The 72,089-nt window shown below is 38.8% G+C and overlaps 3 protein-coding genes across 3 annotated transcripts; 2 read left to right on the plus strand and 1 right to left on the minus strand.

Moving 5' to 3' along the window:
- The first annotated feature begins 2,841 nt into the window (after positions 1-2,841).
- LOC109133770 (uncharacterized) lies at positions 2,842-9,165 on the plus strand. The gene is made up of 2 exons (XM_048638963.2): positions 2,842-8,008; positions 8,101-9,165. Exons 1-2 carry the CDS (start codon positions 7,514-7,516, stop codon positions 8,584-8,586), a joined length of 981 nt encoding a protein of 326 aa, XP_048494920.1. The 5' UTR covers positions 2,842-7,513; the 3' UTR covers positions 8,587-9,165.
- Positions 9,166-48,816: 39,651 nt separating this feature from the next.
- LOC104884289 (uncharacterized) lies at positions 48,817-52,101 on the plus strand. The gene has a single exon (XM_010668912.1). It carries the CDS (start codon positions 48,817-48,819, stop codon positions 52,099-52,101), a length of 3,285 nt encoding a protein of 1,094 aa, XP_010667214.1.
- A 4,973-nt stretch (positions 52,102-57,074) lies between these two features.
- On the minus strand, positions 57,075-57,880 carry LOC125494833 (uncharacterized mitochondrial protein AtMg00810-like). The gene is made up of 2 exons (XM_048638668.1): positions 57,758-57,880; positions 57,075-57,464 (listed from the first exon to the last, which is right to left on the minus strand). The coding sequence occupies exons 1-2, from the start codon at positions 57,878-57,880 to the stop codon at positions 57,075-57,077; spliced, it is 513 nt and encodes a 170-aa protein (XP_048494625.1).
- Positions 57,881-72,089: the final 14,209 nt, after the last annotated feature.

A 72,089-nucleotide genomic window follows, 5' to 3' on the forward strand; every position in this document is an offset into this window, starting at 1 on the left:
TAATACAAGTATAATACTATATAATCATTGTGGTACTTTAATTAAAATTCTAATAATAACATAATCAGCTAATAGTGATATGAAATTATGAATAACAAAATAATGGACAATATTATTAAACATTGACTATTTGAACCTTATTGGACCTTATTAGACCTGATTGGAACTTATTGGACCTTATTAGACCTGATTGGAACTTATTGCACCTGATTGGAACTTATTGCACCTGATTGGAACTTATTAGACCTTATTAGACCTTATTGGAACTTATTGCCCTTATTAGACCTTATTGCAACTTATCTGAACTTATCTGAACTTATTGGACCTGAAACTTAATTTTTTAAGTTGAACAGAACGCACCCTTAGTAGGGCTGCGCTTTTGGAAAAAGCGCAACCCTTCTTACATACAGAAGGGTTGCGCTTTTTCCAAAAGCGCAGCCCTACTAAGTGAAGGGCTGCGCTTTTTAAAAATGCGCAGCCCTTCCTTTTTTTTCCCCTATTATTATAGAGATAATAAAGTACGTTAGTTTAGTAATCACAGTTACTTGCTAGAATGTTGGTTAGTGGGACAATATTGATTGAACCTACAACTAAGTTAACCTAATCCTATGAGGTCACATTGTAGAAACCAATTGAAATAGGAGAAATTAGGTTAGGTTAGGTCTCTCTCTAAACCTAGTCTCCTACTATTATAAAAGGTTATAATAGGAGAGTGGAATAGAGCATCCTTTTGTTAATAACTTTTAAATTGAAAAAAGAGAGAGGAACCCTAATATTTCCCTTTGGAAAATCCGGCCATCCTCCCTAAAAAGCAAGAGAGTGAAATATGTTCATCCTCTAGCAAATGTGGGAATTCAATTGGTGCTCGTGGACTAAGCAGAGGGACATCAATTGTTGTTCTTTGATCTCTGGTACTTGCAATCTGGTGGAAAATACGCTACAAAGGTTGTACATTCTTTTCCTTATAATGTGATTCATTTTTATGTTATGCATGCGATCTTGTGATAGATGTTAGGAAATTTGTTTCTTGAAATTTCGCCCATATGTTCATCTATATTCCTAGAGTGGTATCAGCTTTGCCTCTTGCATAATATTTTATGGTCGTGAATTCATGTGTTATTTTGACTATTTTCATTCAATTAAGGAAGGGATTTTATTATGGATTAATTTGCATAATTAATGTGGTGATATTTGTAGGAACTAAAACCGCTAACAATATAAATTTAACTTATCTGGAAAACCGTGGCGTGAAGAATTCACTGCCCTAAAGTTGAATTTGCCCCGCTACAACACACGGCCTCTTAGCAATCAGCCTCCAGGGGTACACGGTCTCTGTGTTTCCATTGTAGATGGAAAAACAGATTGAAAACGATCTTGAATATTGCCCAGAAAGATATTTTTCGAGAGAGGAAGAAGAAGGTGTTTTTGATTTTTTGTGTGTTAATGAGAACAGTAACCTCTGTATTTATAGAAGAATAATAGGGTTAAAACGTGGTTACCAACCGACACTTGGTGGGAGGAGATAATGACACGTAATTAGGAAATAATGGCTCATTAAGGAAGGAAATTAGGGAAAAAACGGTAACCTAATTACTGGCTAAAAACAACAGATTTTTGACCCAAAACTTTAGTTAAGTTAAGTTTATTCCCCAAAGCCCAAAGCCCAAGGTCCATGGCCCATGGCCCTGGCCCGGACCGGGCGGGCGCGTGTGGTGACTCCACTCACCACATGCCCACTAAAAGTCCTTTTGTCACACAACTCAATGAGTATAGAAAGTGTATGTATATAAACCCCTTACACTACCTATTATTCTATCAATGTGGGACTCTTCACATTCTCTTTTGAAGCAACTCTTGAGTTTCCTTTAAAAGCATTTATTATAAACTCCAACAATCCCCCAAATGATTCAAAAGAGGAAAACAGGAAAAAACAGGGCTGAAAACAGATGATCTGGGCAATAGATACTGAGTTTTGAAGTATCAATGTCTTATGGACTTGAATTGACACTCAATGCATACAAATATGTCTTACTGTCATAAGAGGTAGATTTCTCTTGAACCTTTCATGATGTTAGCAAAACATAGTTGCGCACTCAACCTTTTTCAAATCAAGATACGTTCTCGCAAATATAATATAGATGCCCCACAATTAGCCTGGATTCTCGTGAATGCTCTAGAGAGCCTAAGCCTTTGGACTCTCATAGGGGATTGGGCGTAACCCCCACATTCACATAGGTAAGTTCATCAAGTTTGTACTGTCACAAACCACCTCAAATAAAGCTATGAACTTATTAAGAGCTTATGCTCAACCTTACACATATAACAGTAAATTAAAACAAAATACTACATCACTTTTATTAAAAGGAATGGTAGTAGTACACAATAACTTGAGTTGTTTTGTGATTTCGTTTGACCCTTTGAACTGAGGAATTCCTAAGAAGGGTATCCATCACAACTCACTCACCAATAGGCTTTAAACCCATTCCTTGTGCTGACTCCAGCACCATTTTTCTACAAAGGCCTTTGGTGAGAGGATCAGCAATATTCCTCTCTGATTTTACATACTCGAGTGACAACACATTTTCTCTAATTAGATTTCTAACTATAGCATGCCTTAAGCGAATATGCCTTCTCTTCCATTATAGGCTTGATTATTCGCTACCCCAATTGCTGCTTGCGAGTCACACCGCATAGAAACTGATGGAGCTGGCTTCCCCCACAATGGAATATCAGCAAGCAAACTCCTTATCCATTCAGCTTCTTGACCTGCCATTCTAAAGCAATAAACTCATATTCCATTGTAGATTTGGCAATACATGTTTGTTTTGATGACTTCCATGATATAGCTCCTCCAGCAAGAGTGAAAACATAACCACTAGTAGATTGTATCTCATCATTATCCGACACCCAATTAGCATCACAAAATCCTTCAAGAACACAAGGTGTCCTTTGATAATGTAGACCCCAATTGGTAGTGCCTTTTAGATACTTCAACAATCTAATCAAGGCAACCCAGTGCTCCCGATTAGGATTGTGAGTATACCTGCTCAATCTACTAACAGCATAAGCTATATCAGGTCTAGTATAATTCATCAAGAACATTACACTTCCAATTATTTTTGCATATTGTTCTTGTGATATACTATCACCTTTATTCTTTTTCAAATGAATACTAGAATCATATGGGGCTTTCACAGGAATACAATCAAATTGATCAAACTTCTTTAATATTTTCTCAATATAATGAGATTGATTTAAAGATATCCCATATGAAGTTCTAGTAATCTTTATTCCAAGAATAACATCAGCCTCTCCTAAATTCAACTTTAGAATGTAGGAACTAAAACCGCTAACAATATAAATTTAACTTATCTGGAAAACCGTGGCGTGAAGAATTCACTGCCCTAAAGTTGAATTTGCCCCGCTACAACACACGACCTCTTAGCAATCAACCTCCAGGGGTACACGGTCTCTGCGTTTCCAGTGTAGATGGAAAAACAGATTGAAAACGATCTTGAATATTGCCCAAAAAGATATTTTTCGAGAGAGGAAGAAGAAGGTGTTTTTGATTTTCTGTGTGTTAATGAGAACAGTAACCTCTGTATTTATTGAAGAATAATAGGGTTAAAACGTGGTTACCAGCCGACACTTGGTGGGAGGAGATAATGTCACGTAATTAGGAAATAACGGCTCATTAAGGGAGGAAATTAGGGAAAAAACGGTAACCTAATCACTGGCTAAAAACAACAGATTTTTGACCCAAAACTTTAGTTAAGTTAATTTTATTCCCCAAAGCCCAAAGCTCAAGGCCCATGGCCCGAACCGGGCGCGTGTGGTGACTTTTGTCACACAACTCAATGGGTATAGAAAGTATAATGTATATAAACCCTTTACACTACCTATTATTCTATCAATGTGGGACTCTTCCAATTCTCTTTTGAAGCAACTCTTGAGTTTCCTTTAAAAAGCATTTATTATAAATGCCAACAATATTAATTATTTGGAAATTATTAAAATAAAATGTTTTAATTGAAAATAATGCTCGTCGTTTTTCCTTCGTCATCAACGACTCGATTATTTTTTTTCATACTGGTGTTTTGAAGTTCAAACAAAATTTTGATTCCTTGGCTTCATCCTCTTCGGCAATGTGCATCTTTTGGATTGATTCAATAAATCTGATTTTAGTTGTGAGATGAATTCAAACTTTAATTTGCCGTATGCTTCTGCGATGGTGTGCTGCGCTGGCGGCTGCCTGGCTTTGAGCTTGGTGGTTTTCGTGTTGTCCGGCACCGCAACGGTGGGGTTGGCTGCCATGGTAGATCTTCAAGTTGTTGAAGATCTCGCGAACGGTTAGCGTGATTCGTGGCTGAGGTGGGGAAGCCAGTTCGAATCCTCAGGAAGAAGGCTGACATCTTCGGGTTGTTGGCGTTTTGTTTTTCGCTGAATCCATAGAAGGCGTTCAATTTTGTTTTGTTTTGCTGTTGTTTACAGCAATTTTTAAATTAAAAAAATAATTTGACATGTTTCTTTTAATTACGCCTATATGACGGCATTGTTGTTCAATTAATTGAACATCTTTTCTACGCATAACTCATCTACTTCTCTCACAATAACCTCACCATCTTTTTTTTTTTTAAAACCTAGCCTCCCCTCTCCTTTTCTCTCTCTAAAACCCTAGCCTCCCTTACCCCTTCTTCATCAATTAGGAGGCTGCCATGAATGTTTTCATCCATGGTAAGCCCCTTTTTCCTTTTTATTTTCAGTTTTTAGTTCATTTTCTTGTTTTGTTCAATAAATTAGTATCTCTTTATGAGATTTTCTCAAACCCTTTTATGGGGTTTTTAGTTTCTGTTCTGGAAATCTTCTTCTCCCAGAAATTATTCTCATTGGTTGAAGTTCGAGATTCAACCTGAAGAATTAGGGTTTCACAACTTCTGTAAAATTATGGAAGACTATTGGAGTACGTTCATCCCAAAATTTCCGCATCTACAGATCGTATGCCGAACCAGAGCGAACTCACAGATTGCATTGCTTCAGATGAAGATTTTTATTAAGGCAAAATTAAGTCAAATATGCGATGTTTACATTTCTAGGGTGATATGTATTTCTATTAGAATTTTATGTTTTTCAGAAATGACTTGTAAGTGCCGTTTGACGAAATATTAATGAAATCCCTTTTCTTTCTTCCCAAAAAAAAAAAAAATTGAACATCTTTTCAAGATTAGCTTAAATCTAAAAACTGCCGCTCCCCCCTCCCCCCCTCTCTCTCTCTTTCTCTCTAAACTCTAGCCTTCCTTACCCTTTCTTCATCAGTTAGGGGGTTATTATGGATGTTTTCATCTCCCCTCTTCCTCTTTTATTTTCAGTTTTTATTTTTGTTGAAAAAATTAGTATCACTTTATGGGATTTTTTTTAGTACTCTCTACTGTGGAGATCTCCTTCTCACCTATGCGAGTTGTGAGTATGGTTTTTTGTTTTTAGGTATGAAAAATTATTCTCATTGGTTGAAGTTCGAGACTCAACATGAAGGTGTTGGAATCTCGGATGCGGTAAACAGGGCTCGATCAAGATTGTTCTTCCCAAACTATGTCAGAATGATAGACTTTCTCATCTATAGCTGTTTGATTCAGCAAATACAAGAGGGTTGCGCTGTGTTTATGCTCAAATTTATCTCTTACGACGAAATTAAAGTTCGGGACGATTCAACCAGATTATGTGTAAGACAATGTAATGAATGAATGCAATGGGGATCAAAGGGGATGAACACACAAAGATGGTGACGCAGAAAACCCCAATGAAGATGGGTAAAAACCGCGGGTGGATGAAGATCCATCAATCTACTATGGTTGACTGTCGTTATGAGCTAATGACAATCGTTACAGAGTATGCTTTTCTGTTCGTCTAGTACAAAGGTAGTTTTTTTTCCTATCTCCTGATACTTGTTTTTCTTTTGTATGCCTTTTCTTCCTTTGGCTTTTTTCCAACGAATACAATAATAAATTCTCAATCTATTACAATGGTAACTGTAGCTTGATTATAGGAGATCTTCCTAATTACACTCCAGCAATCTTTTTCCCTCCTTCGCATAATCTGTCGACGGATCTCACGGCGAATTTAATGCCTTGCTGAACTCTTTATATTTTCAGATAATCCGTTACCTGCACTTCGGTTGTCCATACCCTCGTGTCTTTTCGTCGCGTCTTCACGTCACAGTCGTCGTGTCATTATGTCATTATGTTAACGTCATCCTGCAAAAACTCAGCCATAACAGTTTGCCCCCAATTGTTGAATCAGGGTTACGCGAAAACCATGAGACAATTGTTAAAAAATCATAAAAACCAAATGAAGAAACTTCAATGCAATCAAGGCATTTCACCAAAAATAAGCATAGAAAAAATCTCATGCGATAGATATGGAAAATATCCTTCGGACAAAACATAAGGGAGGAAAAAAAATCCACTTGGGCAGTTATTCTAGGCAACCCCAAGGTTACAAAACGAAAAATGTAGTTTTTTGTTCTTTTAAATAGCCGTTTAATTCTAACCGTTAGCCCAATGTCATGATTGCCTTTGAAGGCATAAATATCGTGGGCGGTTAAAGATTTTATTTTCACCAAATCTTTCTCTCTCCTCAAGTAAGATAGTTTCCATAAATAACTCCCATTATTCTCTCCGCCGGAAAATCGACCACTGATACCAGGTAATTTCATACTTTCCGTTCGTCAATTCCCTTAATTCGCACTATTTTTTCCTCTTCCCCAATTGCACTTATGGCACCTAGCAGACGTAGCATTAGGACATTCGTGAAAAACCAAGAAAAATCGAGAGGTAAAGAAAAAATCGTGGAACAGAGGAATGAAAATGAGGATGAACTGTCAACGATGTCAGAGGAAGACATGCTAAAGTTTTTAGATTTAGGGAATTTTCCCGAAAGTACTGTCATTAGGAATGCCGAGTCTGATGAACCACCAGAAACATGTCCCCCCTAATGGGTGGTGCTCTATGAGTATCCCTTCGAAATAGGCCTGAGACTTCCCTTCACCCCCCTAACAAGAGACCTGATGCAAATTTACCAGATTAGCCCTGGGCAGATCATGCCCCAAGTCTGGCGAATCTTGAGTGTCATCGACAGAGTGACGGCGTCATGGGAAGAAGCCTTCACCCTTCACGACCTGCTGTTGAATTATGAAATTAGGGTCAAAGCAAAAAATAGAATAGCCCTACATGCAAAAGCGAGGTTAGAACCTCTGGTTGGGGGAGTTCAGTCGAAAGACAGAGGTTGGAAAAACAGATTTGTGTTTATGAAGAGGTCGTCGCTAGAGGATGCTGGGATGTCTCTGGTTAGCGGCTGGAATACTGAAGGTGTGTTTATTTTCAGTCTTTTTACATTTGTGTCGCGTCGTTAACACTACTCTTACATCGTTTCTACTGCAGGTCTTAACCCTAAACTGCTGTCGCATCGCGACGAGTCTCATAGTCTTTGCGACAAATTTTTGAAAGTACTAGAAGAAGACATGCAGTTCAGAAGAATTCTATTTGCTTCTCAAGACAGTTATCTATTGTATCCGGTAATTTTATCTATTCCTTCTATCTTAGGGTACGAGAAATTCACTTTTCTGATTGAACGCTTTTGGACAGGTTCATCACAATCACGCCCTAGGGGGAGTCTGGACAGCCAAGCACTGGCTGAAATGCTACGCAAACGCAAGAGGGAATCCTATGCTGACACTGTGTTCCTGTCGACGTCGTCGACGAAGAAGGACGCAGCAATCGTCGTCCACTTGGACGATGAGCAAGATGTTGCGTCTAAGACGCGCAAAACTGACTTCCTGGCCCATCCAGACAAGAGTGGGCCTTCATACACTGTGACCGTCCCTAATGACTTTATGTCGTTGGAGAGGTCCATATGGCATGAGGCTGATATGTTCCTTTTTCCTAGTGCTATGGAAAGGATCAAGGAGCACACTCTTCCTCGCATGGTGTCGGATGGATTTGAGCTTCTGTTCCAGGTATAGACACTTAACCTTACTTTGAGGCACTACGCTATTATGACAATGACTTATGGCTACCAAATGACACACATTCTCTTCTCTTTATGCAGTCCTCTCAACATCTCCTTATGGCGAAGAGGGAGATCTCATCCCTGCTGAAGGGTCACTTGACCATGAAGCAAAGGATGGAGAAGGCTGAATCGGACACGAAGTCCAAAGGCACTGAAGCGGAGTTTTATAAGAAATCTATGGAGGACATGGAGGTAATCCTAAAGAAAAATGGAGAAGAGCTGGAAGAAATTAGGAAGAAAGCGACCAAGTTGGAAGAATCCTTGCGTCGGGAGATCGAGACTCTCCAACCAAGTGTTGACGCACAGAAGAATGAGCTGGACCTTCTTGAGGCCGAAGTGACGACCAGGGTCAGGGCTAAGCTAATGTACCAGTTCCTAATGAAAAAGATGGCGTTGTGGACGCCACAGAAGGATATCGACCTGTACCTTAAGTATATGGGGTCGATGAAGGATCTGATGGACGAAGAAGACTTGGCTGCGACGGCAGACTCTTCATCAAAGGTGGATGAGAACGCCCCGTCTTGAGCCGGATTCATTACGTCGGATGTGCCACCTGACCCTGAGACTGAACAGGAAGCTCCAGCCATTTCTTTGCCAGCTGTAGCGTCAACGGAGAAGGAAGCTGACGAGGTCCCTGACGCTTAGCTTTTAATCATTCTAAATTATGTCATTTGTTTCTTGAACTTTAATCAAACTTTGTTCTGGGTCACTCAAGGGAGTGACTGTTTGTTTTGTATTTTTTGGGTCACCTACGGGGGTGATCATAAACTTTGAACTTTTGGGTCGCCCATGGGGGTGACCATTACTTTGATGACTGTGCTTTTGAACCTTAGCAATTTTAATCTTATGTTTTCACTTTGTGTCATATGCATGTGTCTCAGTCGTTATTCTGACATTTTTAGAAGATAGCCAGGCGCTTAGTAAGCCGTCTTTGGTCGTTCAGACGTAACGTTTGGACTTATTAACTTAGAATACACATAGGAAATATATGGATACTTACGTGTGTTTGTCAGAAAAATAGATGAAATCTCGCAAGCAGTTGTGACTTTGAAATGACGGTGCCCCTGCTGTAACGTTAGCTGGGGTAGGGAAGACCAAAAGACTTTAAATAGTGAGGACCACAATTTCTTGTTTTATTATATAGTAGGACGCAAGTCTGCTTGTCGCCTCGTAAAGGTCGTCGCAACGTTATTAGGACGGACGGGAGTAACTTCCCTGAAAGTAAACAACACACAGTGAGAGAACACTATGGTCGATAACAATTAGCGACGCAGATGCAATAGCAATATCATCAACTTCTTACACAATGATGGGAAAACAAAATACATCACTTAGCTTAGAAGAAGTATCGTTTGAGGTATGTAGCGTTCCAGCTACGTGGCACGAAGCTTCCGTCGCGTCGGACCAATTGGTAGGCTCCATTGCCTACTACCTTACTAATTTGGTATGGTCCTTCCCATTTAGGCCTTAGCTTACCAGTGTTAGCTTCTTGTGTGTTTTGAAAAACTTTTTTTGCTTAGGACCCAATCACCTTCAACAAAGGACCTAGCTTGGACGTTTTTGTTGAAACTCCTTGCGACTATTTGTTGCTGAGCCGCCATGCGTACCAATGCTGCATCGCGCAACTCTTCAATGGTGTCCAAGTCGTTCACGAGCTCATCAGAGTTCTGTTGCTCCGTCACTAGGCCACATCTCGCAGTCGGGACGTTCACTTCAGAAGGCAGGACAACTTCACACCCATATACTAGTGAGAACGGTGTTTGTCCTGTCGCAGTGCGTGGTGTCGTGCGATTAGCCCATAAGATGGAAGGCAACGCCTCCTCCCATTTACCCTTCTTGGATGTGAGTCGTTTCTTCAAAGTGTCTATGATCGTCTTATTACTAGACTCTGCCTGTCCATTGGCTTGCATATACGTTGGCGTTGTCGTTAACAATGTCATATTCCACTCGTCACAGAAACGTCTTGTCTTGCTGCTAATAAACTGCGACCCATTATCGCATATTATTTCGGACAGGACACAAAACCTGCAGATAATGTTAGTATATATAAAAGAAATCACTTCCTTGTCACGTACCTGTTGGAAAGAACCTGCTTCTATCCACTTAGAAAAGTAATCAGTTAGTGCCAACATAAAGACCTTCTAACTTGGGGTTGGAGGTAACTTGCCAACTATGTCCATGCCCCATTTCATGAAAGGCCAAGGTGTTAAAGTAGGGTGCAAAATTTCGCAAGGTTTACGCGTCATACCTGCGTGTCGTTGACAGCTATCACACTTAGCCACATATCTTATCGCGTCTTTCTTCATTGAGGGCCAATATTATCCCATGCGTAACGCTCTATTGGACAAGCTACGCCCTCCTGAGTGATTTATGCATGTCCTCTAAGACTTGTTCCCACTGATCTTTTTCCAAACAACGCAGATAGGGCCCTGCAGCAGATTTCTTGAATAGTACTCCTTGAATGAGCACGTATCGGGACGCTTTAAACCGAATCCTGCGCGCCTCTGCCTTGTCTGCTGGAAGCACGTCGTTAGCAAGATAATCGTAAAGCGGTTTTGTCCAACTAACACTTACCTCCTCAGCGTCAGGGTCGCTCGTAGCCATGAGGTCACCGATGCTACCAACGACCTTTTGGGTGTCTTGAAGCTGTTCGGTCGTTGCTGCGATGGTGTCTTCAACATTCTTAGCGACTGCGGGATTTGCCAGATGAACTATAGGGACGGAAGTAAACGAAATGTCCCTTAAAGAGGATCTGAGATTGGCCAACGCATCCGCCTACGTATTCTGGCCCCTTGGTATCTGCAAAATGTCAAACAGGCCAAACACTTTACTCTTACGCTGAGCTATTTCTAAGTACATAGCCATTTTAGAGTCTTTTGCCGCGAATTCGCCTTTGATTTGGCTAACTATCAGCAATGAGTCGCTAAAGTCTTTTAACGCTTTTGCTCCCATGTCTTCTGCTAACGTCATTCCTGCTATGAGCGCTTCGTACTCGGCTTCGTTGTTTGTCACTCTAAATTCACAACAGATGGCTCGTACTACCTTTCCCCCTTGTAGCGACTTTAGCACGATACCAAGACCTGCGCCACGATAATTGGAAGATCCATCAACAAACAATACCCAAGATTCGTCATTTACTTGGTTAATCTTTGCAACTTCATCATTTGCAAGCTTTTCTAATTCTGGGCTAAAGTCTGCCACAAAATCTGCCAAAGCTTGCGACTTAATAGTTGTTCTCGGATGGAACCGAATGTCGTACACACTGAGTGCTATTTCCCACTTACTCATGCGTCCTGTTAATTTGGGGTGTCGCAAGACAGACTTGACAGAATAGTTAGTCATAACGATAACGGTATGCGTCTCAAAATAGTGCCTAAGTTTTTTTTAACAGCTACAACTAGGGCTAAAATCAGTTTTTCCAATGAGGAATACCTGGTCTCTGCGTCTAGCAGAGACTTACTGACATAATAGATTGGGAGCTGCTGACTTTCTGCTTCTCGTGTCAGGACAGTACTGACGGACACGTTACTTACCGCAAGATAAAGCTGCAGCGTCTCTCCGTCACTTGGCTTGGACACCAACGGTGGTGACGCCAAATATCTTTTGAGTTCTTGCAGCGCGTCTTCGTGTTGTTGCGACCAGTCGAAGCCCTTATTCTTCCTTAGGACGTCATAGAATAGATGACATCTTTCGGATGATCTGGAGATAAAACGGTTCAGCGTGGCTACACGACCGGTCAATTTCTGCACCTCTTTGACGCTCCTCGGAGATTGGATGTTGATAAGAGCTTTTATTTGGTCCGGGCTGCTTCAATCCCTCGTTGCGTAACAACATATCCTAGGAACTTTCCTGCAGAAACTCCAAATGTACATTTAGTGGGATTTAATTTCATGCATACCTTCGCAGGACGTCGAAAGCCTCCGACAAGTGTTGGACGTGATCGCCTGCTTGCTTGGATTTGACGAGCATATCGTCTATATATACTTCCATGGTGTCGCCCAATTGGTCTTTGAACATTTGGTTGACCAATCGTTGATAGGTGGCACCTGCATTCTCAAACCAAAAGGCATAACCTTATAACAATATATACCTTTGTCAGTGACGAACGCGGTCTTTTCTTGATCGTCCGGGTGCATCAATATTTGGTTGTATCCAGAGTATGCGTCCATGAACGTCAGGAGCTCGTGGCCTGCCGTCGCGTCGACCATTGCGTCTATATGAGGGAGAGGGAACGGATCCTTGGGACACGCTTTATTCAAGTCCGTGAAGTCGATGCAGACTCTCCACTTTTCATTCTTCTTGCTCACGACCACGACGTTGGCTAGCCAATCTGGATATTTTACCTCGCGAATTTTCCCAGTGTCGATCAGCTTTTAAACCTCGTCATTGATGATTTGATTCCTTTTAGATGCGAATTTGCGCCTTTTTTGCTTTACAGGCTTGTGCTCGGGGTCCACGTTGAGTTTATGTATTATGACATCGGGACAGATTCCTGTCATATCCTCATGGGACCAAGCAAAACAATCTTGATTAGCCTTTAGAAAATCAATTAACTGACCTCGTATTTCTTGCGACAACGTCGCTCCGATTCGAATGACACGATCGGGGATGGACGGATCGAGCATCACTTCATCCACGTCCTACTCACTGGGCGCGTCGGGCGCTGATCCATCCTTTAATTGCTAGATGGCCGCTTTTGGTGGCTTGAGCGACGAGCTGTAGCATTCTCTCGCGGATTTTTGCTCGCCCTTTATTTCTTAAACCCCCCACTTGGCTAGGAATTTCAGCGTCTGATGATAAGTCGACGGGACGACCTTCATCTTATGTATCCACGGGGTGCCAAGGATGATGTTGTACGCTGACGGGCAGTCCACGACATTGAAACTGGTAGGCAAGTTGACACCTTTGGCTAACGTTGGCAACGTGATCTCTCCGACAGTGTGTTGGGCCTCTCCACTGAATCCAACCAAAACAGTAGATTTTTTAGTAATATCTTTGTCACACAATCCCATACCTTCGAGGGTACTTTTGAATAAAATAATTGGTTGAGCTGCCCCCATCGACTAGCACTCGCTTCAACAAGCAATTACTGACTGTCAAGGATATGACTAGTCCATCATGATGTTCGACGTCGCAGATGTCGTCGTCAAAGGTAATTGCCATCGCTTCCAACTTACGTTCTTCCGCTGACCAGCAAGATTTAAAAACGGCGGACGAGGGGGTACTCTCTCTTGCTAGCCTTTTGGCTGCGGAGTACGTTAGTCCATATACACCAGACCCACCAAAAATAACATTAATTACCTTTACGTGCGTGGGTGACGCAGAAGGGATGGACTGCGCAGGATTCTTCTCGAAGGATGCTTTCCCTTTGCCGCTTAAGAGATCTTTGAGATGCCCTTTATTAAGCATGAACGCGACCTCACGTCGCAATGCAATGCACTCTTCCGTCTTATGTCCATGATCATGATGGAATTGGCACCACCTTGTCTGATCTTTTTGCGCCTGCGGTCGGTCACTCTTCTTCGGCCAACGGACAGGTGCTCCGATTTTGGTCAAGGCATTTACGACGCCTCCGACATCGACGGAGAATCCATAGGAGTCTAGATCTAGGAAGGTTGGCGACTCCGTCCTTGCGTCATTACCTGCATTTTCGACAACGTCAGTAACATTGTTTACCTGATTCGAGCGACCATACGGGTGGTTTCGCCAATTATTCTTTTTGGGGACGAAAGCCTTTCGGTCGCTGGTGGTTTCCGGTGCACGACGCGTTGATATAGTGTTGAGGATGGCATCGTCTTCTTCCAGTCTCATTTGGGCCAACGCTCGTGACTTGACTTCCTCGAACGTTTGGCACGGGTACTTCGTCAGACGGTTGTATAGTTTTGATCGCAGAATTAGTCCTTTCCTGAAACATTCAATAGCAATCTTAGTATCAAGATCTTTAATGCTAATCATTTCTTTATTAAAGCGATTATAATAATCACGAACATATTCTTTAGGTCCTTGGACGACGCCATATAGGTCGCTCGTCTGCTTCTCCAGGCTACGACTGCCTTCAAACTTCTCATAGAACTTGTTGACTAGGGTGGAAAAATTGCCGATGCTTCCTGGCTTGAGGGATCCGAGCCATTTGAGAGCGGGGCCGGTGAGCGTGGCTCCAAAAGACTTTCACATACAAGCTTCTACCAAATGCCAAGGAATTGACGCTTGCCACATCCGCTGCTTGTACTAGGCGACATGCTCGCCTGGATCAGTCGAACCGTCGTAATTAGCAGCGAGCGTAGGCAGGTTGAGCTTTTTGGGGAGAAGAACCCTCGCGATCCTCTCTACGAATGGTGATTCTGCATAACCGTTTAGGTGCTCCATGATGCTTGGCGTCGGGGCCCAGGGAGCTGGGACATGAGCTTCATTAAGCGCCTATTCTGCTTTTCGATTTGGACCATGCGCTTTGCCATAAGATTTGATTCCCCTTCGCCTTGATCGTTCTCTTCATTATTCAATCGCTCTTCGCCCTCAGGATCTTCGTCATTTTCAGGCTCTTCTTCGTCTGACTCAGAGAAGTCCCTCATGTAGGGGATGTCATTCAAATTAGTGCGACGTCAGACCTTCGAAGCTATGGATGATGCTAACTCCTCTTGCAATTTCTGGATTCTTTCCTGCGATGTCGTGAAGTCGGTAGCTAGCCGCTCATTAGCTTGCTTCATTTCGAGCATTTCTGCTCTAATTTGTTCATATTGCCTCTGCATTTCATCGAGGTTAGGTGTTTCTCCCATTTGATGGATTTTGAACAGTAGTTGGTCTGGTTATGCCCCACGGTGGGCGCCAAATTGTTTATGCTAAAATTTATCTCTTACGACGAAATTAAAGTTCGGGACGATTCAACCAGATTATGTGTAAGACAATGCAATGAATGAATGCAATGGGGATCAAAGGGGATGAACACACAAAGATGGTGAAGCGGAAAACCCCAATGAAGATGGGTAAAAACTGCGGGTGGATGAAGATTCACCAATCTACTATGGTTGACTGTCGTCATGAGCTAATGACAATCGTTACAGAGTATGCTTTTCTTTTCGTCTATTACAAAGATAGTTTTTTTTTCTATCTCTTGATACTTGTTCTTCTTTTGTATGCCTTTTCTTCCTTTGGCTTTTTTCCAACGAATACAATAATAAATTCTCAATCTATTACAATGGTAACGGTAGCTTGATTATAGGAGATCTTCCTAATTACACTCCAACGTTGCAATGTTCTTCCCTCCTTCGCATAATCTGTCGACGGATCTCACGGCTAATTTAATGCCTTGCTGAACTTTTTCCATTTTCAGATAATCCGTTACCTGCACTTCGGTTGTCCATACCCTCGTATCTTTTCGTCGCGTCTTCACGACACAGTCGTCGTGTCATTATGTCATTATGTCAACATCATCCTGCAAAAACTCAGCCATAACACGCTGTATTGCTCGATCTGGTTCATTGTAGTTTTTTCGAAGACGAATTTGACTTAACCTTGTTTGATTGTATCTTGTTTTTCTTTAATATCTATTGTAGATGTCGTTTGGCCTTCGATTAATGAAATTTCTCCTTCAAAAAAAAATTGAGCATCTTTTCTTATTTTTTTTAATTTGAGCATTATTATTAATTTCCAATCATGCAAATTAAAATTTAATTTGATTATTTCCATAATAGGTCCTAATTGAATTAAAATAAGGGAGTTTCCTAGAGTTAGTTTACTACTTAAATGCTTAAGTACTATAACTAATATGGAAGCGTCTTTTGCTTTAGTTATTTCTTAAAATTGTTAAGCCTAACAAAGTTGGCATGTTTACTTTTAGTTGTTAAGTTGTGAATATCATGTTTCTTTTGCTTGTTAATTGTTAATGAGTATATTAATTTTTTTGTATTTATTTTATTTGGATATTATAGATGCGTGGATGCTTAATATAACATGTATGATATTATGTTTTGCATGTTGTGACGATTATGCCCCAAAACTAGGATAGAAAATATGATCTGCGCATTGTTAAATTTTATTTACATTAAATACGATCTGCGTATCGTTTGTATTTTTGTAATTTCAATTTTAGTCATTTAAATTATAAATTCTATGTAATCAAGAATGAAGTTCCATGGTGAATCAAGGATGGAGATCCATAAAGATTCAAGGAGGAGCTCATCAAAATTAGTTTTCCTAGGTTTAAGGGCCATACTAGGATCACTTCTAATTATGCTTATATTAAATTAGAAGTTCAACATGTTTAAATGCTTGCGTAAATTTACATGTGCGGTTATTTATGTTATGTGTTCATTGAAAATTAACCGACATAGCAAACTTAGGTCCCTAACATGTAATATTGAGTTTTAATTACTTTTCCAAACAACAATTATAACGCCTTAGATAGTGAGTAATAAGTTCTGCCAAAGTAGAGTGTTGCTCATTTTATCTGGGGAAAGTAGGGTAGGTCTTTTGAAAGTTACATGTTAATGTTTGGTTTAACTCAACAAAATCATCGAAAGACAAAGTTTTGGGTTTTGAAGCTAAGAGATAGAAGTAAACAAGGAGTTGTTAACCTGTCTACCAATAATTATAATTAGTTATAATTAGTAACCTCAACTACTATAAATTCGAGACAGTGCCAAAGTCCGTTTGATTGTATGGGACAGGATCTTAGTTATTTCTTTATTCAATAGGGGACTTTCATTTTAAATAACGGGTAGTAGTTAATTAAAATTTGTTTAATTGATGCTTTCTTGATAAACATTGATTAAATCTTGCTTTATCATTCTTTTTGTTGTAGTTATCGTGTCTGGTTCAAACAACACCACCTCCGGTTTTGATTTGCACTATTTACTCGAAAAAGACAAATTGATTGCAAATAACTTCTTAGAATGGGAAATGGTTGTGAGAATCGTTCTCAGAGCAAAGGAAAATGTTATTGACAATCCTCTCCCTGAACCCCTACTAAATATTGCTACTCCAGCTAAAAGGAGAGCAAGACAAACCATTGAGGCAAATTCTGTGCAAGTAACATGTTTGATGCTTGCTTGCATGGAACCAGAATTTCAAAAACATTTTAATGGTCTGGACACCTATTCCATTCTCCAATAGCTGAAAACTATGTTTCATAAGAACGCAAGGCTGGAGAGGTTTGAAGCTCATTGTAAGATGCTGGAGTGCAAGTTGGGCAAAGGAAAACCCGTTGGTCCACATGTGTTCAATATGATTGGACATTTTCAGATCATGAAAAAATTGGGCTTCCCTTATCCCCCAAAACTGCAACTGATATTATGATCAAATACTTGCCTGAAAATTTTCAAAATTTCCAGTTGAATTTTTACATGCAAGGAGAGGAGGCTACCCTGCAAGAGCTACATGGTATGCTTACTCAGGCTAAAAGGAGCTTGCCAGCTGAACCTGAAAAATAGGGATGTTCTTATGGTTAGGAAGGGCAAGCAATTCAAGAAAAAGGGGGCACCTATGAAGAAGAAGAAGGGAATGATTGTTGCCTCTGATGATACTTCTAAGCCAAAGGCCACTCCTAAGGAAAAAGTGGCAGCACCACGTGAGTGCTTCCATCGCCATAAGATTCGCCACTGGAAGAGCAACTTCCCCAAATATCTGGAAGATAATAAGAGTGGTGCTTCAACTTCAGGTATATGTTATAGAGATTGAGGGCCCACTCGTTATTGTTTTTTGTTTTCAGTTTTGTTGACCCTTGAATTTTGAAGATGACTTAACCACAAAAGACATAGTGTATTTTATTTATGTTGTTGCAAGGTCATTCATTCTCGAGCAAAGAGAATACTTGATTGAAGATTAAAACGGAGAAATAATCAAAGATCGAAGTGAAGATGTTCGAGTGATGAAGGGTGTATTTATTATCTTCATGTAAAGGTTGAGTGAAAGCTCAATTAAGTTCGTGGTGAATTCCTAAAGGAACTTGAGTCTGTTCCCATGACATGAACAGATCTGCCACTATAGGAACAAGGTTAGGGAACAAGACTTAAAACTGATTTAGGAACACCTAAGAGTCTTTAAAGTTGTGCGCCTAACTCAAATATGCGCCCAATATATTTGTTAGAGTTTTTAGGGTTGTTTTGAACTAAGATCCACTATTTTAGGAATTTAGTTTTAAGTTTGTTAGGAAAAGATTTTAAAAAGATTTTCTGATTTTAATTAACGATTTTCAAATCTTATCTTTTTATCTTTTTATCTTTTATATTTTATTTAAAAGATTTTGTTTTCAAAATATAATATCTTTCCGGTTTTAAAATGATTTCGGTTTTAAGATATAAAACTGTTTTTCGATTTTATTAAAGATATTTGAAAAAGATATTTTTCCTAAAAACTAGCTAAAGTAAATAATTATTTTATTTCCTAAAAACTGGATTACACGCCTAAAGATACTGCTACACGTTTTTGTAGTTAGTGGATTTAGTGGCTTAGTTAATTATCCTCCAAGTATTTAATTAATTTAAATGAGTTTAATTATTCTTAAGTTTTAAAACCACGTAATATGTTACTGCTTCCTTATGAAGTGAAGTAGTGGATTAGTGGGTATTTACTGACATGAATATATTAATTTATTTAATTAATTAATTAAAATCATGGAGATCATGTGATAATGGTTTAATTAGTGGAGAACATGTCTTGTCTTAATTGTCTATAAATAGGCGCCTAATTCTTTGAACAATTGTGTCTGACTTAGCTAATTTGTCTTAGTTATCTAAAGTTCAGTGCCTTTTCCTTAAGAGAATTCATACTTACATTAATCGAGTTTATTACTCTTCCATTGTTTTACAAAGTGTATTTTTGAGAAAAGGGTTTGAGTGAACTCTTGTAAGTGTGAGAAGCTTTGAGTGAAGCAAGAGAAAGAGAAAGAGAAAGGAACTTCAGTGAAGTTTGAGAGAACGTCAGTTGTGGGAACTGTCGTTGGGAACTTGAGTTGAGTGACTTAAGTTGAGAATCGAGAGAAAAATAGGTTGTAATCAGAGTTGTTTTGGCCTATTGTAGTAGAAAGTTGTTTAAAATCCCTTGTGGTCGAGGTTGTTTCTTCCTACTAGGCCTAGGAAGTTTTTCCTCGTAAATCTCTCGTATTCCCATTATTTGTTCCCAAGTTTAATTTTAATTCCGTAAAAAGTATATCTTATTCTCTCACTATAATTCACCCCCCCCCTCTTATAGTGCTCATATTATACAACAAGTTTTATTGCTAAAAACCAAAAATAGGAAACCAGAAAAAGTGGTTTTCACTTTTTAGTTGTCAGTTTTCAAAATCATCATGTTCTCAATAAATTTAACTAATTTCTTATTGATTATAGGACATATATATATCATATGACTTTATTATCAAAAAACCAAAAAATAGAAAACCACGGTAATACCGAACGGGCCTTAACTTATCTACTTCAACTACATGGGTATTTGATACTGCATGTGATCTCACATTATCTGTGATGTGTATGCACTAAAAAGAAATAGAACGTTGAGCAAAGGAAAAGTGGACCTCCGCGTGTGCAATGGAGCACGAGTTGTTGGTTTGGCTGTGGGAGATTATAGTCTACTTTTACCTTCTGATTTAGTATTAGAATTGCATAATTGTTATTATATTCCAACTATTACCAGGATTATTGTTTCGATTCTGGTTTTGGATTCGGAAGGTTTTTCATTTATAATTAAGAATAATTGTTGTTCTGCTTATTTGAATGATTTATTCTATGTCTCAGCCAAGTTATCAAATGGTTTATATGTGCTAGACTTATAAACCCACATTTATAACTTAGACAATAACATAAAACAAATTATTGAAACCCTACGTACCTATGGCATTGTCGATTAGGCCACATAAGTTCAAAGCATATTGAGAAGATTCACACAGATGGAATTCTCAAATTATTTGATTTCGAATCATTTCATACTTGTGAGTTTTGCTTGATGGGGAAAATGACAAAGTCTCTTTTCACAGGTTTAAGTGAAAGGGCCAATGACCTCTTTGCCCTCAAACATACGGATGTGTGCGGACCTATGAGCTCGTCGGCTATGGGCGGGTACAATTAGTTCATTAGTTTTACTGATGATGTAAGCATATTTGGATTTGTTTACCTCATGCGGCATAAGTCGGAATCCTTTGAAAGATTTAAGAAATTCCAGAATGAAGTACAGCACCAACTTGGGAAGAAAATTAAGGCACTGCGATACGATTGTGGTGGTGAATATTTATCTCAAGAATTTGGTGATCATTTGGAGGATTGTGGAATACTTTCACAATGGACACCACCAGGAACACCGCAGTTGAATGACGTTTCTGAAAGAAGGAATCGAACTCTACTTGATATGGTTTGATCCATGATAAGTCTTGTTGATCTTCCTATTTCATTCTGGGGATTTGCGCTTGAAACAGCATATGAAATGTGGACTGGAAACGTTCTGAAAGCATAGGAAATGTGGACTGGAAACGTTCTGAAATTGTCTTTTCTAAGGAAATGGGGTTGTGAAGGTTAAGTAAAACGTTTACTTTCTGATAAGCTTTCACCCAAATCCGATAAATGTCTCGTTGTGGGTTACCCAAAAGAGACTAAGGGATACTACTTCAACAACCAAAACGAAAACAAAGTGTTTGTGCTCGTAATGGTGTCTTTCTAGAAAAACAGGTGAGAGAAATGTATATCTCGAAGATGTTTGAGATGAGCAACAAATGGATGAGGATAACACCTCATCAGAGGCAGCCCGGCATGAAAATGCTCAGGATGCGGTGCATTCAATTCACGTTCCTCATACCGTCCCACTTGGAGATACTCCATGCGAAGTCACTCAACCTAGTGAGGTAGAAATTCTTATGATGTTCCTCAACGTAGGTCTAGTAGTACCATCATTCTGTCGAAGACATATATTGATTTCCTTTTGACTGAAAGTTCCGAAATAACGATTTTAGAATCAGAAAAACCTACTAGCTACAAAGATGCTATGAATAGTCAAGACACCGAAAGATGGCTTGAGGCCATGAAATCTGAATTTCATGTCTGAAAATTATGTATGGGACTTGGTTGATTTTCCTGATGGGGTAAAACCCATTGGATGCAAATGGATTTTCAAGTTGAAAACAGACAAGGATAGAAAATTAGTGTTTTCAAAGCAAGGTTGGTTGCGAAAGGTTTCAAGCAAATTCATGGTATTGACTATGATGAAACCTTCTCAACAGTAATCATGCTAAAGTCTATTAGGATAATCCTTGCGATTGCTGCCTTTCAAGACTATGAAATATGGCAGATGGATTTCAAAACCGCTTTCTTGAATGGGTTCTTGAAAGAGGATGTGTACATGACACAACCTCAAGGTTTTGAAGATCCAAAAAATCCAGGGGGGGTATGCAACCTTCAGAAGTCCATTTATGGACTAAAGCAAGCATTAGGGAGTTAGAACCTTATATTGATGAGGCAGTCAAGAAATTTGGCTTTCTTAGAAATGAAGAGGAATCTTATGTATACAAGAAGTCAAGTGGGAGTAGTATTACTTTTCTGGTCTTGTATGTGGATGACATACTTCTCATAGGAAATGATAAAACCATGCTTGAGTCAGTCAAGGAATGGCTTAAAAATTGTTTCTCTATGAAAGACTTAGGAGAAGTACATATTGGGAATAAAGATCTAGAGATAGATCGAAAAGGCTAATTGGGCTTAGTCAAGAAACTTATATTTATAGGGTTCTTGCAAGGTTTAAGCTGGAAAACTCCATAAGAGGTTTCATTCCCATGCAACATGGCATTGCACTTGGCAAGACTCAGTATCCTTTGAGTGCTAATGAGTTCAAGAGTATGAGTAATGTTCCTTATGCTTCTACAGTAGGATCCATTATGTATGTCATGATATGCACTCGATCGGATGTTGCATATGCTTTGAGTATATGCAACAGATACCAGTCAAATCCAAGAGATGCGCACTAGATTGCAGCGAAAAACATACTTTAAGTGCTTGCGAAGGACTAAGGATAATTTTTGGGTTTATGGTGGAATTGATGAGTTAGTTGTTACAGCTGGGTACACCGATGCAAACTTCCAGAGTGACAAAGATGATTTCAGATAGCAATCTGGTTTCATATTTTGTCTCAATGGAGGAGCTGTGAGCTGGATGAGCTCTAAGCAGAGTACCATCGCGGATTCTACAACAAAGGTTGAGTATATTGTAGCAGATGATGTAGCAAAGGAAGTTGCTTGGATCAAAAAGTTCATTGGTGAGATTGGTGTAGTTCCTAGCGTAGAGAATGACATTGAGTTGTATTGTGACAACAATGGTGCCATTGCTCAGTCTAAGGAACCCCGATCGCATAAAAGGTCTAAACATGTGCTAAGGAAATTCCATCTTATTCCAGAAATCGTTGGTAGAGAGGATGTGAAAGTAAGCAAGGTTCATACTGAGGATAACGTAGCAGATCCTCTTACTAAACCGCTTGCTCAACCTACGCATGAGTGTCATACTAGGTCCATGGGGCTTAAGCATATGGGAGAATGGCTTTAGGTTGTTTACTTCATGTTTACAATTGTAAAGACATTTATTATGCTTTGAAATACTTATCAATGAAATTTCGTTCTTATTTAATTGTTTGGTTTAGTATTAAATAAAATGTCCAAATAATTGGTGTTTTCAAATAGGATTATCGAGAACGTTTTGATATTGGAATCCTATAAAGTGAACTGAAATCACAATTTATTTGAAGTCCCTAGTCTAAATCACTAAATTGGACATAAGTGATTTATTTAATACATTGGTGTATAATTAATTGATAGTGTAGTTCCACGGGTTATGGAGACATAGAGATGTTTGATTGATTATGTGGATGTATACTTGATACATTGAGACTTGACCTAATTAGATTCTAAAAGTAGAATCAAACTACAATATTTAGTGGATTCCTTAGACATGAGTATGTCATAATAACCACAATATGACTAGTTTAACCTTGACGCTGTTAAACGCCGTAAATGGAGGTTATAAAGGCAGTGATCAGGTGGGCTAAGAATCGAGTGGGAGTTATGGTCATACAAGAGTGGATAAGTCCTCCTATTAAATAAGAATGGTGTCTGGGCCTCTTAATGAGTGAGAACTGAAAAAATGCATGGCCATGCGGAATAGGATTATAGAGTTAATTCTTATTTGAGCAGTTCGAACTCAGCGATCAAGGAACATAAATTTGAGAATAATATTGTGTTATCAAATTTGGCATTAAGTGACGTAAGGAATTTAACATTGCGCTCTTGTCTTCGAACAAGTGGGAGATTGAAGGAATATGTCCTTAGACATCTCGACAATTACTAAATATAAAAAGGAAATATTATAGAGATAATAAATTATGTTACTTTAGTAATCACATTTACTTGCTAGAGAATAAATGTTGGTTAGTGGGACAATATTGATTGAACCTACAACTAAGTTAACCTAGTCCTATGAGGTCACACATTGTAGTAACTAATTGAAATAAGAAAACTGGCCAATAGGAAAAATTAGGGTTAGGTTAGGTCTCTCTCTAAACCTAGTCTCCTACTATTATATAATGTTATAATAGGAGAGTGGAATAGAGCGTTCTTTTTGTTAGTAACTTTGACAGTAAAAAGAGAGAGAGAGAGAGAGAGAGAGAGAGGAAACCCTAACATTTTCCTTTGAAAAATCCGGCCACCCTCCCTAAAAAGCAAGAGAGTGAAATATGTTCATCCTCTTCCGTTCTAGCAAACGTGGGAATTCAATTGGTGCTCGTGGACTAAGTAGAGGAACATCAATTGTTGTTCTCTGATCTCTGGCACTTGCAATCCTGTGGAAAACACGCTATAAAGGTTGTACATTATTTTCTTATAATGTGATTCATTTTTATGTCATGCATGCGATCTTGTGATAGATGTTAGGAAATTTGTTTCCTGAAATTCCGCTATATGTTCATTTATATTCCTACATTCTGGTAATACATCTCTAAGTCTTGTGCAGACAACCTTCGAGATACACTTATACAGAACATTACAACAAGAGATTGGGCGAAATTCTTTAACACTTTCTAGGCATCTACCCTTAAGCTAGCAACTTCTGATGTAATATTATATTTTGTCAAAGGAAGAAGATATAGCTTAAATGATGTATATGTCTATGTCTATGTTGATTTTTTCATGTTTCATGTTTTTGTAATATTGAATTAGTATATTTTATCGAAGTACATCTATAATTCACAACTTCTAGTTGTCATCATTAAAAAAAAAAGGTGCGAGAGAAAGAGTTAGAGAGAGACGCTCTGCAGTAGAAAAAAGAACTCAAGTCCCTATCTATTCAGCCCCAAAACCCTCGACACAAAACCCCCAAATTATCAAAGAACCCTAGTCCCAAAATTACTTTTCAAATTGAAGCAACAATTACTCTATATCTGGATTGTTTCATCATTAGCTTGGTTTGTCTTTGTGAAATCCAGCTATTAAACCCAAGTTTTGGGTTTCCTCAAATCAAATTCACGACACTTCACCCATCCTATATTTATAGGGCTTCTCCCCAAAATTTAGGGTCTGTTCTATTCGGCATAAAACAGCTGAACTGAATTGAACTGAATTGAACTAAACTGAACTGATCTGAACTGAACTGATCTGAACTAAACTGATCTGAACTAAACTGAACTGAATTGAACTGAACTGAATTGAACTGAACTAAATTGAATTGAACTGAATTGAATAGTGATATGCGAGAGTAAAAGTATTGTCAAGAACTGAACTGAACTGATCTGGTCTGAACTGAACTGATCTGAACTGAACTGGTCTGAACTGAACTGATCTGAACTGAACTGAACTGAACTGAATTGAACTGAACTGAACTGAAAATAAGCTGCGGAGAACAGGCCCTTAGTTTTGCTACCTAATTGTTCCGAAAAAGGTAGATGGAAGGCGGCTTTAGTTAATAAAGTTTCGCAACAGTCATTCAATTGGAGTAAAGGGTTCCTTTTTTTACAATTTAAATATAAGAGGAGAGAGTTTTTAGGGTTCTAGTCTGTAAAGCATAAATGTGAGTGAGGTTTCAAGGGTTTTTAGTGAGAATCCCCATTATGGTGGTGTGCAAGGGTGGTTGCAGATGAAGCATTTGGTTCCTAGAGGGGGCTATTTTGCTTCAATAGACTACTCTACTGTCAAAGTAGACTTAACAATTCATCTTGCTCGTTAATTGCGATGGAATGTATCAGAGCCAATTTGGTAACTTTAGTTCCAAAAGATTCACTCTTCTTTTGCTATAAAATAGGAGACCAGGTAAAGTATTTTCTCACATCTCTTTTTCCTCATTCTTCTCTTGTAAGACATGTTCTAAAGTTTATTTTTTCTGAAAGTTGGTTAGCATTAAAGATGGATCAATCAAAATTTTTTAAGGATGCTCTTGTGTCCAACCCTCATCCTATTAATGGTGAATCTGAGAGTTCCTCTTCCACTTCACCTAACCCTATTTCTGTTATCCCATTAAATGTTGAAGTTCCCTTATCTTTTATAAATATGATTCCTTCGGGTGATGAAGTTTTTGTTGTTCCTTATGCAGCAGACCCTCCCCCCTCCTTTTCCTGAGAGTATCATTCTTGTTAACCTCCCTTAGGTTAAGAAGGATATCATAGAATTAACAAAATCATGTCTCATAGGAAAAATGTTGTTTCCCTTAGACTTACGCATAATCATTGCCAAGACCAATGCCATTTGGAGATTTGTCAAAGGGGAAGTTGAGTACTCGTAGATGGGTAATCACTGGATATTATTGAGGTTTGCAAACCTCAGGATTTGGCTTTAGTCTGGTCTGAAAGACCTTGGCACACTAGTGGAAAAATGAAGAAGGGTTGCGCTGAAAAAGGCTTGTAGGGCTGTGCTTTTTTACAGCAGCCCTTTCAATAGCAGCCCTTCACAATTTAAGTAGGGCTGCGCTTTTTAGGTAAAAGCGCAGCCCTTCCTACCAAAAAAAAATAAAAAAATTTTTTTTTTGACATTTTTTACTCATAATCTCACATTTTCTGAAATTATACAGAAGAGAAACGAAAGGAAAATAAACCCAAAACAAAAAAAAAGAACGAAACGAAAATGAAAAAAAGGAACAAAAACTAATAAACAGAAGAGAAGAAATTATAGATCTGAAAATACAAGAACATTAATCAAAACGAATATGAAAATGCAAGAACATTAATCAAAACAAAGAGAAGTATACAAGAACATTAATCAAAATAAAGAGAAGTATACAAGAACATAAATCAAAACAAAGAGAAGTATACAAGAACATTATAGATCTGAAAATACAAGAACTACCTCCAAACATTAACCTAATAATGTTTAAATACATAAAACAAAACCCTAATACATAATTAAGGAAAAAAAATCCGAAATACTTAAAATGCCTATTTGGAGGCTTAAACGAACTCGGATGGCTTAAAAAGCATAAACGTCACGGCATAGCGGTGAGTTTGACTCGTTGGCCCGTTCCGCTTTCGAAAAGGTATCACAATAGGGAATCGGACTCCGTCTGCATGATTCGTGCAAATCATTTCAGGCTTTTTGTCGCATTTTTTGGGAGTTTTTGAGAGAGAAGAGAGGATGAGAGAGAAGGAGTAAAGGGAGGAGGGTCGTGAGAGAGGAGATAGAAGGAGGAAAATGGATGAGGACGTGAGATAGAAGAGAGAATGAGGGATAATATATCTGAAACCCGCTCCATATTTCAAATCCCGCGATTTTTTTATTTCAAATTTTTTTAAGAAGGGTTGCGCTTTTCTTCAAAAGCGCAGCCCTACTAAGTGAAGGGATGCGCTTTTATAAAAAGTGCAGCCCTTCTGACTAAGTAGGGCTGCTCTTTTGTACAAAAGTGCAGCCCTTCACTAGTAGGGTTGCGCTTTTAGAAAAAGCGCTGCCCTTCCTCCGCAGCCCTTCCTTTTTTTTTCCCTAGTGGCATGTCCAAGGTGAATTATTTGTGTTGTACCCATGGAAACCATCATTTGACCCTTATTTAGAACAGGTCAAGTGGGTGGATTTATGGGTCGGAATTCCCAGGTTGCCTGTTGAGTTGCTGAACTTCGATTATATTGCTAACTTGCTGAATATTAATGATATAGGAGCTTTGATTAAGCTTGATCAAAGGTCTTATTAAGGAACAAGATCAGGTTTGCAAGAGCTTGCAAGAGCTTGCATAAGAGTTGATATTCAAGCCCCTCTCCTGGAGTTTGCAGAGGTTAGTAGAGGTGGTGATTTGATCAATGGGTACATAATATGGTATGAAGACTTTTCTATAGGTGCTCATTTTGTAAAGTCTGTTCATGTCATTGATGCTTGTCTATAAGTTACCTCTCCTAGAAAAGAGGTAACTATTAAACTTATCAAGAACCCCAAACAGAAATGTCTTTATAATATACTTGCTAAAGCTAATGGGCAAGATAACCATGACACCACAACTGAGTAAGCTGATGTGATGCATGTTCAGTCCAAGTATTTACCCAAACACAAACCTCTTTCTCTTCCTATTAAGAAAAGAGCTTTGAAAAACGATGTGAACTATTCAACCCCTTCTTCTAAAGGTATTGTGATAGAAGATCTAAGTAAGTCCATTGAGAAAGATGTTGATCTAGCTATTCATGCTGCTAGTAAATATGTTGGTAGAGGTGAAGGTAAAATGTTATTTGCTGCCACTCATATTTTTGATGAGTCCTCTGATGATGAGGCTCCTGTGCATATTCCTCTAGTCTATTCTTCAGGTGTAGAACGTGTGTCTGAGAGGGTTGAAGGTACTGATGTGTTGGTGCCTCCTTTTACTCAGTCAGTCCCTACTCAGAGTGTTTGTATCCTCAGCCCTAATCGATGCTAGTAAGTACATTCCTCTCACCCCATCTAAAGGTACTTCTATGATGATATTTGATGATAATGAGTTAAATGAGGAAACTCTCTTAATGGAGCCTATTGTGGGTGAGGTTTTTGAGGAGTTAAACTCCCTGCCTGAGAATTCTTTCAACTCCCTGCACTCAGGCAATTCTATTGTCAAACAAATTGAGAATATGGGAATGGACCCATCACTCCCAGTGGAACTCTCCTCTAAGACTGGTTCTACCAAAAGAAGGATTGAAGACCTAGAAGAAGATGATGCTTCCTCAGCCCTGAAGAGGAAAATAAATTGAGATGTATAGCCCCTCTCTTGAGAAATTATGTTTTGCAAATCATCGTCTCAGTAAGTTGACTGGTTAGTTTCTGCTTAAATATAATATGTCTATAGGTTTTTGGAACATAAGGGTTGTGGGTAGAAAAAATGGGTTATCAGAATGCAAAGATTTTTGTAAGAGCAACAAGATTAATATCTTGATGCTTTGTGAAGTTAAGGTTTAGTGTCCCCCTAATTTATCTAGTGCTAGAAAATGTGGATTTTAATATTTTGATCATGTTCCAACAGTAGGATTCTCAGAGGGGTGTGGTTATTATGGAAAGACTGTAATGTTAATCATTTTAAGCTTGATGTAATATATAAGTCTTCGCGTTTTATGGCTTGTTCTATCAATTTTCTAAGAATTAATTTCCCTTTTATTGATGTGTGTATTTATGCACCTGCAAAAACTTCTCATAAACAAGAATTTTGGGATGAATTGTGTACCTATATTAATTTGTTAAATTCCCCTTTTATCATTGTTGGGGATTTTAATGAGTTAAGCAATGCAATGATCAAGATAAGCGTGGAGGTTCTGTGTATAGAGATAATCGCAGCAGCATTATGCAAACTTTTTTAAGTAGAACGGCTACTACGGAAATTCCCTTTATAGGAAACAGATTTACTTGGCGTAAAAAGCCATCTGGGTGGACAAGGGTGTTGCTTGTGTGAACTGGATTGCAAATTTCCCTTCAGCAAATATTAAACACCACGCCTTTACCTCTTAGGATCACTGTCAAATTTCTTTAGATTTTCTTTCTCCTAATAATTTAAAGGCACCTCCATTTAAGTTCGAAAAAATGTGGTGTCTTAAAAAGGATTATGATATCTATACTTCTATACTAATATATTAAAAGGCGTGTGTAAAGAAGGAACGGTGCCACGTGGCACTCTCCCTAAGGGGGTTTTACTCCATGTAATTCACAATAAAAAAAAAGTTAAAAATTGCATAGTATAGGGTTTGATCCCGGGACCTCAAGAACATATACTAAAGTCTTAACCACTAGACCAAATAACATTTAGTGTTATAATCTTAAAGTATAATATTAATGAATGAAAATTTTCCTTAACCGGGGCATAGCCCGGGCCTAATAACTAGTTCTAATTAAGAAAACCTGGGGTACTAAATTCTATGGTTCGTACTAGGGATGGCAACGGGTCGGATCTGGACCGGGTCCAGATCCGTTTTCAGACCCTGGATCCATATCCGACCCGGATCCGCCAGGTCTAAGAAAGTTGGACCCAGATCCAGATCCGGGTCCAAAACGGGTCCAAAACGGATCCGGCTTATTTCATGCAATTTCACCTACTTTATGATATTAAAATGATTTCCAAACGCGATTAAAATGATTTCCGAAGCGTTGAAACGCTAATTGTTCACATCTCCTAGACTCCAACGGATGGAAGATCAATTTCATTACAACTAAGAAATAGAAAAACCAATAAAACTACAATAAATTGTACACAAATGTCTTCCTAATAACTGTTGTAGCCTAAAAATCAACGGCTATTGCGCTGACACGTGGCCTCATCAGAGCCCTACATGTGGCATATATGCAGGGGAGTAAAGTACAAAGGGCCTGAAGGTGACAGGCCTAAAAGTACGTTTCTCTGAAGAAAGCGTACTAAAGGTCCTTCTCCTGGCCCCAAAAATTGTACTTAGGCCCAGTAAAAATGATCTACACCTTTATATGAAAGTGAGGTTTACTGACCAATTAATTGCTGCCACGTGTCCCACTACTTTGATTAGCCAATCAGATGCTCCCAAATTAGGGTGACATCAAGGCACAGCAGTCATTTCAAACAGTATAAATAGTCCTCGATTTCAGGGTGAAAGGTATGTTTTTCAGGGCATAGTACTGTTACTCTGTCATAAATTCTTCTCTCTCTCTCTCTACTTTCTCTCTCTAAAAGTTCCTTTACATCCCTGATATCTGACTTAAGCATCGGAGGGGGAAATACCACCCAAACCTCCAGGGTGGGTCCCTTTTTTGCAGGTTGCTGGTCAGGAGTTAGCATCGGGATTTGAACCAATCATTGTTGCACAAGTCTCCAGTTTTAAGAACCCATCTTTGGGAGTGTGATATAAGTTTGCTAGTTTTACACTACGTAATATTTGGCGCCGTCAGTGGGGAGACGCAGCAATGACGGATTGTCATTCATCGAACGTCGCAAGGAACAGAAGTTTTAGAGTTCAGGTTGATGATACCGTTGATGATGAGAGACCACCTCGTGGACGGGATCAGGGCCATGCTGCCGTTCATCTAGAGGGTAGGACTGTGACTCCAGTCATCCAGAGAATCTTGACCGTCCAGTGACGCTGGTCATTTGGAAAATGTGTTGAATGACTTCCAGGCAAGAATGGCCGCTGTTATGGAAGAGCAGATTAAGAACAATATGTTGTTCTTTCAGATGAGTCCGGAGGAGAGGCAGCTGCGCCGCTTAAAGGGCGATCCCAGGAGGGTCGTCCAGGACCTAGTCAGCCACCTCGGCCAGAGTTGACTACGCCGCCTTCCAAAGGAAAGCAGCCAGCGTTAGTGATTCTAGGAGGAAGATGGACTGGAAACTGGTGGTCCGTCCACGATAATATCCCTCCTACTGGTCACATGATGGAGACTGATGCATGGAGTACTTGGAGGCCAAGAGGCGGCAGTCAGCAGCGTTCGGCCTCTGGCTCCACCCATATATGAAGGATCCGTCCTTAAGGCTCCCGTCCAGAACAGTGGCACGAAGCCGTGGCCATCAGCTTTCCAGCCAAGGCAGAAGACAGTTTTGCAGCCTATGGTGTACAGGCGTCAAGCCTTAGCTAACACCTCATCTAATCCGGTATTGAAAGAGTACCGTCAGGAGCACATACCCATTGAGGGGCAGGTGGCGGCACTCCAGATCAATTGGCCCACTCCTTTCTCGGTCAGGATCATGGAGTCCCCTCCTTTCCCAAAGGTTAAGCTCCCACCATGAACCTTTTGACGGAACTACTGATCCGGACGATCACCTATCAGCTTACAAGCATCAGATGTATGTCCAAGGGTGGACGATGCTACTTGGTGTAAGAATTTTCCAGCTACTTTGAAGGGTAGCGCAAAAATGGTTTAACAACTTGCCGCCTAACTCAGTGAACAATTTTACTGAACTTAGCATTCTATTCACCAGTCACTTTGTGGCTAATCGTCGGAACAAAAAACAAGCATGCACCTGGGAAAGGTCATCCAAGGTCCTAAGGAGGCCTTGAGAGGTTATGTGAAAGATTTAATCTAGAGGCATTGCAGATCCAAGATCTGAATGCAGGTGTGGCGTTTGACGCCTTCATCAGAGGCTAAGACCAGGAAGTTTTAAGTTTGATTTGGTGAAGAAGAAAATCACTACTTTAACGGAAGCATTGAGGGAGGCTGAAGCATTCATTCATGCCACAGAGGTTTGTGCTGAAGCAAAACAGCCAGAGGTGAAGAAAGTGAAGAAGCTGTTCAGCCAAAAAAGAATCCGCCCAAGAAGGCTGAGACTTGGGCAATGACTTCTATGACAATTCGTCCAAGAGAAGTAGGCGGTCAGAGCCGGCGGCCTCAGCTGAACCAATAGAGTTCAACAAAGATCAATATTCCATTTTGATGGAAATAAAAGATCAGCATGAGCTAAAGGCGCCGGCCGAAATGAAGACGCCTTATCGTAACAGGAAAGAGCAAGTATTGTCACTTTCACAAAGATTGTGGGCATGAAACCAATGAATGCAAGCATTTGAAGCGAGCGCTAGAAGAGTTGGCTCGAAAAGGAAAGATGAACAATTACCTACCCTCGTCAGGAAGGAAGTTTCAGAAAAGGGATAACCGTCAAGGAAGAAAGATGGACGGAGATAGCACGGATGATGATGTAGTAATGGTCATCTCAGGAGGATTTGCAGCTGGAGGTCCGACAAATCGTGGCCACAAAAACTATTTGAGGGAACTCAGCCAGGTTATGCTCACCAACCAGGCCGAGTCTGATCCTTTTCCAAAAATAGTGGTCAGCGAGCTGGACCGAGGGAATATCAGGACGCCCCATGATGATCCGCTGGTTGTGGAAATGAAGATTGCCAACCTTAGGGTTAGGCGAATTTTGATAGATACTGGAAGCTCCACTGATATAATCAGTGCTGATTGTTTGTCTCGTTAAATTTGACAAAAACGATTTGATGCCACTAAATCATCCCATAATTGGTTTCGGCGGGGGTCATCACCCTATGGGAACCGTCACATTGCCCGTCAGGGTTGGAGAAAAAGATGCGGCCAGGACGCTTTTTGTGAAATTTTTGGTAGTACGAGACTTGACGCTTATAATGTCATTCTCGGACGACCTACCTTAAATCACATCAAGGCCGTCATTGTGACCCATTTAATGCTGATGAAGTTTGAATGTGATGGAGGAAGATTGGATCCTTTATGGAGATCAGCAAGCTGCCAGAGAATGCTATCTCACCACACTCAAACCATCATCTTGGAAAGAGAAGGCAGATGTCCAAAGGTCAAGAAGAATGATTCGGCCAAGAAGGTTAAAGGCCAGATTTTAGACTCAGGCAAGAAGCCGAGAAGGTTCAAGAGGAGCCCCCTCCTGAGAGCAATCCGTCCATGCTTTTGCCTAGCAAGAAGAGGAAGTGTTTGGCAATTAAAGAAGAAAAACATTCATCTGAGGTAATGGCTATAATGAGTCTGGGACTAGAACGTCCAGAACCGTGGGAAAGTCCAGAAGATTGCTTAAACCAGAGCGTCCGGAAAGGACATTAAAATTGGATCAGTTTTAGATCAGAGATTCAGGACGCCTTAGTTGCGTTGCTGCGAGAATTCGAAGATGTGTTTGCCTATGGTGAGAAGAGATGCCTGGGATAGACCCTGAAGTGGCCGTCCATAAGCTCAACATTGAGCCGGGCAAAACCTATTCGGCAGAAGAAGAGGCACTAGGGCCGGCCAGAAATAAGGCCGTTGATGAAGAAGTCCAAAAGCTGCTCAAGTCTAAGTTCATCGGGAAACTATTACCCAGATTGGGTAGCAAATGTTGTGATGGTTCCAAAGCCGAATGGCACTGGAGAATGTGTTGATTATACGGATCTGAACAAGGCTTGTCCTAAGGACAGCTTCCCGTTGCCTAAAATTGATCGTCTGGTGGATTCACGCCGGCCATCCGCTGTAAGTTTATGGACGCCTATTCTGGCTTCCACCAGATTCCTATGTGGCCGGATGATCAAGATAAGACTTCCTTCATTACTGAGAAAGGATTGTATGGATGGCTCAGGATGCCCTTCGGCCTAAGAAATGCGCCACCACTTTCAGAGGCTCATTAATACGGTATTTCAGCCCAGCTTGGGCGAAATATGGAAGCCTATATCGACGACATGATCGTCAAGAGTAAGAAGAAAAGATCATCTGGACGATCTGAGGGAAACCTTCCTCACTTTGAGGAAATTTAAGTTGAAGCTCAATCCACAAAATGTGTGTTCGGTGTAGTTGCTGGGAAATTTCTGGGATTCTGTTGATCAGAGAGGGATTGAAGCAAATCCGATAAAATTCAAGCTATTATGAATATGTCTTCGCCGTCCAAGGTCAAAGAAGTTCAGAGGTTGACGGGCTGTTTGGCTGCTCTTGGACGGTTTCTCTCAAAATCAGGAGACAAATGTCACCATTTCTTTGCTACTATCAAGAAGAATGCCAAGTTTGAGTGGTCGGAAGAAGCTGAGGTGGCGCTTCAGCAAGTCAAAGATCATCTTCGGCAGCTGCCCAGGTTGATCAGTCCGGCCGAAGGTGAAAATTGTATGTATACCTGGCTGTATCACCCTTCGCAGTAAGCGCAGTCCTCTTGGCTGAAAGAGACGCGGTGCAGATACCCGTCTATTTTGTGAGCCATGTGCTGAAAGATGCAGAGAACAGATATTCGTCCATTGAAAAATTCGGCTTGGCTTTGTTGATGGCTAGCCGGAAGTTAAGGCCTTACTTCTTGGCCCACAGCATTCTTGTTTATACTGATCAGCCGCTGAGGCAAGTATTGCATAAAATGGATGCATCTGGCCGGATGTTAAAATGGGCTGTTGAGCTTAATATGTTTGATTTAACATTTGAGCCTAGAAAGGCAATCAAAGGCCAAGCTTTGGCTGATTTCATTGTAGAGCTTACTCGGCCTACAGTAGAAAGCGTCCAAGACCCGGCAGAGGAAGGCGTCATTGGACCCTTATGGTGGATGGATCCTCAACTGCTAATGGATGTGGGGCAGGAATCATTTTTCAATCTCCAGAAGGGGACAAGTTTGAATATGCTATGAAGTTCAAATTCCAGGCGTCCAATAATGAAGCAGAGTATGAAGCTCTCTTGGCCGGCATAAAAATGTGCAAAGCGGCTGGAGCCTTGGAAATTGAAGCTAAAACTGACTCTCTGCTGGTCGTCAGCCAAGTCAATGGTGAGTTTGAATGCAAGGAAGCGTCCATGAGCAAGTATATGAATCTAGTGAAAGAAGAGATCAAGTCTTTAAAGAGGTTCGTCCTAGATCAGGTGCCCAGATCAGAGAACCATCAGGCTGATGCCCTCTCTAAACTGGCCAGCTCGGCTGAGGGAGACGTTCCTAGAACAGTCTTCTGGGAAGTAAAGGCGGCCAAGAGCATTGAGGCCGGAGAAGTGCTGTTTCTCAGCCGAGAAGATGAGTGGATGAGTCCAATCATTGAATTTAAGAAAACTGGCCGTCTGCCTCTTGACCCAATTGAAGCCAAGTATGTGAAAGCAGGGGACAAGTGGTTCGAGTTGTGGAATGAGACTCTATACAAGAAATCTTACAATCGGCCTCTTCTCAAATGTATCAGCCGAAAGGAAGGTCTGGACGTTTTAAAGGAATTGCATGAGGGAGCTTGTGCTTCCCACATTGGAGGAAGAGCTTTGGCAGAAAAGGCTCTCAGGACGGGCTACTTTTGGCCGTCCTTAAAAGAAGATGCATTGCTGTACGCTAAGAAATGTGATAGTTGCCAAAGGCATGGTAACATTTATCAAAAGCCGTCCAATTACTTGACTCCCATTCTCTTTCCTCTTCCCTTTGCTAAATGGGGGATGGACATCCTTGGGCCTTTTCCTATTGCTGCCGGCCAGAAGAAATTTGTAATAGTAGCTGTGGACTACTTTACAAAATGGGTTGAAGCTGAGGCATTAAGGGGAATCACCACTAATGACGTCAAAGGGTTCATCTGGAGGAACTTGATTACAAGGTTTGGATGCCCCAGTCGATCGTCTTTGATAATGGGCCACAATTTGAGACGCCGAAGCTCCGTCAATGGTTGGCTGACCAAGGAATCAAGGCTCACTTTGCCGCAGTAGCTCATCCACAGGCTAATGGGCAAGTTGAGGCTTTCAACAAGATTCTTTCGGCCGGGATAAAAAAGAAGTTGGACAATGCAAGGGGCTTTGGGTAGAAGAATTGCAGCTGGTCTTATGGTCAATAAGGACAACGCCAAGAATTCCACAGGAGAGACTCCTTTTATGATGGTCTATGGCTCTGAGGCCGTCCTTCCTATTGAGGTTGAAGAACCCACTTTAAGAGTAATGATGTACTCAGAAAACGCTAACTGGGCAGCTCTTAGGACGGCTCTGGACTTAGTTCCTGAAGTCAGGGGCAATGCTTTGCTGAGAATGCAAGTATATAAGTTGAGAATGGCAAGGGACTTCAACAAAAGAGTTGCAAGACGTCCGTTAAAGCTGGGAGACCTCGTCCTAAGAAAAATGGAAGCGGTCGGCCGAGCCAAAGAGTTAGGCAAGCTTACTCCTAACTGGGAAGGACCCTATAAGATAATCGAAGTAGTTCAGAATGGCACCTTTCGTCTAGAATATTGGACGGACGTCCATTCCTAGGACGTGGAATTCTAACACTTTGAAAAAATACTTTGTTTAGGGCATCCAGCTAAATTGTAATCTTTTATTAATGCATTACAAAGAAAAAGTAGAATGTATACATGTATCTTGACTATTCGTCAAACAAACTTCATATAATACAGCTCTACTTCTCTATGACTTTGTTTGATTTATCTGTTTAAAGTTATGTGCAATCGTCCAAAGTCACTTAATTTAACAAAGCAAAAGATAATGCACCTTTCATTAGGAGGTCGGCCGAACATATTATCGTCCTTAAATGGACAAATATGCAAGATTTGGCCGGTGGTTTACTTAAAGAGTTGAACACCTCCTGAACAAGGTCGGCTAGGATTAGGACACTTTAGTAAAGGTGTCCTACTTTCCGTCTAAAAGCCACAAAACTTCGAAATAACAACCTTAGTAAAGGAACAAGTTATTTCATAATTTAACAAAGATGGACGAGTTACAACCATTCTTAGAAAAACGTCCAAGTTATTTAAAAATTATCCTCTTAACTCGTTCTTGAACAGGGAAAAGTTATAAAAACTCTTCGTCCAAGAAGGGGGCATATAGGGGCATAATTTATAAATTGACTAAGTCTTTGTCCAATGACGAATGATACCCAGGTTCTGGTCGGACAAACTATTAACTTGGTAGTTTTGAAACTCAAAAATTAAAGTCTCTGCTTGAGCATCTGGTGATGAGCGTCCAAAAAAGAACTACTGGGTCAGATAAAAAATGGTTGACGAATTACTTTCATACTTGGATATTAATGAAGGTTGTAAAGGTAATCAGCCAAAAGACTCGATTAGATCGGCCAAATATTATGACGAGTTGCTTTTGTACTTTGTATAAATATGGGGTTGTAAGGTAATACGTCAAAAACAGTAAAGCATAGAACAAGAGAGATTGGAAAAGATAGCTTTCATAAATGTAAAAAAGATGATTACAACCTAATTCATCTAAGTACAAAAATACAAAAAAGAAAAGGTACATGTGGCCCACGGCCAAGATACAACAAAAGTCTGGGCGGCAGAAGGATCATTGTCCTCTTCGTCCTGGGCCTCCATATCGTCTTCTCCTTCTTCGTCCTCAGAAGATTCTTCAAAGACGGGAAGGTCTGCTCCAGATATGGTGGCCTTGTGCAAGGCTTCTTGGAACTCCAGCCGACGAGCATATCTGGGGATATTCTCCTCCTCGGCCATCATACCAAAGGCCTGCACCGCCCATTCTTTTGAGGTATCTATGACGGTGTTCATAGCCTCCTTAGCCGCAGCAACTGTGTCCGCAACCTCAGCGCGAAGGGCTTGGTTCTTGACCCTCAGGACGAGGTTCTCTTTATAAAAATCAGCAGCCATTGCCATGACTGAGTTCCTCTCGTCCGTCAGGGCACGTTCCAAAGATGCCCGTTCGTCCAGCATCTCCGTCAACCGAAGAAGGTAGACTTTGATCTGAGATTCCAGCTCGGCCGACCGTTTTTCCAAGGCAATTTTGGTTTGCTGATGCAACACCTCTTGCTCGGAAATGACGAACTGAGCATGGTCAGCGGCCGCAGTTACGTCCTGGACGAGCTTCTTATTTTCTTTTCGAAGCGCTTTCGCCCAGTCCTCAGTTAGCATGCTGCGAGCAAAAAGCTGAAAATATGAAAGGAGAAGGTATGTCAGGACGGTTGAAAAAGAAAGGAGTAAATGTCTAAGTAAAAAACATAAGCGTCTAAAGAGAGAAGGATGTACCTCGGCAGCAAGCTGAGACATGTATCCTACATGCCCAGATGATGCTCCCCTCAACCCCTTAATATAGGGTTCAGGGAAGCACTTGAAGAGCTCCAGCTTGAGCTTCTCACGATCGGCTGATGACATCTTTCCGAAAGCCGGAGAAGATTCGTCATCAGAAAGAATAGGAGAGCCGTCAGCAGCTGGACCCTTCCCTTTATCTGAAAGGTTAGACTCGTCGTACACCTGATGGGAATAACCACGGTCTGTTTGTTGGACGGACTCATCGGACGCCCGCCAACCCGTAGTGTTCTAACTACGTTTGAATAGTAAGACTCACCAGAAGAACGGGACGCCGTCCTATAAGCAGTAGGCATCTGGCCTACCAGTTGGGCCACTGGCCCAGAGAAAGCGGACCCGTCTACAGCCGCGTCCGACTGAGAAGATTGTCCTGCATCGTCCAAGACAGCAACCTCGTCAAGTTGCAAAGAGGTGGGCTGCTCGGCCGGACCGGTGTAGGCCACGAGGGCCCGTGAGCCAACCTCGGTCGGTTCTTCTTTGGCCTCCTCCTTGGCCGGTAGGTCGATCACGACCTTTGGGACCGGCCGTGTTGTCTTCCTCTTCTTGGCAGTGAAACCCTTTGCCTTTTTAGAAGGAGGGGCTTCACTGGTACCGGCCGGCCGCTTCTTCGCCGCTGCCTTTTCGGCCAAAGCTTTGGAGGTTGGGGCATTTTTCTGAGAAAGATGTAAAAAATTAGAGGCTTTTCAAAGGAGGACATCGTCTGGATACGTCTGGACGACCTGCTCATCATGAAGGCAGACCGTCCAGTCATCATCTGGACGAGTGGCTCTTTTAAGAGGCAGCTCGGCCAGCACTCATCTGGACGTACTACTCATTGAAGAGGCAGACCGTCAAAGAATCAACCTGGACGGGTTGCTCCTCAAATAAACAGCTCGTCCAGCACTAATCTGGACGGACTGCTCCTCGAAGAGGCAAACCGTCAAAGAATCAACCTGGACGGGTTGCTCCTCAAATGAACAGCTCGTCCAGCACTAATCTGGACGGACTGCTCCTCGAAGAGGCAAACCGTCAAGGAATCAACCTAGACGAGTTGCTCCTCGAATAGATGGCCCGTCCAGCACTCATCTGGACGTACTGCTCCTCGAAGAGGCAACCCGTCATGCAAACACACTGGACGAATTGCCCCTCAGAGAGACGATTCCTCCAGGCTTCATCTAGACGAGCTACCTTCCAAAGAAGCAGATCGTCCAGCTTTTGCTTGGACGCAAAAAAAAAAAAATAATAAAAAAAAAAAAAAAAGAAGTTATCTTACCAGAGTGTCGTCCCTCTTTTCGGCACCTGATTTGCTGTATTCCTTCCATAGGATATCCGCAAATCTGGACGAGCTCATATCTCCTATCCAAGATTTCCTTAGTTTGCTCCTGGCTCAATCTGCAAAAAGAAAAGAAACGGGTGTTGGATGAATGATAATCAAGCCGGGAATTTTACTTAGAGAATTCTTAGTAGATATACCTCTGTCCTCGTCCTGCCGCAAGCCGGCAGCGACTAGGAAGTTATCATGATAAAACATCTCTTTAAAGGGAATCCAATTGGACGGACCCTTGAAAGAAACAATTTCCATAGTATACTCCGAAATCCGGAAGTACTCCACCATCTCCTCGGCAGAGTTACTCTCCAGTTCCAGATATGAGGCCATCCGTCCAGTGTTCGTGTTGGATCGGCTAAAATACCGAAGTCGGTTTGCCACCGCTTTGCTGGGAGCCTGGACGAAGAGGAACTCACCCTTCCATGAGTGCATCTTGGATGTCTTATCCCAAGACGTCAAGAATCCTTGACGATTGCATACACTCAGCCAGCTTCCTTCAATGGTCCTAGGGACCTTGGCAACGTAATGAATGTGGGTGAAGGCGGCCAGAGAAGGGTCCTTTCCTTTTAAATTACAAACGGCCAGAAAGGTAAGGATGTTTGCCAAGAGTTAGGGGCAAGTTGATTATGTCCTATGCCATAGTAATGAAGAAGCTGGCTGATGAAAGGGTGAAGGGGAAAGCGCAGGCCGGCATCTAATGCCAGGCGATAAACTGCAAAATGGCCGGGGGAGCACTGAAAATGGTGTCCTCTCGGCCGGGAAGGACAAAGTGGTAGCCGGGCATGGGCATAGCCACTGAAAAAGGTCTAAGGTCCGAACCTAATCGTCCCAGCCAAGTGTTATCGGCCAGGATAAACCTAGGGTCAGAAAGAGGACCTAACCGACGTCTTATTTCAGACGAAGTGGTCGACGGCTCCTCTGAATCACTAGCGGGGTTAGAAGAGCTGGCCGTCCTTGGCTCATCTGAAACCGTCCTACGCATGGACGGGCTGGGATCTGGAGAGCCCCTGATTTCTGGTTCCTCCTGGGCATGCTCAGGAGAAGGAGTTTGGTTAGCAGGACGAGCACTTTGGGTCTCTCGTTCTCCTTCGGCAGGAATTCGGCCAGTGGATTCCTCTCTTTCTGAGCTAGAGGCCGGCATGGTAACCCCTTTCTGATACGAGCCGTTTGCTTGACGCGCGCCAGATTACCCTGCACAGGTAAAGACTGGGTCGTCTGACTTTGCCGTCCATGGCTAAAGAAAAGAATGCATGTCCGGCCGAGATAGGACCAACTCTAGAAGATGCCGAGGAAGTTAGGCCCTCTGCTCTAGGGTTAGCACCAACCCTTGAGCGGTCGGAATTGTTCGATGAAGAGGACGAATCCATTTTCTTAAAATATGTGCGAAAACAAGAAAAAGAGTTGAGAATATACCTGTAGAGAAAAGTTCGGACGAACGTCAAAGATGACTTGAGGCCTCGGACGAGCAAAGTAACAATTGCAAGAGCTTGGACGGGAGTAGTTCTTCTCTCTAAAAGTTCAGTAAAAATTTGCAGAGTCTCTCTCTCTAGAAAATTTCTCAGCGATGTTAAAATGATTCCAGGAGCGACTAAGGCACATATTTATAGAGGGGTGAAAATGACCCCTCATCCGGTAAAAAGTAACCGTTATGCATAGGGTTGACCTGTGGAGACCGGCAAAATCGCGCCTCTTTTTTGAAAAAAGAAGGGCAGTTCCAGGTCGGTTAAAAGAGGAAGATTAACCGTCTTGGCGCCTAGAAGATAATAACTCCCTCTTTTAAGGGGCAAATGTTGTAGCCTAAAAATCAACGGCTATTGCGCTGACACGTGGCCTCATCAGAGCCCTACATGTGGCATATATGCAGGGGAGTAAAGTACAAAGGGCCTGAAGGTGACAGGCCTAAAAGTACGTTTCTCTGAAGAAAGCGTACTAAAGGTCCTTCTCCTGGCCCAAAAATTGTACTTAGGCCCAGTAAAATGATCTACACCTTTATATGAAAGTGAGGTGTACTGACCAATTAATTGCTGCCACGTGTCCCACTACTTTGATTAGCCAATCAGATGCTCCCAAATTAGGGTGACATCAAGGCACAGCAGTCATTTCAAACAGTATAAATAGTCCTTGATTTCAGGGTGAAAGGTACGTTTTTCAGAGCATAGTACTGTTACTCTCTGTCATAAATTCTTCTCTCTCTCTCTCTACTTTCTCTCTCTAAAAGTTCCTTTACATCCCTGATATCTGACTTAAGCATCGGAGGGAGAAATACCACCCAAACCTCCAGGGTGGGTCCCTTTTTTGCAGGTTGCTGGTCAGGAGTTAGCATCGGGATTTGAACCAATCATTGTTACACAAGTCTCCAATTTTAAGAGCCCATCTTTGGGAGTGTGATATAAGTTTGCTAGTTTTACACTACGTAACAATAACCATCGGAATAATATAATAAAAAAGAAACAAAGTAACAACAACATCTCATCATGAAACGTTCATCTCCCACACTTCCATTTCCCAAGAGCTCTAATCTTCATCACTACTAATATCATCAACATCCTACAACATAAAACCAACCAACAAAAATTTATTAAAAAAATCTATGATATCATATTTGTAAATATAATATGTAAATAATAAATTTCTTAGCATTACCATGTCAATAATATCTATCATTTCCGCATCATCCTCACAATCTTCATTAATAGTGGAACAAGCATGAGTTCCTTCAAGGGTGTCTTTATCATAAAGAAGAAAAAAAAAAAAAAATTAGATAATAATATCAATTACAAAATAAGAGGGAGAACCATAAGTATATACGACTTATAAAGTTAAAATTACCTTTGACATCATCAATCATCCAATTTTGCAAACACATCAAAGCCTCCACGGTTTGTGAATGAAGCCTAGAACGGTGAGCACTAACTACTCTTCCACCCATGCTAAATGCACTTTCCGAAGCAACCGATGAGACCGGAATTGCAAGAATATCCTTTGCAATTTTTTTCAAAGTAGGGTAATGTTTGTCTCTTTTCCACCAATCAAGAACATCAAATGCATTATCCTCGGGTTCGGTAGCACTCTCCAAGTATTGTTCAACCTCACCCTTCACCGGCATCACTCCTATTTTTAGTCTCTTTGCTCTAGCAAACTCATCCTCATCACCATCCTCATGAAACCCTTTTGTTAATGGTGATTGTTCATTCACTACATGACTTTTATTTTGATACTCAAGGACAAGATTATCAAGAGTCTTTCTTACTCTTATCAATTCAACATTAGCACCATCTCCATAACCTCCCAAAATAATGAGTCACACAATCCATTTTGTTTCTTGGATCTAAAATAGCGGCAATGGCCAAAATCCCATTAATGTGTGACCAATATTTGTCAAACTTTTCAACCATACTCTTAGCCATAGTCCTAACAACCTCATTATCTCCATCTTCCATCCAACGACTCAAAGCAAGTCTAATCTCACAAACCGTCCTAAAAAACAAATTCGAAGTAGGACGATTCCTAATAGAGAAAACCTTAGTCGCCTTATAGAAAATTTCCAACTTTTGACAAACAATAGTAGCCATATTCCAATCATGTTCACTAGGAACAACAAATTTCAACCTTTTATTTAAACGTTTCAACTTATTAAAAACTTCTTTGAAAGGCAAACTAGATTCAAGCATCAAAAAGGTAGAATTCCATCTAGTTTTGCAATCAAGACCAACCCTTTTAACCTTAGTCATATTCAAAACACGACAAACCTCTTCAAACTTTTCAATCCTTTTAGGGGTAGACATCCAAAAAGCAATACACTCCCGAACTTTTACAATTGCAGAATCAATCATATTTAACCCATCTTTAACAATCAAATTTAAAATATGAGCACTACACTTCATATGTAAAAAGTCTCCACCCAACACTAAACAACTACTTTCCAATTTCTCCATTAACACATTAATCATGGCATCATTTGTTGTACAATTATCAACAACAATAGAAGAAATTTTGTTCTCCAAACAATATTGAGAAAAACAATCCATAAGAATCTTAGCAATAACCCCCTTGGTGTGCGGGCATGGAACAAAACAAAACCTATACAAAACCATACATAACAAATAAATAACCACCCAACACTAAATTATTATCATATAATCATAAAATAAACAAACTAATTAAAACATTACCTCAATGTTCGATTATGCAAGACCCAATTTTGATCGATGAAATGTGATGTCACGGCCAATATACCCTTTCTTTTGGTTGGAAGCAGTCCACATGTCAGTTGTAATAGCCACTCTACCCTCACTATTCTCCAACAAAGCTTTAAGCGAACTCCTCTCATTGTTGTACATTTTCAACACATCACTCTTCAATGTGTTTCTTGAAATCATCTTGAAATTATCATTCAAGCTCTTCACAAAGCTCCTAAAACCCATGTGATCAACAATGGACAACGGGTATTCATGGATTACCACCATTCTAACCAACTCCCTCCTCGAAACTTCTTGATCAAATATCACTTTCTTTTGCTTTTCCTTAATCGCCAAAGAAGTAGATCCATCTGATTCTTCTTTGATCTTCAACTGTGTTTGACCCGCTGCAAGGTTTAAATGTCTTGCTGAACATGTTTTCTTGGCATGTTTGAGGAGGTGTGAAGTGCCACTACTTCCACTATAAGAGAGTGTTTTTTTACAATTCTTACACTTTGCCTTTTTCACACCATTAACCATTACCAAGTCAAAATAATTCCATGCCCCAGAAGTTAGTTTCTTATTTGACTTAAGATCACAACTTGCCTCTTTTTCTTTGTCACCCTCAACAAAGCCTTCGGAATCCCCTTCTTCCCCATCCAAATCATGCACCTCAAATGGTTGTTCATTAGGGTGAGTAGAACTAGCATCACTATGTTTAGGAGTAACTCCATCCATATTCAAAATCTGAATATATTATTTGACAATAAATTCAAATCAATTTTTCAATACAATTAAAACAACACTAACTACACTAACATACTAACTATACTAGATATTTTAGTATACTAAGTACTTGCAAACAAGATACAACATACTAACTATACTAAGTACTAACATACTAACTAAACTTCAAAATCAAATTATTTGACTTAACTATACTAACATACAAATGAAATTCGAAATTCAATGGCAAAGAAAACATTCACTATACTTTAATTCTTCAAATTCACTTAAATTAATTCTAACAAACCAAAACACAACAAACAATACAAAAGAAACAATACAAGTACAACAAACAACGAATAATAACCATAATTCCACAATTCCACAATCATAAAAACGAAACAATAACCACAAAGTCCACAATCCACAAACAATACAATTTATAGTATTATACAAACAACAAACAAAGTAAAAACCGGCCGAAATTGCTGCAGAGAGAGAAGCAGAGAACAAATGAAACATTAGGGATTAAAATAAAAGAGAGAGAAAGACCTAAGCGTTGGAGAAACGCCGGAATTGTGCAGAAAACCGGCCGGAAGTTGGTGAGCCAGCAGCAATTCCGTAAAAGTCGCCGGAACAGGTGGAGAAATTGCAAAAACCCGCCGGAAGTTGGTGACAGGGACCGTAGCAGTGAGCCAGCAGCAGGGAGCCAGCGCCGGAATTACTAGGGTTTTAGACTTTGTGACTTTTGAGTTTTGTGTTTTACGTGTTTAGGAGAGGAGAGGCAAAAGAAGTAAATTAGGACTTTAGGAGAGTTACTAAAATGGACCAGCCGGCCCAGCGGAATGACATTTTTTAAAAAAAACAGATCTGCGGATCCGGGTCCGGATCTGTTATGCATATCCGGACCCGGATCCGTGATATGACAAATGGACCCGAATCCGACCCGGATCCAACGGGTCCATAATTCTAGGGTCCAGACCCGGGAAAACGGATCCGGGTCCACGGATTCGGGCCGGGTCCAGGATCCACTGCCATCTCTAGTTCGTACATGTATTGTCTTGTTCAAAAGTGTAAATTACTAAAGAAAACATCTAAAGAATGGAACCAAAGATCTGGTGGTAATATTTTTCAGCAAATGAGAATTGTGGATGAGAGACTTAATCATGTACAAGCTCATTTGTTACTTAATGAGGATGATGCCAAATTACAGCAGCAACAACATCGATATTTATGTAAGAGAGATAAATTAGTGGAATTTGATGTAGAATATTGGAAGCAGAGAAGTAAAGTTAATTATCAATTTAAGGGAGATATTAACTTGAAATTTTTTCATGCTAATGTTGCTATAAGACATAATAGAAACCAAATTAAAGAAATATCTCTAGATTCAGGGGATGTAATCACCAACCCTACTTTAATAGTAGGGGAAATCACTAAAGAATTCAGAACAAGATTCACTAGTAATCAAAATACTCACTTCAATGTAAATGAAGAATTTAATCTTTTAGAGCCCATTATTTCTTTAGAAGATAATATTTGTTTATGTGCCCCGGTGTTAGGAGAGGACATAAAAGATGCGGTTTTTGATTTGGCTCCGGATAAGGATCTTCAGGCGCAGATGGCTACCCCCCTTTTTCCTTTAAAAAATACTGGACTCTTATATGGAAACTCTATAATTCGTGTTGTTCAATCTTTTTTCCACTCCGGAAATTACTAAAAGAAGTAAATCATACTTTTTTAGCCTTAATTCCTAAAATTGATAACCCCTCAACTGCAAATCATTTTAGACCAATTAGTCTGTGTTCTACTAGTAATAAAATAATCTCAAAAGTTTACAAATAGAGTAAATGTTATTCTTGGTAAAATCATTCACCCTCTATAAGGTGCTTTTCTACCTGAAAGACTAATTCAAGACAATATTCTTATATCACATGAAGTGTTCCATTCAAGGATGAGGAGCTAGCTCATGTGGTAGAGCACTCCCCTCTGATCCTTGAGGTCAGGGGTTCGATCCTTACCCCCAGCATTATGTTGGGGTATTTCCTTAGCATGCTTTGCATGCTTTACCAGCCAATGTGCTGGTAGTTCCTACAAGGCTAGTAGCCTTGGTAGGGGTTAGCCCTTGGGCTGACTTAATTTCCTAATCAAAAAAAAAAAAAAAAAAATGAAGTGTTCCATTCGTTTAAGAAAAAATCCGGTAAGTAAGGTTGGTTAGCTATCAAACTAGATATGAAAAAGGTATATGATAGATTAGAATGGAATTATATCCAGGTAACTCTTGAAAATTTGGGTTTTTCGTCTCAATGGAAAAATTGGATAAAGAATTGTATTGAAACTGTCTCTTTTTCGGTTTCTATTAATGGCATTCCAAGGGAAAGATTTTTTCCTACTAGGGGCATTAGACAAGGGGATCCTCTGTCACCCTATTTATTTATTTTATGTGCGGAATTATTGCAGCAGCTAGCAATCATCCAGAAAAGCTTATAGGGGTTTCAGTTGGTAAGTCAGGAATCAAAATTCCTTTCCTAACTTTTGCAAATGATACGATGCTTAGAATCAAAGCTATTCTTGATAAGTATTGTTCCATGTCAGAGCAACTGGTTAATTTTAACAAATCATCATTTCAAGTTACAGATAATGTGTTGGAAATTGAAAAGCGAAATTTTGCTCTCATCCTTGAGATGACTGAATCAGAAGATCTTGGACAATTTCTAGGCTGTCCAATCATTAAAGATAGAGTTACAAAAGAAACTTTCTCTCCTGTAGTTACCATTTACCAGGTCTAAATCTCAGCTTTCTAAATGGAAAGCAAATTCTCGGTCACAGGCAGGAAAACAGTGCTCATCCAAGCAAATTTGGCTACAAAAGCTAATCTTCAAATGCAAAGTTTTCTCCTTCCTGAATCAATTCTTAGCGGTTTAGACAAGGTATATAGGAATTTGTTTTGGAATAAGGATTCTTGTAGTAAATCACCAAATCTTATAGGTTGGGATAGAATCTCTCGCCCAAAGAAATATGGGGGAATTGGCTTTCGTAAAGCAGAGCCGAATAATATTTCTCTTCAAATGAAGCTTCTGGCATGATAACTAGATATTAATATTTGGGTAAAACTAGTTAAAAATAAATATTTTAAATGTAAAGCCTTTTTTTATCACAAGCCTTCTGTTGTGGCCTCTTGGCAATGGAAACAGCTTATGGGTCTTAGGGAGATTTTTAAGAAAGGTTTAAGATGGCAAATAGGGGATGGTACTAGAATTATTAGCTTCTGGCATGGTAACTGGATATTTCAATATCCACTTAAGAATATCATCAAGTTGCTGATTACCCATATCAGCTTAAAGTAAGCCATTGTATTCTTCCAAACCATCAATGGAATAAGGAGCTTGTGTTTTCTCTAGCTCCTCGGAGAATTGCTAAGATTATTTGTAATTTATTTATCCCTAGTTTTCTGCAATCAGATAATTTGATTTGGGGCCTGACTGCAGATGGTGTTTACTCAGTTAAAACAGGTGCGCTTTTAGCGCAAGGTTTGGTGCCTTTCGCTCCGAATACGGTAGATTTCTGCTGGAATTGGAAACTTCAAATTGCTCCTAAAATTAAATTTTTTTTATGGAAAAGCGTAAAATGATGGACTTCCTACCAAGTCTAGATTAGAAAAAAGCCATGTTTTTCTTACTCAATAATGTGTGTTTTGCAACCATCATTGTGAGTCTGCAACGCATGTTTTTTTTTTCTGTGCCCCTTCACGGTAGCCATTTTCCATCATCTTCATGCTAGTTTTAATTGCCCTATCCTTCCTAATATTCCAAATCTCTCTTCTTCCCGTGTTTGTTGTGATTCTTTAGCCTAGCTTCGTCTTTCTTCCTTTGATGATGATTTGGTTCTTTTCTCTTCTATTTGGTGGTTTGTTTGGTTTATTTTTTCGTAATAAGCTTATTTTCAATGATGAACCAATTTATTCTAGAAAATCTAGCTTTGCGATCTATTCCTTTGTGAAAGAGTGGAAAAATCCTTCTCCTTTGATGAAAGAGGAGTTTAGTTTTTGCCCCAAGGCTGCAACAGGTAGAAATAGAGAGGATACTATTCGGCATCCCCCTTCAGTCAATGTTTATAAAATCAATTTTGATGGCTTTAAGCTTAATAATGCTAATAGTTCTTTTGGGTTTGTAATTCGTGATCATGCAGGTGAGGTGCTTTTGGCTGGTGCGAAATCTTTGGGGTCTCCTAGAGGCCATCAGGGGGGCTCGCTATCTGAATCTTGAGAACATTATTGTCGACGGAGATAATTTAGTGGTTGTTAATGCTATTAATAATGTTTGGCAAATTTCGTGGGAAATTAATAATATTATTTGGGATGTAGGAAAAGAATTGGAGAAGTTCTTTTCCTTCTCAGTAGATCATTTATTTCGGGAGGCCAACCCTGCAACGGATTTCATGGCTCATAGGGGGCATTCAGTGACTTCGCTTTTGTATTGTTTCCCTCCTTTTGATGTTGATTTCTATATTCTCATCCGTAAGGATGTTTTAGGTTGGCCTCCGAACTAGGAGCCTTTCCTAAGTTTTTCTTTTCTTTTCAAAAATAAAAAATTAAAAAAATCGAAATACATTTATGTATGTTGATCTTGCTATTACTTTCTATATACTTGGATGCATAGTATATAGAATGATATTTTCCTTTTTGTTTTTGCAAGAAACTAAGACTAGTTTAAATAATGTTGAATGTTTGCTTAATCTACTTGTCCTATGTCGTTTTGTGGGGTTGATGCTGTAAATACACGGGGCGGCATAGCAGTTTTTTGTTGGGGGCCGTTTGTTATGGAAGTGGTCAAGTCTTCTAGGAACTATGTTTTCTGTAAAGTAACTGCAATAAATGGAAAAATGTGGCATTGCCTTTTCTTGTACGGAGAATCTCAAGTAGAACTTCGGGTGGCTTTATGGGCTGAATTATACCATCTGCTGCACCAGTATACGCATTACATTATAGTTGGGGACATAAATCAAGTTGACTATTATTCAGATAAGCTAGGAGGAGCTAGCTTAATCAGAGGGTGGGAGGATTTTGTGTCTTGGAAACACGGTCTGGAGCTATGCGATCTGCCTTTTCATGGCCCCCGGTTCACTTGGTCAAACAACAGAACAGACTCGGGGCCTATCATGGAGCGTCTAGATAAAGCTTACGCTTCTTTGGGATGGCTAGATGAGTTCCCTTTGACTATTGTTCAAAACCTACCGATTGTCCAATCGGATCATGCTCCTATATGGCTCCAAACAAATCCACAAACTACAAAATCCTTTAGACCTTACCAAATCGAGAACTGGTGTCTAAAATATCCGGAGGTAATTCAGGCTATTCACAAGATTTGGCAACTGAGAATAGTAGGTTCGCCAATGTACACTCTCGCTAGAAGGTTGGATTTACTAAGAAAACGACTCAAAGTTTGGTGTCTGGATAAACGAATGTTTTGGGGGATTAACTGGCGCAAAGTCTTTACAGAGCTTCAACATCAGGATAATCAGGTAAACACGGTAACCCAAGGGGTCTCCCTAGTTCTTCGACATCGATCACTAATGGAGGAAGCTTCACTAGCTTTGTCCTTCTGGCATCAAAGGATCAAAGATCGTCACCTAAAGTTAGGGGATGTGCCTTCAAAGTTCTTATTTAATAGATTAAGTCAAAAGAAACAACAAAACTATGTATATATGCTTAAAACATCGGCAGGAGAATGGGTCGAAAATCAAACAACAATTGCCCAAATGCTCAGTTCTTATTTTCAAGACCTATACAAAGCATCAGAAAGAGGGGTCTCGGACATCAGAACTAGGGGGGAGGAAATTGATCTAGCTTTGAGAGAGCTTAACTTGCCATGCCTTTCACAGGAGGAATCTCAGACCTTGTTAAGTTCAATCACGGATCAGGAAATTCGAGATGCAATTTTTGATGTAGCAAATGATAAATCGCCTGGTCCGGATGGGGTCCCGTTAGAATTTTATAAACTTCACTGGGAAAATATTGGACCCTCGGTAAGGCTAGCAATTAAGCGATTTTTCACTACTGGGCACATCCTTCATGAGTGGAATAAAACCTTGCTGGTTCTTATTCCAATGGTTACTCCCCCGAAGGAGGTAAGCCAATTTCGGCCCATAAGCCTTTGTAACGTTATATACAAAGGAATAGCAAAGTGTATGGTCAACAGGATGAAACCCCTGTTTCCGCGACTCATAGATGATTATCAGAACGCCTTTGTTTTGGGACGTCATATGGACGATAACATTTTGATTTCTCACGAATTAACTCACATCATCAATAAACAAAGAACGGGCACCCGTCATCTGGCAGCCTTAAAGCGAGATATGAATAAGGCATATGACAGAGTAAGCTGGTTGTTCATTTTAAAGGTCTTGGGTGCCTATGGTTTTCCTCGGTTTTGGATTCAACTTATCCAACAGTGTATCGAAACAGTGTCATACAGAGTTTTAATCAATGGGACGACAACCCCAAGTTTTACTCCACAATGTGGTTTGCGACAGGGGGACCCACTATCACCATATCTTTTCCTATTCTGCATGGATATCCTATCTCGGATGACGACGCTGGCAACAGATATTCGTCATCTTAAAGGTATCAAGATTGGCAAGCAAGGGCCGACATTTTCGCACCTCTTCTTTGCCGATGATGCTCTATTCTTTTTTCAAGCTTCTGAAGCGGCCTGTTCTACAATCAATGCTCTCATTACTAGATTTTGCACTATTTCGGGAGAAATGATCAATCGTCATAAATCTTTCGTGAAGTTCAGTCCCAACATATCCGAGGAACAACGTCATGTTTATAAGACTTGGCTCCAGCTGGAAGATAAACCTTCTCTTGGCTCGTATTTAGGGTCTTCAATTGATATCCAAGGTCCCAAGGTTCCTCATTTTACTTTCCTTCTGGACATCATTTCCCGGAAAATAGCCACCTGGAATCAAAAATGGCTCTCCCAACCGACAAAACTCATAATTATAAACTCTATTCTGGTAGCTACAATCATGCATCACCTATCCATTTTCCAAATCCCCACCACTATTGCCAACAAGTTGGATGCTATGATAGCTAGATTTTTCTGGAAAAACAACTCTCAGTCTGGGATTCATTGGAAAAGAAAGGAAATCATTCATCAACCAATGGGGCAAGGTGGTCTTAGCATACGTAATATCGGAGCTTTCAATAAAGCTTTTCTCATGAAACAAGTATGGCGCATTATCCATAAGCCTCAACAATTGCTATCTAGGGTCTTCAAATCTTCAAACCAGCAAGATTCCTGGATTCGACCATCCAAGCATAATATATCGGTTGGTCGTCGGGGACTCCTCATGGCCAGCAACTCATTAAAAGAGACATGTGTTTGGAAAGTGGGTAATGGCACTTCTATCAGAGCGGTGACGCAACCATGGGTACTCGGAAAAATTCCAACATTTCGAGATGGGGTCAACTTAAGCACAGTGGCTAGGACTTTTGTCGCGGACCTGATACTCCCTAACAATCAGGGTTGGAATGTTCGCTATCTTTATAACCTATTCACACCACATGATGCTCGAATGATACAACGTATGGAACTGCCAAAATCGTCGAACACTGACGACCGATTATATTGGCCACTAACGCGATCCGGCGTCTACAACACGAAGTCAGGTTACGGGGTTTTAGTACAACAACAACAACATGAAATTAATAGCATGACAACCCCTGAGGACACGAAGTTTTTTCGTCTTTTATGGGGGTTGAACATCATGCCAAAATGGAAATTTTTTGTCTGGAAAATATGGCATAATAGTCTGGCAACAGCTTCCAACCTCCAGAGGAGGGGCATCATGACCTCCAATCACTGCCAAGTATGTCTGCATGACAATGAAGACGACCAGCATGTCTTCAGATTTTGTCCGCTAGCCATTGAAGCCTGGGAGAGAAACGAGATTCAACTCCAACCGTATGACAACCCCTCAATGAGGTTTGGCTTCCTGGATAGTCTTCTGGATAGAGAAATGGATTAAGGAAGACGGATACGGGGGTTCTCGAGTACCCATGTTCATTGGAACTTTGTGGGCGATATGGAAAACGAGAAATGACTTAGTATTTCGCCAGATCAAGGCCACCTTTGAAGTCTTCAATAATCATGCAACAGAAAGCTGCCATCAACATGATAGGTTCACAGTGAATGATGTTCCGACGGTTCCCCCCCCCCCAGCGCCCAACTACGCTTTCCCCCCGGGATTCATATGTTTATGTAAGTTCTATTGACTATCAATTTAAGAATAATATCAAACAATAGTAGAATATCAAATAATAAAGCAGGAAAGAACACACCAGAAATTTTACGTGGAAACCCAAGAACTGGGAGAAAAACCACGAATCTGCACTAGGAATCGATGAATATTCAAGAAAGATTACAAACGCACTCAAGAACTCTCTCTACAGCTTTTTCTCTCTCAAATATGTGTTTAGAGATGATGCCCTACATCATAATCATAATTAGGGTTCCTATTTATACCCTCATTAAAAGATAAAGAAAAACCGGAAAAACGCATTACTCGGCTCGACATCCCGTGGGCGCGGGGTCATAGCCCGCGGGCGGACAGAAACGCTGAAGAAACTCGTCAGTTTCGTCAGTTCTTAGTAAAACCGTCATAACTTTCTCGTTTCTCACCGGAATTGGACATATGACCTATCATTGGAAAGCTCTCGGAACAAGCTATCACCTCCTTGAATCACCTCAAAATCATTTATATATTGAAAGATATGTCCATTCAAAGTTAGCCTTATGTCCCAAATGACGTTTTCCTTCTACGCAACCTCATTCCACACCCATACACCTCCATGAGCTTCATATACTACCATATACCCAACAATCTCCACTTGGAGATAGGTGTAAGTGAAGAAAACTTCATACCTTCATCATCTCTCATTCATCTTCCTACACACAACTCCCACTGCAAAAGCAATCTCTAGTCGTGTCCAAACCATGTCATACATCAAGCATCCCATGACAACATCTCCTCAACACCAAGGAAAATAACATTGAAGTTTGCACCAACTCCAATACAAAAGACATCAAAAGTCTACACCGATTTGATTCTTAATCACTAACCTCAAATCATTGCACCATCACTCCATGAACCTACACACCTCCTACCCCGGAGGTCGGATCACCTTAGAGACAAGCAAACCAAATGAAGATCCTTCTCAACAACTAAGAAATAATATTCCTCTCCAACCAAAGAAGCACATTGAAGTCTCATAAACTTCAATAAAACCAATTACACCTAAGCCAAAGAAGCTTCTCATTGTTCTAAAAACAAACTCACATTGCTCCACTCGAACAATACACCCTTTGTTCCACTTAGGATTTCCGGCACAACATGCTTGTGTGCCGTCCGTTCACCTTGTGCTTACCGGTCAATTTGCCACCGGGATCCGCTTCACCAGGTTTTCATCCCTTGGCCACTATCGATAGTTTTCCGACCAAACGACACTTACATGAAGTTCTCATCCCAATCCCGGCCCTTCACTGTGCTCCCATGGTGTAAAGTGTTCCACTCCTTGCCCACGAGCTATGATCATTGCTCCTTACAATCTTCCAAGAACACCATCAAACACAACCTTGTAACCCGATGTAGCAAGGTGGGCTACGATATCAAGCTTTTTTCACTTGGGATGAACTTGACATTCTTCAACTCCAACAGCCACATGAGTGAGTTTCACACTCACATCACCTTTCCCATGACTTTCCACTGCCTTGCATCCGCAAGGTAGACCTTTTCAAGTTTTCCGGTTTGAAATTCCGAAACAATCCTGCATGGTGAGGAATGATGAGAAGAACCGAATCCAAGACCATGATCCCGAGCACCAACCAACTCTTCCTGATATCCATGCTTACCATCAAAGCATCGGAATCGTACTCCGAAATCAAGTTAGTTGATGCCTCTTCTTCATCATCACTTTCTTGAACCTTCTTCTTCCCTTTCCCATTCTCTTTCCTAGGACAATCTCCTTTTCATACATATCTGACAGTGCTTTGATCAATCCAGCCGTTGTTTTGATATCCTTGACATTGAACGCCACAGTCCGAGCCAATGTCAAACGCACCACCGCTAGTGCCTGTCTGTCCAGTACTTTCCATTAGCTCCTCCATCTCAGCAGGCTTTCAGACAAAGGTTGATACAGATTTTTCTGATATAAGATGTCCTCTATTTGCATTCCAATATCAAATCTGTCCATCAAACTTTCAATTCTATCTTTGAATCCTCCATGTTAATTATTCTAGTCTAGACAATAATCAAACTGCTTCTTGATACCACTTGTAAGTTCTATTGACTATCAATCTAGAATAATATCAAACAATAATAGAATATCAAATAATAAAGCTGGAAAGAACACACCAAAAATTTACGTGGAAACCCAAGAATGGGAGAAAACCACGAATCTGCACTAGGAATCGATGAATATTCAAGAAAGATTACAAAAGCATCAAGAACTCTCTCTACAGCTTTTTCTCTCTCAATATGTGTTTAGAGATGATGCCTACATCATAATCATAATTAGGGTTCCTATTTATACCTCATTAAAAGATAAAGAAAACGGAAAAATGCATTACTCGGCTCGACATCGGCGGGCGCGGGATCATGCCGCGCGGGCGACAGAAACGCTGAAGAAACTCGTCAGTTTCGTCAGTTCTTAGTAAAACCGTCATAACTTTTCGTTTTCTCACCGGAATTGGACATATGAGATTGACCTATCATTGGAAAGCTCTCGAACAAGCTATCACGTCCATTTGAATCACTCAAAATCATTTATATATTGAAAGATATGTCCATTCAAGTTAGCCTTATGTCCCAAATGACGTTTTCCTTCTACGCAACCTCATCTCCACACCCATACACCTCCATGAGCTTCATATAATACCATATACCCAACAGTTCAAACGTAGGACAGGTACAAATGGGAACCCCAGACGTAATTATCCAAATTGATGGATCATGGAATAGAGACAATGGGCAAGGAGGCGCGTCGTGGGTTGCAGCGCACCAAATGACCATTAATCCGAGCCAAGGAAAATATCTATATGCCTCCTCAGCTCTACAAACAGAAGGAGTGGCATGTCTCTTAGCAATCCAATGGGCTCACTCAATATATAGGCTACGCCAACATCCTGATCAACACGGATTCAGCGATGCTAGTCCGGTACCTGGAGAACTACACCCATGCGGACATCTCTATACTACATACATTATCAGATATTAGGGAGGCCTCAGCTTCATTTCACGATTGTTGCATTACAAAAGTAAGTAGGACGCAGGTTCAACAAGCACATGAGTTAGCAAACTTCTGTAGGCAGAATAGAATAAATATAGGGTAAGTCTGTTTGTTTGTACGTTTACTAGATGTCAAAAAAAAAAAAAAAAAAACTTTCTATATACTTGCCATTGATTTCCTGTATCTGCAGCCAGCTGATCTTTTAACTACCTTAACTAAATTAAGACACGTACGCTGGTCTGCAAATTACTAGATGGCCCCTAACTGGAAGTAGAACACAAATTAAGCACCTGACAGAAGAGTTAAAACTTAAAACAACTGTTCCTTATAGAGTTTGGTTTGGTGGAAGTCGGTTAAACTTTTCTTTTCCTGATGAAAAGTTTCTTAACCAAACAAGCTTATATAAGAAGCTAAAACCTAAATTTTTTGTTGTAATGAGATGCGAGTAGATATATATCTTATCATTTGCAACAATAAGGGGAGCATCTCATGAAGGTCCATTTTCTCGGCCTGAGAGATCCCTTGTGCTCTTCAAATCCTTTTTGGAAGGGTAGCCTCTCCAAGAGATATTGTGATCTTACTTGATTGAGTGGACACAAGAAACAACCAACATGATTGTAAGTTGGATATTTCAAGTTAACTCTTCTTGTGAATTCTTTACACAGTAAAAAAAACATTCTTTGTTTTCTTTGTTTTCAATCAACTTAAAGTTGTTCCGTTAAAATGCTTCCAAGAAACATTGTTAAATAGATAAAAGACCAACTATTAGATCTTACATAAAAAAAAAACTAAGTATAAGTTGTATAACTGCTTGATCTGGTGAACGAACTTCCAAAAACAAGGAGGAAATTTTCTTTCTCCTTTTTTTAAGGGGAACAACGTAGTGGACTTTGACTGACTTACCATGGAATTTGTAAGATAATGATAATCTCCTTAATTGGAGTGATTTCATTAATTGAATATATAGTAATACAACCTAATCGATTAAAGCTATACAAAGGATCATATTTACTCAACAATAATATCTACAAGATATTGAGAGAATATTAACATATTCTCTATCACACCCCCTCAGTCGGAGCGGGAGGAGGTCGGACACTCAAACTAGATCTAAAGTCAAGAAAGAGCTGTCGAGGTAATCCTTTAGTGAAAATATCAGCAAACTGGTAGGCAGAGGGTACATGAAGAACTCGAATATGACCCATAGCAACCTTTTCACGAATGAAGTGGATATCCATCTCAATGTGTTTCGTGCACTGATGATGAACGGGGTTATGAGAGAGGTAGATAGTCGAGTTGTTATCACAGTACACAATGGTGGCTTTACGAAGTGGACAGTAAAGTTCTAGGAGAGGTTACGGAGCCAACAGGTTTCAGCAACAACATTAGTAACCCCTCGATACTCGGCCTCAGCACTGGAATAAGACAAAGTGGGTTGCTGCTTAGCGGACCAAGAGATCAAGTTATCACCCAAAAAGACACAATACCCTGAGGTAGAACGACGAGTGTCAGGACAACCGCCCCAATCTGCATCAGTATAAGTGACCAAACAAGAAGGTGCAGAGGGATATAGGTGCAAGCCATGATCAATAGAGCCTTTAATGTATCAAACAATACGCTTCAAAGCATTAAAATGAGGCTCACGAGGTGCATGCATGAAGAGACACACTTGCTGGACGGCATATGCAATGTCAGGGCGGGTAAAGGTAAGGTACTAGAGAGCCCCAGCAAGGCTTCGGTAGAGAGTGATATCAGCTATAGGAGACCCATCAGAGGAACTGTGCTTGGAATTCGTGTCAACAGGAGTGGCAATAGGTTTGCATTGAGTCATATTAGCATGTTGCATGATGTCCTCAGCATACTTCTTCTGACAAAGAAACGTACTGTTGGGGTTACGTTGCATAGAAATCCCCAAAAAATAACTGAGCTTACCCAGATCAGTCATAGAAAACTCATCCTTGAGCTGCGATAATATGCGGTTTCGGAGATCATGAGAAGAAGTTGTCAAAACAATGTCATCCACATATAATAACAAATAGGCAGTGTAAGCACCAGAGTGAAATATAAAGAGAGATGAATCACTGGTACTACAACGAAAATCAAGCTACAAGAGGTAATGTGCAAACCGCTGATACCAAGCACGAGGGGCTTGTTTCAAGCCATATAGAGACTTACGAAGACGACACACATATGTAGGAGCTTGAGGGTTCACAAAACCTGGAGGTTGATGCATGAATACGGCTCACAAAAGTTGATGAACATTACCCATAACAATGCTCAAAACGGTCCAAATAGTGGCTAGTTTGAACACCGGACTGAAAGTCTCATCACAATCAATGCCCATTTGCTGAGATTTACCATTAGCAACAAGTCGCGCTTTATATCGCTCAAGCTCACCTGTGTCTCGACCCTGTACTTATGATGAAACAACCACATGCAACGAATAACATTAACCCCTTCCGATTTCGGAACAACATCCCAAGTATGTTGTTTAGTAAGAGCATTAAATTCCTCATGCATGGCGGCATTCCAATTCGGGCCTTGGAGGGCTAGTTTGGGATTTTTAGGAAGGGGGAGATCGACTGGGTGTGGAGGTTAAGCATGCGGGTGGGTTCAAAAATGTCATGGCGGGCACAGGTTGTTATTTGTGGGCTAAGAGAAGGTGGGTTAAGAGTGGTAATGGTAGTGACATTAGGAGAGGGGGGGTCATTGGGAATGGGGGGAATAAGAAGCTCAGGAGAAGATGGAGATTGTGGGCTAGGGGAGTCAGCAAGGGGAGGGGTATTGGGCTCAGCGGGCGGGGGGGCTGAGAGGGGTGAGGTGAAGTGGGCTCAGCTGGTATGCGCTGGGCAATGTGGGGGGAAGGGATCGTATCAGAGAGAGGCGAGGTCACTGGACTGCGTAAAGGGCCGGGATTGGGAGCTTGGCCCATAAAGGCAGCAGCAGGCCTAGACGGGAAAGAGGAGGGATTAGGCTGCAAATAAGTAAGGGAAGGATTGGGTCAAACTCAAGGAATTGATAATCATGATGGCTGAACTTGGCAATATTAGCGAAAGGAAATTCAGACTCTTGGAATGTGACATGACGTGAGATGATGATTTGAGTGGTGGAGAGATCGTAGCAAAGATAGCCACGATGATGGCTGGGGAAGCCAAGGAATACGCATGGGGTGGTGCGAGGGGGTAAATTGTGTTGAGTAGTGGAGAGGAGATTGGGATAACATAGACAACCAAACGTTCGGAGATGAACATAAGTAGGAGAACGAAGATAAAGAACGCCGGTGGGAGTAAGTTGCTTGAGAGTTTTAGTAGGTAAAATATTGAGGAGATGGGTAACTGTGGTTAATGCATAGACCCAAAAAGAGGGAGGTATAGAGGCTTGGAAGAGAAGAGTATGAACCATATTATTAATAGTTCGAATCATACGCTCAGCTTTACTGTTTTGAGAAGAAGTATAAGGACAAGAGAAACGGAATAGCATGCTATTGTCATCATAAAATTGACGGAAAGGGGCATTATCAAATTCGTGGCCATTATCACATTGAAATGTTTTGATCTTCTTTTCAAATTGAGTATGAATATAGGTGCAAAAATTGAGAAATGTGGTGAAAACTTGAGATTTTTATTTAAGAGGATAAACCCAGACAAAATGAGAAAAATCATCTAACACCACAAGATAATCTCCTTAATTGGAGTGATTTCATTAATTGAATATATATAGGAATACATCCTAATCAATTAAAGCTATACAAATGATCATATTTACTCAACAATAATATCTACAAGATATTAAGAGAATATTAACATATTCTCTATAAGAATTTAATAACTTCATTGAGAGGTGATAAGAGGATCTTCAACATTCATGTTCAAACAATGGAATACGAAAGCCAGTATTTGTTTTGATAACGTTACATAAATACTTAATAAATATCTTTTGTTTTCTATAGCTTTTTCCATAGCTCGATGTGCAGAATATGAGCTCTGCTACTCTTCAGGATCCTGTTATTCAGTTGTGAGATCTGTCCACATATGAGTCTAACAAAGAGTGACAGTAAACTATCAGTGACTTGTAAAACAAAAAAAAGTGATTACTGATAGCTATGTATTTTAGTTCGCTTTTATTTCAACAGGTTTAATATTTCACTTGTTATTTTTCTTTGTTTTCTTTCACGGTCTTTGTTTATTTTGTGATTTTAAGGTGTTTTTGGGTTACTTTTCTTATGGGTCGTTTGGATTTCTTCTTAATTTTCCTAGAAACTTGTTTTCATGCTTAATAAAATTTGCGTATCCATGAATTTCATTATGTATATTCATTGATATTTCATTTCTTTTTTTGTATTTTGAGTACATCTTTCCCACCTAAATGAGTTAAGATCACTGAAAGGACCTGAACTTTGATCCAAGTTATCGTTAATGATCTATACTTTTAAAAGTTATCAGTTAGGACCTGTCAACTAATTTCCGTTAGATCCAATATTAAAGTCAACAACAAAAATGAAAATTAAGATAAGTCATCTAACAAAAGAAGATGAGGTGTTAATTACAGAAGTTATCAAAAGTTTTATGTCTCCTGCAAATTGCATTGTCTAATATGCAAAATCTTCATTCCAAAAATAAAAGAGCAGCTTTCATTCAAACATCACTGCCCGATCTGCCCCCCACATATCTGGTGTGAAAAACCTTCTTTTGCCAAATATTCCTCCTCCTGAAAAATTAAAAATAAGAACCATGAAATATATTTTGAAAAAGTTCTCATTTCTTTTATAATAATAACTAGTTTATAACCCGTGCAAAAATTGCACGAGAGATTTTATCAAATATTACTTCATTTAGAGGCTCATATAAAATCACCATTTGCACTACTTTTTTTTTTTGAGGGGAAAGAGAAGTGCATTAATCAAAGGGACAAAGTGTCCATAAGTACATAAGGTGTTACAACACTAGGACAATGACGCTCCCAACATTGCTCAACACCAAACGGCACAACTCTAGCGAGGTTATGGGCAACAGAATTCTCAGCCCTTCTAACATGAGAAAAAGAAACAAAAGGAAAGGCATTACACATAGATAGAATGTCCCCAAGTATTGCATCCAAATCTGAGAAGAAAATTGCTGCTTTTGTTAATCTTTTTGTAGCTACTAGAGAGTCGGACTCGAAGATCACATCGCCATACCCATGAGGTTTGGCTAAGCGGGTTGCCATATAAATGGCCTTACATTCAGCTACCTCAGGAGGCCAATAGGCACGCACACGTCTAGTTGCAGTAAAGCACACCTTACCTTCCGAGTCATGGGCTACCACGCCAAGTCCCACCCACCCTTCATCGGCTAAGCTTGCGTCTATGTTCAATTTAATATAGCAATAGCAGGGGGAGCATACCATCGGGCTGGGCTCGGAGCGGAGGTGGTTCGCATTCCACCATAAATCCTCATAGCATAGCAATTAAACTCATCAACTTGTCTCATAAATCTCTGGCACACAACAGTGTGAAAAATCTCCAGCAATAAGAGAGTTATCCGAAATCATTCTTCCAGGGACAAAAGCACTTTGATTCTCAGTCACAATTGCAGGGAGAAATTGTTTGAGCCTCAGAACAAGAGCTTTAGAAGCTATTTTGCACAATACATTACATAAACTGATAGGCCAGAACTCGAAAACAGCAGTAGGAGATTTCACTTTAGGAATAAGAGCAATAATAGTACAATTAACATCGTTTGGGCAAGAAAAATTGTGTAATATATTGCTAATATAAGTAAATACCTTGTCGCCAATAATATGCCAGAACCTCTGATAAAAAATAGCATGCATCCCATCAGGCCCACGGGGCTTACAAGGGTGCATCTCACTTAATGCGGCATAAATCTCCTCTTTTGTGTATGGGCGAATCAAAATGTCATTGTATTCTTGGATCACAGAAGACCTGACATGTTTTAAAACTTCTTGCAGATTATCTCCAGATGGCTCAAACGAGGTGAATATCATGTCAAAATATCGATCCACCTCCCTCTCGATATGCTCCTCCTCCGTTTGCCACACACCATCTCTATCCTTGACGCCATGAATATAGTTCCTCTTTTTTCTTTGAGACGCCTTATGATGGAAATAGGCAGTGTTCATGTCCCCATCCTTTACTTTCGCAACTCTCGAACGAAGGTACCAGTAAGCCTCGTTCTTAGCGTGTAAACCATCAAGCTCGCCCTCCAAAGCCACACAAAGATCACAATTCTCACTCGAAGTCGGCCCCCTCTGCGCCTCATGAAGCTTTTTCTCCACTCGAGCAATTTGCTTTTTTAAATTCCCAAAACTCTTCTTACTCCACCCTTTCAAATCTCTCGCCACCGCCCCCAATATCTCAGTAATGTGCTCACCCTCCGCTGCTCCCCAAGCATTTTTCACCACCTCCTCACAAGTCTCATCTAACAACCACCCCGTCTCAAATCTGAAACCACGACTGCCCCTAACTCGCTCCCCACCACCAGCACTCTCTTTTAACACCACCGCAGCATGATCCGAGGTGTATCTAACTGAATGCTCGATGAAAGCCTCCGGGAATAAATTCAACCATTTACACTACTACTGGCTTAATATCCATAATAAATCTGCGAAATGGAAGAGTGGAACATTGTAGAATCTTTTAAAAATCTATTTTAATTTAGAATGACCCATTCCGTAATTGAAGAAAATTTATTTCACCCATATGTTATACTCTCACTGGAATAATGGAACATATTATAATATTTTCAAAAACAAAACAAAGAATTTTCAGGATTGTAAACATGGCAGCATGTAATCATATTAAAACAAAAAACAAAAAATTAGTATTGTAAATCATGCAGAAAGTATAAAAGGCAAAATTCATTCTCAACAAAAGCCTTAGCCTTCATATACAATAAACAAGGGGAATCAATTAAGTTACTTGTATATCAACAAAGGTGGATATAGATTATCAATATTACCTATTATATCTGCAGGAAGAATTATAGTTCTTGACGAGTGCCTTCGATTCTTGCGCGGTTGCAAATGGCGAAATTGAGGATTTTTCATAGAACTGCTTTTTTTTCTTGTATGTGGTCGTTTAATGGCTCATAAAAAATTGGTTGACTTTTTAGTCTAACTTCGGGAACTGATACCTTTCCGTTAGTTTTAACTCTTCCGTCAATTTACATGTCCTAACTGATAACTTTTAAAAGTATAAGTCCTTAACGATAACTTAGATCAAAGTTCAAGTCCTTTCAGTGATCTTAACTCCACTTAAATTGGATACTAAGGGCATGTTCTCTTCGGCATAAAACAGCTGAACTGAACTGAACTGAACTGAACTGAATTGAAATGAACTGAACTGAATTGAATTGAATTGAACTGAATTGAACTGAACTGAACTGAACTGAAATGAATAGTGATATGTGAGAGTAAAAGTATTGTCAAGAGCTGAACTGAACTGAACTGAACTGATCTGAACTGAACTGATCTGAACTGAACTGAACTAAACTGAACTGAACTGAAAATAAGCTGGGGAGAACATGCCCTAAGGCTATGTTCAGTTCACCTTATTTTTGCTTATTTCAGATCTAATCAGATCAGAAAAAATAAGTTCAGATCAGACCAGAAAAAATAAGTTCAGATCAGATCAGATCAGAAAAAATAAGTTCAGATCAGACCAGATCAGATCAGATCATGTTTATATTTAAAAACTCATTATTACTATTAAATATCTTTCATTAGATATTAGTAAAAATTATACTAATTGAATATTAATAAAATACTCATTGAGACGAATCAAACAAGACCCCACATGACTATATTTTTTCTTATATATTGAGAAAAATCTAAAAGATTCTCTCTAATATTGAATAGTGTCAGATTCTAAGTGAGAAAGATAAAAAAATACAAAGGGAGTATTATTATTTACTAGTACATTTGTTCAAAAGGATTATTATTGTTGTTGTTGTACTCATTAGTTATTAATATTGGTAATTATTATTAATCTTGTTGTTACCATTATAAATGTCATTGTTATCATTATATTAAGTTATTTTGTTGTTATTAAATAATAAAAAATTAAAAACCACGTGTTAAGAACATAAGATTGACGCAAAAATAAAAGATATATATAATATGATAGCTCAAATCCATGACAACGAAACTACTAAGTTCTGATTACATTTCAAAATAAGCTAAGTGTGAGATTCAAATTATAAATTTAGATTCGGTACACCTCTTCCTACCGAATTCCAAATCTCTCTAGCTATTTGAAGTTGCACGCTATTTATTTTTTTATGCGCAAGTCATAGTTGTTTGTATATCTTATTTTATTTTATATGGAAAAAAAGAGTTGAGTCTGCCAACTTCTCAAGTGTGAAACATTTCTTTTAAGGGAAAGTGTGAAACATTGTATAAGTGCTCTTATAAGTTAATAACTTGAGTAATATAATTATTTTTAGTAATAATAATTATTATTATGATTATAATTATTATTGTTGTTCTTATATTAATGATAATAATAATTATTATTAGTAATAATAAAAGTTGGGTAAAAGTTGTAATAGAAATAAAATGATAATAATAGTAATACTATAAAGAAGATCTTATAATGTATTGCATAATAATGAATTACAAAGTAATAATATATTTTATAAAAGATAAGATCTTGTAAATCAGATCAGATCAGATCAAATCAGATCAGATCAAATCAGATCAGGCCAGATCAGTATATTCCTGGACCCTTAACCATTAGCTTAAACTTTTGGTTGAGTTGCTCCTTTGACAACAGGTAATATATGGCGGAGGTTTGTAAAAATAACACCTAATTTTAAGTTGTGATCATTGATTAGATATTTTTTGTGAACAGTTTAGGGTTGCTTATTATTTACCAAAGAGTACTAGTAACATGCAAGGGTTTTGAGGGGTCTATCTTTTTTAATGTATTGCATGAGCTCAAAAATTAAGAAAAATATGAGTTATTCTTTATATGGGAAAAAATCTCTAAATTAATTAACGAATTAAACTCCTTTTTTAAAAAAATGAATTAAAATTAATGAAACAAAACTTTTCAATCCAAATAATTAAGTCTTAATAATTTGACCTTTTATGCATCCATGGCAAATTTTTTAACTTGGTAATTGTTGATTTGATAATTCTTATTTCTTTATTGATTTATGTTTCAAAAACTTAATCTCAGATACTCTATTTTTCATATCTTGTTCAGATATTTGGTTCGTGCGTTAGCGCAAATACCAAGGCAGAGTCATTCAATCAGTTGAAGGTTCTAAAGATTGAACTTGCTCTCCTTAGATGAACTCACTATTAGTACTCCTGAGTCGTAATCAACTCTTTAAAGTGTAACGGGGAAGAATGATGGAGGTTTGAGCACGAGGAACAAGGATAGTAAGAGATAAATAGATAATACTTCATTATATAGGTAAATGCAAACTATTAAGTGTTTATTATAATTGTTATATGTTGGCTCTTAATCAAATTATATCCTTTTGTTTCAGTCATATCCCATTTTTCTTTACTCATGATGTAGCAAGGATGATTTCTTAGACTTATTTATTTGTAATCATATAATGGTATGAGTCATAAATTATGAGTACATAGTTTTGTAGTTCAATCCAACATTTCTGGAAAGATTAACTCCCCGGTCTAAAAGCATACTAATAGTTGAGCACTTCCTATCGATATTAAGAAGCCTTAATACCATATTAAGTTGTGATTAAATTTCTTGAATATAGTGTACCATAAACTTTTCAAAAGGGAAAAGGAACCTCATTTCCAAGTACTATTATGTTGCAATGAGAAATGTTTTTGTCGGGAGCTCTTTGATTAGAGTACGGGTAGTATGGTTAAGATGTTTTATTCATTACTAACTTTACTTCATTTCGACTGTTTCTAATTTTTTTTATTTTCTACCTAGATTATGTGACAATTTTTCTTTTCGATTTAAAGTGTATTATATTTAGGCAGACGTAGAGGTTGCTATACTACTGCCTTTAGTTTCAAAAGGCGCACTAAGGCACAAGGCGAAGGCGCGTGCATCCCGTAGACAAGGCCCATCTCTTGTGCCAAAATCCTTAAAAATCAATTATAGAGTATTTTATATTCAGAACAATAATAATTAAAAAATATATAAGTGTGTGTGTATATATATATATATAAGAGTTACTGCTACTGTATTTATAAACATTAACTCTTAAAAATAAAAAAGTAGTGAGTGTTTATTCAGAGAAAAATAATCTGACTAAAGGGTAAGAACAACAAAAGTAGAATAGAAGGGGGGAAAGGAGAGGAAAGGTTAAAAAAAAAAACATTAGAAAAAAAAGTCGCTGAGGGGTAGGGATGCCAGAAAAAAAAAAAAAAACCAAAAAGGAGAGACAGTTAAGAAAAAAGAAAAAAAAAACTCAGACTAGAAAAAAGAACACGTGATTATTTCTGACTCTTGCGAAGTAGGTAACATGTTGAAGAGAAAGAAAGAGGGAGAGAGAGAAGGATGAAAGAGAAAAGGGAATCGAATAGAGAGAATGAAAGGAGACCAGAGGACTCACCTCGAAAGCTTCACAGCGACAACGCCGACAAATCTGGTGGCGGCCACCACCGGACATTAATCGTCGGCCAGTTATTCATACCCAGTTATAATCAATATCCCAGATGCTTCACATTTTGCAAATTAGGGTTTCTAAAATTAGGGCTTTGGTTTTTGGGGACAGATTGAAGTAATTTCATGCAATTAATTGAGGGTTTTTGCTCGAATTTTCATATTAAAAACTGGGTACGAGTTAATTTTGATTTTTTTGGTTTTATTCTTTTTTTAAACTTAGATCTCTCCTTTCTCCCTCTTCTTAACAAAAGGCGGCTCAGGCGGTGTGCCTCACGACTCTAGTAAAGGTGCACAAAAGCGCGCGCCTCTTCGCGCCTATCGTTGTGCGCCTCTCCCTGAGGTGATGGATGCGATTTTTGCACTACCTTGACGTGCCTTGCACCTAGACATGTCTTGTGTACACTTTTTAAAACTAAGCTACTGCCCGATAGTCATGATGGATGATTTACATGACAAGTTTTCCTTTGTCTTTGGTGAATTATTCTTGTGAATTACTTTGATGACCTGTTTGTTAATTATCTTATGTAATGTTTTTGGGAGCTTGTTATTACTGGAAAATTTATTAGAGACATATTTTTCTGAGAAACTACCACATATAAAGATGTTACCTTTCAAAACAAAAATGTTATGTTGCAGATTTATTTTGACTCATATTTTAAAAGAAATAACAAGGACAATGAGACAACAAAATAGAGATTCAATAATATATTTGTCGTGATAGTTTCATGTTCAATTTCTTAGCTACAAATAATTTTACACGAGTATCTTAATTGCAATGCTTTGGGGTACTACAAAAACCTCTAGCACGATTAAGTAGGAGAAACTTTTTAAAATTAGTGAACCTACAAAAGATGAGGAGGAGAAAGAAAATTGGGGGGGAGTTCCAGCAGGACTGAATAGGGCTTTTTAAATTTAAAAGACCATCAAAATGGAGACTAATAATAGAGAGAGAGCTAGATGAAGGAGGAGGTGATTTGTAGGTGGAAATATTTGATTTTATTATAAATGCAATTCACATTAAGTATCTATAACCTTTGAGAAAATTTTCATTGTAGCATATAAAGTGTTAATAAATATTCTTGTGAGATTATTTTCCTTTAGCTTAGAAGATTAATCTCATTAATCTTGGGGAAGAACCTGTAATAGATAAAAAATAGTGACCCATATGGTGAAAAAGTGCCTGGAGAAGAACCTTACCTGGCCCACCTTCACAACCCTACAAATAAAGAAAGCATGAAGGTAATTAAAAATTAAGAAACATTGTAATTTTCTTTAGTATATTAAAAGCAAAGATTGCTCTGAAGTTCTTGTGAATAGTGTTCAGAGTCTATTTTACTGGAGGAAAAAAAATAATTTTCAGATAGTTTGTGATTGTAGTGTACAACATATATAGTAAGAAGAATTCTGTATCTCTTGAAGCAGTTTCAAGTCTACAAATGTTGTTTCGAGACATTTTTCTTTAGTTTTTGTAAGTGTTCTTCTGTGAGGAAACTCCAAGATTTTGGAAAAAGTTTGTTATGGTTGTGAGGCTTTAGATGGAATATTGAACCTTTGTCTATTCTTAAGCTGTAATTTCTTCTTTTGTTGTTTTTAGCTTGTAATTCAACTATTTTGATAAGTCCAACTCCAAGATTACATTATCAAGATATTTTTGTCACGATAGCGACTATTAATCTCATTCATATGATCTTGTTCTCTTGTTGCACATCAGGTTGTTCATGTCCTACCCACTGGTGCTTATGAGTCAAACAATTAAGACGTTGCGTCACCCACCCAAGTGGCCCTTTTACTTGCTATTTTGCTCTACAACCTAATGCTCCTTGTTAACAATGTGTCCCTTAAAGTTAATCACTGTCTAATATAAACTAATCTCTTTTGCTGCTAGACATGATTTAGTAATTGTAATAGATATAACAAATTAGAGAAGCACAAGTACTTGGGCAAATTTTGTAACAAACAAATGGTTTGCACTAAAAAGTATATATGCAATATAATCTAATAGCCTTATTACGTACGTACACATTCATATACTTTGAAATGTCTTAAATTCATCATTTCATTGATATTTGCACAGAGCTATTCATAATGATTTTTGCTTTCTTGATCACTAGTATATCTCTATTATATAAGGGAAGGGGGGAGCAATGGTGTCCTCTTTTGTAATGTCTATTTTGCCCCCCTTCCCTTTCTAAATTACAAAAGGAATGTCAAAATCAAAATTGGCACTCAAAAAAACTACATGAAAATTAATTTGCAACACTCACTCACAAATCACTTAAAAGAAGAAACTTTACAAATCACTCATACAATTGAGAAAATTACGTTATAAAAATCACTCAAATAATCAGGAAACTTTATTAAAACTTAAAATTAACATACAAACTAAAACTAATAACCTTATATAAGGAAAGGGAGAGCAATGGTGTCCTCTTTTAAAATGTCTATTTTCCCCCCTTCCCTTTCTAAATTACAAAAGGAATGTCAAAATCAAAATTGGCACTCAAAGAAAACTACTGAAAATTAATTTACAACACTCACTCACAAATCACTTAAAAGAAGAAACTTTACAAATCACTCATACAATTGAGAAAATTACGTTATAAAAATCACGCAAATTACTCAAATAATCAGGATACTTTATTAAAACTTAAATTAACATACAAACTAAAACTAATAACCTTATACTTCCTCCGTTTCTTAATAAGTGCAACATAGAGAAAGTGGGGGAATACCAAGAAATGTAGAGAGAGAAAGTTGGGACCACAATAAAGTAGAGTAATTCAAGTGATGAAACAAAAAAGTTGTGGTCCCCTCTTGCTTTTTGGTGGCATATTTGTAATAATATTGAACTTTTTTTACCGTTTTGAGCTGGTTGCACTTATTGTGACTATTCCAAATAAGGAAAATGTTGCACTTATTAAGAAACGGAGGTAGTATAAGGGAAGGGGGGAGCAATGGTGTCCTCTTTTGAAATGCCTATTTTACCCCCTTTCCCTTTCTAAATTACAAAAGGAATGTCAAAATCAAAATTGACACTCAAAGAAAACTGCGGAAAATTAATTTACAACACTCACTCACAAATCACTTAAAAGAAGAAACTTTACAAATCACTCATACAATTGAGAAAATTACGTTATAAAAATCACACAAATCACTCAAATAATCAGGAAACTTTATTAAAACTTAAAATTAACATACAAACTAAACTACTAATAACCTAGAACGTCAATGCATACAAAAATATTTAAAAAAAAATTACTTACGTGTTACATCACTATTCTCAAGAACCATTCACAATTAATGTTGGGCCATGATAAAAAAAAATAGAGGTGTATTTGTAGTGAAATTAGAATTCAGAAGTTAGACAAGGAAAAAAATTATTTACTTTTTTATAGTGTTTCCTATATATAATAAAACTTTTACATATATTTAGACCTATCTTTTTCTATTATATAATAGCGATTAATTATCAAGGTAAAAAGGTTTATGTAAAATATCATTCAAGAATTAAAGTACAACATATCTCTATTATATAAGGGAGGGGGGAGCTATGGTGTCCCCGAATGAAGATACTATATTACCCCCCCCCCCCCTCCCATTCTAAATAACAAATTCACTTATAAATCAAAAGGGGCTTCAAACAAAATTACCAAAAATATAATTATAACAATCACTCACAAACTACAAACTATGAAAAAATTAACTTGAAATCAAAATGTTCACTTTCTTTATAATTTATGAAGTACTATACTTAATTCAAAAATCAACTAAAAAATTATAATATTAGAAATCATAAATAAATTCAATAAAATTTCTATTTTGTTCACAGAACTTAACTTTGAAAAGTAAAAAAAGAAAGAAAAAGAATGGTCAGAGACTAAACCAATCAAATTTTGCAACTAAAAACAATTATACTTTGTATGTCTAATGTTCAAATTTTGACACTTATGTCGAAGAAAATCGAGTTTTTGTTTTGAAAAACAAATTCAAGCATGCATCGCGTGCAAAAAATTATAGTATAAATAGTAAAAAGAACATTACCTGCTTTTCACTGCACGTTTTTCCTGATGTTGAACTCGTTGCTCCCCTTCGTTCATTGGCACATCAATTGCAAGATTGTTTTAATTTTTCCATAACCATCATGAAAAAAAACATCATAAATTCATTTTAAAATAAGAAACAAAAAATCAAAATGTAAAAAAAAAAAGTTCACTTTTCTTAACAAATCCATATATCTAGTACATTATATATGTTGTCGATTTCACTTCAACAACTTGTTACTTTCATCTTTATGAAAAATTTAAAAATCTTGATGAGAGAAGTTAGTAAGAAGTTAAAGAGAAGTTGGAGGATTTTAAAAGATCGAAGCGAGAAAAAGTCTTTGAAAATTTATGTGCGAAAATAAAAGTAATGAATACAAAAAATAAGTTTTATGTTTTTTGGTTTTTATTCGAAATCATAAGATACTCTTTCCGTGCGTGGTTGTTTTAATGAAGCTATGATTTATGCTTTATGGACCCGTGTTTTGACCCTTGCGTGTTGCGTACATTACTCTACGAATACCTATGTGCACCATCGACTAATTTGTAATATATATATAAAGGAGGAACTTTTCGAGAGCATAGAGCGCGCCACATAGGATTGCCATATCATCAATTTAATTTTTCTTTAGAAAAAAATAAAGTTTTCCTTAGATTTAAATACATTAACGAGCTTTGGATAAGGGAAAATTAGAGTCTCGTGTTGAATGAACAACTTAAATTCTTATATATGTAATTTATGTATAACTTTTGTTACGCAATTCGGATTATTATAATTTTTGTACCATTAGATAATGCTCGAAATATGCTTCGAAATAACATCCATATACAATATAGTTCTACAACTAATGAATATAGTGCACCACATAGGAATGCCATGTAATCAATTTTTATTTTTTTAATTTTTTTTTACAAAAATAGAGTTCTAAATAGATTCAAATACTCATAAGGAGTTCTACATAAGCTAAAATTAGAGTTTGATCATGCATGAACAACCTAAATTATTATATTATGTAGATTGCTTATAACTTTTGCTACGTAATTCGAAATATTATAATTTGTGTTCCATTGGATAGTACTCGAAATATGCTCCGAAATAAGATCCACTTACAATATAGTTCTACAACTTATGAAATAGAGAGCGCCACATAGGATTGTCATATTATTAAGTTTTATTTTAAATATTTTTAAAAATAGAGTTTCGCATATCTTGAGTTTGTCTTGTAAGACACCGCCTACTTTTAAATTAAAATTAGGTAATGGTGAGCCCAATATTAAAAAGAGAATTAGCCCAATAGTGACTAGTTTAATTTCTTTCGGTGACTAATTTAATTCATTTAGTGACTAGGTCTACTTTTACATTAAAATTAGTCTATCTCTTTTAATAATTTTTGTATTTAAATATACATAAGAAGTTCTAGATGAGCTAAAATAGAGTTTGATTTTGCATGAACAACCTAAATTATTACATTATGTAAATTATGTATAACTTTTGCTACATAATTCGGAATATTATAATTTTTGTTTCATTGGATAGTGCTCGAAATATGCTCTGAAATAAGACCCATTTACAATATAGTTCTACAACTTATGAAATAGAGAGCGCCACATAGAATTGTCATATCATTAATTTTTATTTTAAATATTTTTTGAAAATAAAGCTCTGAATAGATTTAAATACACATAAGAAGTTCTAGATAAGAAAAAATTAGAGTTTGATTTTGCATGAACAACCTAAATTATTATATAACTTTTGCTACGTGATTTGAAATATTATAATTTTTGTTCCATTGGATAGTGCTCAAAGTATGCTCCAAAATAAAACCCATTGACAATATAGTTTTACAATTTATGAAATAGAGACACTACTACAAAAAAGGACAAACATAACTGTTAAATAAGGCTTTACATAATAGTTTTGAGGTGTTATCCAAGTCAATGTAATGTAAAGTAAACATAACACCTGACGAAAGTGCTATGTTTGTCAGAGAAAACATAACAGTCATTTATAATACACGTTATGCCACTAGATAACACATTTTGTAAATAAGTGTTATCTTTGCTATTTATATGACAAACTAAAAGAAGGAAA

Source organism: Beta vulgaris, chromosome 2 (genome assembly GCF_026745355.1).
Source record: "Beta vulgaris subsp. vulgaris cultivar EL10 chromosome 2, EL10.2, whole genome shotgun sequence".
NCBI classification, from domain to species: Eukaryota; Viridiplantae; Streptophyta; class Magnoliopsida; order Caryophyllales; family Amaranthaceae; genus Beta; species Beta vulgaris.

Bases quoted from the DNA above. Each gene is read 5' to 3' on its own strand.
- LOC109133770 (XM_048638963.2), top strand. From the start codon at position 7,514: ATGCAGTTCAGAAGAATTCTATTTGCTTCTCAAGACAGTTATCTATTG. The intron at 8,009-8,100 runs GTATAGACACTT...CTCTTTATGCAG, and splicing joins GATTTGAGCTTCTGTTCCAG to TCCTCTCAACATCTCCTTAT.
- LOC104884289 (XM_010668912.1), top strand. From the start codon at position 48,817: ATGTCGTTTTGTGGGGTTGATGCTGTAAATACACGGGGCGGCATAGCA.
- LOC125494833 (XM_048638668.1), bottom strand. From the start codon at position 57,880: ATGCATGAGGAATTTAATGCTCTTACTAAACAACATACTTGGGATGTT. The intron at 57,465-57,757 runs GTGAGCTTGAGC...TACCTCTTGTAG, and splicing joins AGTACAGGGTCGAGACACAG to CTTGATTTTCGTTGTAGTAC.